Consider the following 72089-nt stretch of genomic DNA (forward strand, 5'->3'; position numbering starts at 1 on the left):
CATATAATCATCCGATGCAAGCTTCATGTTAATTCTATAGTCCTAGTTTACCAATCCAGTCATAGTCAATGTTTATCATGGTCCTAGTGATTCATCATTACATGCCTGAATCGAATTTGCTAATATTCATTCATGATTTCACACAAAACCACAATATTATCCCACTACCACATCCCCTATCATACATACGCATGGCTTCATGCATCAATTTGGTACATCACAGTTTATGCCTTAACCCTCATATGATCACCATCCATTACCATCAGTGATAAACATGATTCTTAAAATAACAATTTGGTAATTCACACGTATTCATATCAGATAGTTATCACATAACTTTATTAATCATCACATATTTCATGCCAAATCATATTATTTATTAATTCAAGTTCTTAGACCATAAACACCTTATCCACTAAGTATACAAAAGATCACATATAATAGGGAACAAAGCAACCAAGGTGGGTAATATACTAACCGAGATAACCGAGATACAAGATGAAATCGAAGGAAAAAGCTTCACGAGAGAGAGAGAGAGAGAGAGAGAGAGAGAGAGAGAGAGAGATGTTGCCGTTGGGTTCCAGGAGAGCTCTAGGGTTATTATGTTTACAAAATAATACCTACATACTCCTAATCATGTGGTATACGTAACCCACAAAAGGGTTTGGGCCGATGATATTAAGTGTGGGACATAAGGGTTTGGGCCGGTGGCATTAAGTGTGGCCCAATTGTATATGTGGCAGCCCCAGGCTCATGTGCTGCGGCCCAAATAATCCAAACACTTAAACTGATCCAACCCTCACACTGAGTTATACTCACGTACGTTTACACTCGACAAGTTTAATGTAGTAAAATGTTTAATAAAATGTTTAATATAGCAAGACGTGAAATGAGCGAATTAGGAAAAGTTAGAATCACGAGACTGAGCGACACTGACCTTGGAAGTTCGGGTTGTCACAATAAATTTTGTTGAAAACAGGGTGTGTTCAAAATACAGTTTTTTTTTTTGGGTATTGCAGGCTAGATTAACTGACGTTGTCGCCCTGTAGCTGTGACAAACGTAACGGATACCGACCAAACAATGTCGTACCGCCATTCGTTTTTATGCTTTTCAATTAATGTAGAACACGACTTTGGTTTTGGTTCCGGTTATGGTTCTAAAACCGGTTTTGGTTTTTTTTTCCGGTTACGGTTCTAAAACCGGTTTTTTTGTACACCTCTAGGTGGAACTGGTAACCATGGTTTTTGGAAACACTAAGCCAAACCAGTCGGGTTGGCAAGGTCGACTAGACTGCCAGTCCAGCCAACCGTTTTAATATTAAAGGGTTTACAAATCAAGTAAAAAAAGAAAAAAAATTAAGAGTACGTATTCGACTAAATTAATAATCTATATGTATTTTAATGTTAGGTTCATATAAGCAGAAAAACATGTTATTTTGTATTAATATTATGGCGTTATGGTCATCGTGCCCTGATACAAACCATAAGCCAAACCATATTACTTCTAACCGAGTTTAGCTGGTCGATTTAACTTGGTTTAGGTGTTGGTTCAGTTCTGTTTATGCATGAAGAAAACAATATAAATCATACCTGTCACAGCAGATAGTGCAGAGGAGAATCCAGTACTGGAGTTCGACATGCCTGTCATCTTGATCTGGTTCCTCCTTAGGGTGCTGACTGATGATGGGGACTTAGAGAACCGAAAAGGGGTATCGGTTATGGAGAGGAGGTTTCGTGATGATGTTATGGCTAATGGGGTGTGTGAATTGTATATCTGAGTAACCCCTAAACCTCCACATAACTCTCCTTATATAAGCACCCAGGAGGAAACCTAATTAGTTACTAAGGGTAATATGGTCCATCAACAATTACCAACTAATTAAATAATAGGTTCTAATATATTTTGATCTCTATAATGTAAATGATTATGATGGCTATAGATTAAATATTAATACGTAATATATTTAATCTTACATTCTCCCACTTAGCCGAGTAATCATTTACTATGAGTATTAGATAAGCCTGATCAGGAGTTAACACTCATTTTAGCCTTAAACAAGTACTATAGCAGAAAAATACAGCCGTTGAATCATTATGCGACTCAGGACCCCCATTAATCATACTATAGCCTTAATTTAAAACCTAATCATCATGATCAAAATACGCGTAAGCCCTTTGTTTGATTCGTAACTTTTATTTGTCTATATGCCATTATACCGGTTGAACATATTCTAACAGACATACAAAATCAAACTTGAGGAAAATTAACTAATACTTAGTCATTCATAGTACGATATGCAATTGCGCATGACTATTAATTAATACCCGTCTATGAGCTCTCTTAATAAGACTTATGGGTAATAGCCCTTCAGTTATAGGATCCTTAAGCATATCATGAATGTATTCGATACAAAACTTAGTTTCCTCAATTCGTTCATAAACGAATAATTAATTGCGTATCGAAACTTAATGCAACACCTCTTGAACTGTTACTGTTCAAGGAGTTATGGTAGCTGACTTTATCACACTAATTCTTCAAAACATTATATGGAGTTAATAAACTTATGAGTCCACTGATTAAATTTCCAACAACATTTAGTGACCATGTTATGTCGTTATAACTCAGGTTGTTTAATATCAGTGCATTATGACTCCTCCATGAAATAGGTTTTGTCTGCTGACATAAAGATATACCCGAAACTGCATTTTATAATCTTCGAATATCTCAAAGTTAGAGTAATAAACCGGTTTTAATTCTCACTTCTTCTTTAAATTGTAGTCTCTCGTTTCTTTTAAAGATATTGTAATACTCCATTAGATGCTACACATTAATCTAGACATATCTAGTGTGTTGCAATATGAGTAATATCTAAACGAGTATAGACTTAAACTTACATAAGGCTTCTAATTAATGAAGCATAAATAAATAATCTCATTTATCCTATTGTCCTCTAAAGGAGAGCAATATTGATTGTTACATATGTAAGGACCCATTTAATGTTAAACTTATGGAACGAAACTAATATCCCATTGGGTCTATCTCAGTATGTTATGATATCAATCACGTAAGAGATATCTCTGAGTTTTCTTATATCAAAGTTTGTGTTAACAATGCTTTGACTTATGTAACATATGCTTGTCAAAGAATGTCATCTATATAGACAAGTTTATTTTGGTTGCTCCCACTCATCTTGAGGTAGGTACATTAATCCACTTGATTCTTGATGAAAATAATTACGTTAGCTTTTCATCACATTATGATGTTTGCATTAACCCATACATGGATATTATTGGCTTACAAATAAAGTGTTCTTTAACCTTCAGTTTGAAACTTTAGGTTGTTATCTAATGAACATGTAAATGTGTCAGCCATTTATTAGGGAAAATCGTTTTAATGTTCATCTAATGTAGCTTAAAACTATTATAAGTTACTAGAACAGTGATGATCCTCAAAGAAATCTTTTGTTAGATATGCAATAAAGATTCTTTAATAATTTATCTCTTCCTGAGAACAACCTTTGACAACCAATCATGCTTTTGAGTGTCTTAACGCTTATATTAGGATTTGGTTTAGTTATGAACACTCTAAGGTAATTCAATCAAATCCCAAATGTTACACAAACACATAAAATCAGTTTTACTAGAAAACTGTTTTATTCCATTCATATGATTGATTTACACTAATGGCTTAATTTGAAGAGATAGGATCAGTAAACATTTCCAAAATCCATTTCAACTTCAATTAGGGAGGTTATGTAATCATCAAAGTTAGTAGGCTTTTAAACCTAGATGACCTCCTGAGTTGATTATTGGGTTCATTAGAAGTTTCAATTTTATGGATTAGCTCTTGGTTAGGTTGCTATCATTTTCATTCTAAGTTTGTAAGAGTTGGTGCAGTATAGTGTTCAAGAGGTGTAATCGGAGTTAAATTCGGAGTGAACTTTAATGACACTCTTCCCCCCGCCTCTTGTATTCCTTGCAAATCATAAGTTTGTAAGAGTTGGTGCAGTATAGTGTTCAAGAGGTGTAATCGGAGTTAAATTCGGAGTGAACTTTAATGACACTCTTCCCCCCGCCTCTTGTATTCCTTGCAAATCATGATAAGGACTTTGACTGCTCCCACCGAACTTAGAAATCTTTAGGAACTCAGCATGCGTAGGGTCAATGTGAAACGACCAACAAATTCTAATAGAGAAACAAGTTAATGACGTTAGTTGTTGTAGTTTCTCTTGTTGAGGATTATGTTAGTTTAGGTAAGAAATCTAAGTGTGCCCACAATTAAGAAACAATGAAACTTTTGTAAGAGTAGCATTAGATTTGAGGAGACAAGTATTGATGATAGAACAGTGTCATGATGGAGCGGTGTCTTGTACAAGAGGTGCAAACTTATAAGGTAATGTAAAATTTTCACTCCCCCACCTCTTGCAACTATTGCAAGTTATTATTAAGACACTTAATGCTCCCACTGATCTTTAATATCTCTAAAATGCTACAAGAAAAGTTTCAATGAGCTACGTGACGCGGGAACCTATCACATATACGTTAGACTTTATTTGATTTCTTTAATGTCCAGATATCATAAGAAACTTTAGGAACATATTTAATAGAAATCTTATAAAGTATATGTATGAATAAATTTCTTCTAAGACCGTGGGCCATATGTGACAAAATTTAGATACAAGTTGATAGTCTGTTAAATGATAAATGAATTATGTCTGAATATTCCATTTGGAATAAGTTCCACAAATGTCAATGAATGACTTATGATGGACCCATGCTTATTCCCTAAGCCAAGTCATATTTTAGGGCTTTAACGTCATGATTTAAAATCACTTAAAATGAGATTAGATGAATAATCATCCTCATTAACCATGTCATGATTTCTCATGAATTTTGGTTCTAATGGATGAAATTTATAAGTCTCATTTTTCTTTTGTCAAATTCTCATTTGCATAATGACAAAAGTTGTGAAAAAAAATAAGGAATCATCTAGTTTCATCTTAGTAATGTTTCTATCCAGATATTTAGAACAAATAAGAGGAGAGTTTAAGATAAGTGTGACTTTATGATGACCATGCAAACCTCATAACCTTCATAACATTGCTTAATCATGATACTATATTCTGATTAATCAGAATATATAAGGTATCGAAAAGCGTTGTTGGAAGACTGTTCATTATGGTTCTTATAGTCTTAACATTTAATTTTGTCACTAACTCTCATGTTAGTTATTTGTCGAGTTCTGGTAAGGAAACGTATGGAACTAGAGTCAACTAATCATGTGTTAATTGGAATATTAAAATTATCAGACTTAAATATCATTAGTAAGTTTCTATCTAATTAATTTATCCAACTGTTCTTTAGAATAATGGATAGTCTCGTTGCTTATGCCTAGTCTAATGACATAATTATGCAGTGAGATTTTCCCTTGAAGAACCTTAACGTTGGGATTAGCACTTGTAATTTGTCTATGGACTTTAGAACAATCCTCTCTTAAGGTTTTAGTGGTTGTAAGGTGAATAACATCTTATTTTCTAGTTTCAAACATTTATTTCTATGTACATATGTTGCTTATCAACACACTCGTTATACTTTGGTACTTTTGAGTGTTATAGCTAATTTATAATGCATCAAATCGTACAAATGAAAACTTAGTATGTAATGTACTGGAAAATGTACTTATTTCCATGCGTAAGCCCTTAACTTTATGGGTCATGGTATTGTACATTATAATATATTCACATATACCACTTAACCTTATAATTTATAATTTTAAATGAAGACATGCGCCTTAGGAGTTCTTGTGATTATTCCACAATTATAGATTAGTCTTAGGAAAAACTGAATCTGGAATAACTTTAGTGATAGCAATTATGTTAGAGAGTTCTTGATTATCATAAGAGACATCATGTTCGATTTACCCTAATCATCATGCTCTACTTTTCTTCTGTAGTGCCTTATCAGAAGAGAGCAATAGGGTTACCGTGTCTTAAGAGATAATCAAGGATTTAATTTAAGAGCTAATTCTTATAGAAACTTTAAATAAAGCAAAACATTTTAGGCTTAGGAATTAGAGTGGATGAGATATAGATTTATAGAAGAAAATTATAGTGAGTAAAAAATATGGGTACTAAGAATAAGGCAGACAAAATGATCACAAAATTAATTGAGGATCATTAATATAAGGATCATTATGTGAAGAGGTTGTGATATGTCTATTACTAACATCAAAATAATAGACTACTTAAAGTTCTACTTAAACGAAGACAAAACAGCTTTGGCCAGAAGTGTAATCATTTAAGCATATGTGCAAAGTGGTTGTAACAAATCAGCTTTGGCCAGAAATTGAGACAAACACTTTAGTTATGCACTTGTTGAGTATGCCATCTATGAATGAATTAAATCAGCTTTGGCCAGAAATTAAGACATTCATGCTTATGATGCACACACAACATAGCTATCGTAATACTTGGATGATAAGTAGATGCATCAAGTCAGCTTTGGCCAGAAATGATGCATCAGAAGCTCATTCAAGTAAAGCCATTTTGGTTTTGTAAAACATTATTTGATCCTCATTAATTAACTAAATAATTACAAAAACCAATCATTCAAGTAAAGCCATTTTGGTTTTGTAAAACATTCTTTAGTTCACATTTAAACAGCTTAAGATAATGAGATTTCGAGTCGCAACTACGGTCTCGACTAATGACGTTATGGTTGCGAGTCGCAACTACGGTCTCGACTAATCACGTTATGGTTGCGAGTCACAACTACGGTCTCGACTAATGACGTTATGGTTGCGAGTCGCAACTACGGTCTCGACTAATCACGTTATGGTTGCGAGTCGCAACCTCATGGTTGCGAGTGATGACGTTATGGTTGCGAGTAGCAACCTCATGGTTGCGAGTAGCAACCTCATGGTCTCGAGTAGCAACCTCGCTAACAGCTGTTAATTGTGATATCATAACCGAAAATTCGAAATCTAAGGGATTAAGAGATATTCTTTCCTGTTTTAAGCTGATCTAATTTTGTCAACAGATTTCGAAATTGCAATCTCTTTATCTTTTTAACAGTTTTTCTAAAAAATTTAGAGGACAAAAATAGATCAAAACCAGGAAAAACACTTAATAATCCAAATCATATTCCAAATCATAACAGAATACTTCGAATTTTTTCAAGAACATGATGAACCCTAAAACATAAAACATAAATTCTGGAACCCGAAACCTGAATTTTAATAGTTTTTTCTAAACAGATTTCGGCTAAACATAAACAAGTTAATTCCGAATGAGCATATCATTAATCTTTTTCCGAAAATCATGATTTCGAGTCGATCTTCATGACTCGAAACCGGCTGTGACGGTTTTGAAATTATAAAAAAAATAATCCGTTTTCCAAGTTTCAATCCCAGAATTATGGATACGAAAACAGAACTGACTAATCAACATATGCTCTGATACCACATGTTGGTTCAGTTCTGTTTATGCATGAAGAAAACAATATAAATCATACCTGTCACAGCAGATAGTGCAGAGGAGAATCCAGTAATGGAGTTCGACATGCCTGTCATCTTGATCTGGTTCCTCCTTAGGGTGCTGACTGATGATGGGGACTTAGAGAACCGAAAAGGGGTATCGGTTATGGAGAGGAGGTTTCGTGATGATGTTATGGCTAATGGGGTGTGTGAATTGTATATCTGAGTAACCCCTAAACCTCCACATAACTCTCCTTATATAAGCACCCAGGAGGAAACCTAATTAGTTACTAAGGGTAATATGGTCCATCAACAATTACCAACTAATTAAATAATAGGTTCTAATATATTTTGATCTCTATAATGTAAATGATTATGATGGCTATAGATTAAATATTAATACGTAATATATTTAATCTTACATTAGGTAGTTATGTTGGTTTGGATGTTTTTTTAACATCCCTAACTCAAACCACCACTACCGTTTTTTTTTTTTATTCTTACTTTTAGGTTTCCAGTTCCATTGTCTCTCAAGATCCACTAAGTTACGTATCGTGTTTTTATGGTATTTTCAAAGTTGTTTCCTTGTCTTTTCTTAGTCGCTCTAATATATGGATACAAATTTCTAGAGGGGACAACTATTGTGATATTGCTAACTGCCATTTGCTTTTCACAGTCTACTTAGTATAATGTTACCGCTCAACCACCGCAACACGCGAGTGCTCCAGCTAGTGGTGATCAAACATGTAAGAATGAGTATGTATGCAATAACAATTCATATAGATGTAACATATATTTTGCTTGAATGAACTCTATATTCCTAATCTTTACATTCAATTTAAAATAAAATGTTTTTGTATATCATATTGTACTTTTTTATCTTAAATTTACACAAGTGCACTTCTCTTAACTATTGGGTGATACATTTTGACTGATTAGTGAGACATTGAGCATTTCATCAACCGATCCATGAAAAGTTAGGGCCTTGCAATTTTTGGCCAACCAAACATAAAATGAAATAAAATAATTGACAAATTAATGGAAAACGAGTATCACACTGTTAATTGTTGACTCCGCAACAACGCGTGAGTTTCCTACTAGTTCAAAGAAAGACTAAAACACACAATACTCTTCTCCATTTTCAAACACAAACAAAGTATTTACATATCTTATTTAATTAGTAGCTACTTAAATATTAGGACATCCGACTCCATAAGAGCAACAAACACAATAACTGCCAACACAAAGTGATTTTATTATTCTTTGATTCAACGGCACAATTCGGATGCAATCTCCGCTGCACCCGTAAGCTTCACAGACACTTGGTGCATGATCAAAAGAATAACCACACAAATCAGCACCTGTTTCTCAACCAAAAATAATTAACAAAAATAATTAGTTAGATAAAGTGATACACATTACAATTGCAGAAAATAGATCGGTTTCAATTAAAAAAGCTTACCATATGCCCGGCATTTTTCTTTAGTTTGGTAAGCAATACAAGTCATAAGACTTGAACCAACGATGCAAAGCAAGAGAACAGACATGATGATGCTTTTCTTTGGGTTGCTGCGCCTTATATGACATGAGGCGAGTGTTTTCCATGAATCGTGCGCTTTAGTGCTTTTCTGGTCAAGCGATGAAGCCATGAAGCGATCGCTTTAAGGACAAAGAGCGAATATTAGGGTTTGCTTAAGAAAAAAATGACGACTTTAAGAAAGTAGAGCTTACATGTTATGAAAGAAGATGAAATGGTGGCTAATCGACACTTACCTGGTGAAGTGTTGGTGGAGATAAGGATTTGATGGCTGAATTTTTAGGTTTGTACCAAGGAGAGAGACGAGAGCTGTTGTTGGTGACGGCTGATTGTTAGAGCATCCACAATAGGAGGATTTGTTGAGGGGCAAGTGAGAGAAAGATGGGGATTGGTTGGGCAAGTGCCACCTTGGCATTAGAAAAAATATGAAAAAACATCCCTTATTGGGGATGCTCTTAGGGTTTAAAAGATATTTACTCTTTCTTTTACCCTTTTAACCTCTCCTTTTTAACTAAATTACAATTTTCATCCTCCGGTTATAGTTTTTATTAAAATTATCTATAGACTTTTACATGTTAGTATATCATGATGTTGTATATTTAATTTTTTAGATTGTACATATAAGTTATTTATATATTAAATCATAAATAATGCTCACTTATAGCTAAATTTTAAGTAACTGATTCTAAAAACTTACGAGAATTAATAAAAAGATATTATATAAATGAAGGGCGCCTCACGTACGAAAAGCGGTGTGCTTTTGCGCTCTGCGCCTCGGTTTTTAACCTTGTCGCTTTAGTGCGCTTCTCGCTTTTTTAAAACCAAGCTTTACAAGGGATTTGTTGCACGTTTTGTCCTTTAGGCTTAACTCAGTTAGATTTTTTTGTTAAATCTTGTCACCCAAGGGTATTTTAGTCTTTTTACCTGTTTATTTCAAGAGTCAACCCAAAAATATTTTGTTTATTCTTTTAAATAATATTAAATAAATGGGTAAAAAACTAAAATACCCTTGGGTGACAATATTTAACAAGAAAATCTAACTGAGTTAAGCCTAAAGGACAAAACGTGCAACCAAATTCCTTGTAAAGGGCAAAACTTGTAAAAATTCGTTAAAAAGGACACCGCCTGATAAGTGGTATTAAGATAAAGGACAAAACTTGTAATTTTTCCATCATTATAACTGCCAAACAACTCTGCTCATCAATTTAATCCTATATGAATTATACTTTACTAGCCGGAACCCGCGCGATGCGGCGACAACAATTTAAAACGCGGTACTCGTTTTGTGTATGGTACTCAAACAGAAATGTAATTAGATGACAAATAAAAATGCAGTTATATCCATAGTTACAACGCGATACTTGTTTTGTGTAAGTTTATCAATCCACTCGAATCTTGAATCTCGGTTGAAAAAAGCGAAATCGGCTCGTTCATTGATGTGTGCTGGTAATATAAGTATTAAGGTTTATAGGGGACTCTAGTTTTGTTTAGATAACTTTGAAGATTATTTCATTGAAATGTTTTAAACAACATAATAGTCGTAGGGATGAGCATTTGGTACTGGCACCATACGGTACCAATCAATTTTGGCACCGATACATGTACCCATTGTTTTTGTTTTGAGACCGATGCTTTTGGTACTTGTATTTTAGTTGATTTGCCTTCAAATACCAGTACCTAGTACCGGTTCAATACCCGTTATAGGAGAAATAATAAGAAAAAGTAGTTAAATGACGTAACTAACTAAACTGAATTGGAAAAGTTTTCAAAATTAAAACGTTAGACCAATGTGACTGTACAAATATAACTTATGATCTACTGCCATTAGCCATACAGACCCAAAGTTAAAGAGAAATCGATTTCTATTCTTTTAACAATCCAATCAGTAGCTACTAATTTTGGCCAATCCGTTAATATCCCAATTCTACTCTCCTCATACATTAACCGCCCAAAACAGAAAACATAGTTAATAACATCTGTCAAATCCGATCCTTTGCTAGTTTTTTCAATATCCTTACCCTTAAAGCCACAAAACCAGACCATTTCGATAACACTATTAGAACAAACACAACCTACTACAAACTAAATACACAAAACAATCAAATTCAACAAAATTCAAACCGATATATAAAATCGCATCTTACAGTCCTATATATAAAATCACAAATGTAAAAAATCGGGTTGCCCAAGCTTTGATAATCTCTTATCTTCATATTTAACTTGTTTCAACAAATTGACCAATGAGGCTTGTTTTCTTGGCTCGATTCTGACTACAGACTTTCGGTATGGGATGTTGCCTACACAGATGTCGAAGTATGAAAATCACATTTGAGCATATCTCTTTCGATAACCTATATATGGTTCCAAATGTAAAAGAACTTAATTTGTTTCATATTATAATGTTCAAAATAAGTAAGTTAAAAGAGTTTTATCAGTACAAAATTCTAATCTATATGGGATTCAAGTCAATCAAACAATCATACAATTGAAGTAAATTACTAAAACAAAAGTAATGCACTGTGTAAAACTGGAAGTTATAGAAAGTGTGTAAGACCATACGGTGTGGGTGTGGAAATCTGGCGTGGAGGCCAGTCCACACCCACAAAACCATCACGTGCTTGGTGTTTTCCACGGCATTGTTGAAGGGGTGGCAAGAATTCCACCGGCGTGGAGGGCATAGTGAGAGACGACGTGGACGCGTGTGATTGGATGCAATTAATATTAACGTTTTTTTATTTAAAGTTAATAGATTTTGTTTGAGTTTTACGTATAAAAGTGTGTGCCACGTGTCGAATAACGCTCCTCTTCCACGCCCCTTCCCACACCCCCTTTTTTCCACCACGCAACTTTTCTAACATGTGCTTACGTGGCGTCCACGTGTCGCATAACGCCCCATCTTCAAGCATCATGTAATTCAATGATACCAGGATTCCAATATAACTCCCACGTAGAAAAATATATATAAAAAAGGTAAACAACTTACAATAGCACGCGATGGAGGATTGGCAAGCTGTGATTGCTGATATTTCAAATAGTCCAATCAAAGATGTAAACGAACTGAAAGCCTGAACCAAACAGATTAATGGCATTAATAATTAACAAAGTAAAACAAGATATTGAAACCCATTCATATGAAACATGATAAAAAAAACAAAGTAAAACAAGATTATCTCCAAGAACTTACCTTCACGAATAAAAAGATCACTGAAGACTCTCTTCAAATAAGCATAATCCGGCTTATCATCGAATCCTAACGAACGATAATAATGGAAGTAAGATGCAAACTCTGTAGGATAAAATTTCAATGACTAAATTCAATAAACATTGTTTGGGTCAAGCATACCAATAATAACCCGACCCGCCTATTTTCATGAATTTCAACCTCCTAAGTGTTTATTTTTAAGAAAGCTCAGTTACTCGAAACACTTTCAAGTCTATTCGCGATAATGATAATTCCAATTGTAGTTTCTAGCCATTTACAAATCATTCATAAGTGACAAACTTTCTAGTCTATTTGCACCCGTAACTATTCACCACTCAATCATCTGTTTAGTTTTAGGGTTAATTACCACAATCTTTTGAGAAACAATTGACATTCAGATAACACCACAAACATTCTAGCATGATAAATAAATAATGTTCACTAAAAAGTTATTTTATTGGAAAAAGAGCTATCAATTTGATTAACCCACCCCTACCTCTCAACCTTCCCAACAACATCAGAACGACAATCCTCGTTGGTATCAGCCGTCATCTATATAATGCAATAATAGGTAGTTAAATACCTTTCTGTTTGGGAATAACTTCTTCAGCTCCACACTTGCCATTCCAGAATAATCTTTGTCCTCCCCCACCTGTACAAACCATAGAACAAACACCCTTTAAGTATCATACAAAATGTCACATGAAAAATTATAAGGTTCTTCAAATAAAACATGTTGAAATTAAAAGAAGACCTCGTAAAGATGAGCCAGACAACAAAGGAGTACAGTTCCACTTTCAAGTTCATGCAATGATCAAATACAATAGAGTTAACTTCGTTTTCGCTCCCTGAGGTTTGACATTTTAACAGTTTTGTACTTCCGTCCTCAACATAAGCTCCAAGGTTTATCTAAGCAACAAGTCAAAACAATAATGAAAAAGTCAAAAAAGTTACTGAATATTATGAATTATTATATGAGCACATACTGGGTAGTAATTTCCAGCAACTGGCTCATTAACTTCCAGATCCCAGTGATTTATATCAGGCTAATAGTTTAGTTGACTCAACTATTAATCAAGAGAGGAATATTAATATACAAATATAGCCATCCTTTTGATGAAGTCTCTCCCGTTAGAATCAGAATCGGTATAGAATGTCTTGTTTGTCTTTAAGCTAGTTGTGATCTGAGTAGTTAATTCTTTCCCAACACCATCATCTATAGGTATAGGTCCAAGCTAGCACCAAATTGTAGAAATATGTAATTAGATGATATGCACTTGTTACTTACATCATAGACTCAAGCTAACACAAAAGTTACCATAAACTCCATTTCAGCATGCTCCTTATCTTTGTATACACGAGTGACGTGTGTGCAAGAGCTTTATATAAAACATGAAATTGGCGATAATATGCTACACCTTCAACAAGTAAATACCTGATGTATCCACGGATTGGTCTCTTGATGCAGTTAATGCAATAGTGGACCCTTTATAACTCTAAAAGCTTTCTGTAACAAAACTTGCAACATGTAATGGAGTTGTTATGTTAATCACCCTAAATAGGACAACAAAAGGAGAATACTTACATGTCCTGCAGGTTTTATTGGAAACTTGCCATTAGGACGGAAGATGTATGCTCCAGAGGCCTTCAAAAAACAAGAACGACTTCAGAAGATGATGAACAAACTTTATTTATAGACAAATTTCAATCTACCTGATTTGTGCTATTGTGTCCGCCATAGTAGCTGTATGATAATACATAGTTAAATACCTTATCAAAAAAGTTATTTTGCCACTACCTACTCTGCCAAAAGAGCTATGAAAGAACCATCAAGTCCATAACAAGTTATACCTTCAAGAAAATGATTTTTAAAAGAGAGTTTACAATCACAAACCTTTGGACTAAACGGGCAAAATGACCCAAACCATCGGTCATTATATATGTAATTCTGTAAACTAGAAGGGAAATTCGGCCATATAAAATGGTCGAATTGTCTTTCTCATTAACAGAAAAAATGGATAAAGTTGTTAGAAGTATTATTATTAAACTTTAGATATGTTATATTATTCGAACATATATGCAATTATGATAAGTAATTAGGATGATAACTTATGTAATTAGGATGATAAGCGAGTTAACATTCAAACTCAACTGCCAATGCAGTTACCCGCAAGGATTAACCGCCAAATCTGTGGTTTATATAGTTGATTACCGGCAAACTTTACCGGTTATCAAGACATTTTCATCATAACCGAAATTGTCCACAAAACTATTCGTTTTCACTGCACATTGTTTCTGTTTATTTTCTGCACATTCACACCATGGAAATCATGCTTGAGAAATCACTAAAAACTTCCGCTGTACATGAACCGGTTTTCCAACATAGTGGTATCAGAGCCACTACAAGAATCAATGCAGAAATTAAACCGACTGCAACCACTATGCCTTGTCAACACTGCGTTGATGAGAAAAACGAAAAAAACCGACGAATCGCTCGTGAAAGATTATCCTATTAGTGCCATTTGTCGGGACACCAAATTTATATGTGTAAGGCCAAGGAGAACGACGAAGCGACGCAACTGATCAGACAAGCAATTAATTCCGGAATCAAAAAGCAAGAAAATGATGTGCACTGCCAGGAGGAAATGATTGTCACCGGCACTGATGGTGGACAATGGGGAGAAATCTGGTATGTTAATCCAACATTTAAACATCATTTTGCTGGTAATCTCGATGTTTTCAAAAGGGTAAAACATATAATGGGTGTTGAAACAAGATCTGGAATGAATAACTTCTTGTTTATTCGAGGGGTGGGAACGGTAGAGATGAAAACTGGGAACGATACACTGCGTATTCATAGTGTATTCTATTCACCGGATATTGACCGGAATGTACTAAGCCTTGAACAATTAACACTTCAAGGTTTCATGGTCAGAAAATCCGGTGATACATGTAAAATCTTTCCCATGTTTTCATCTCCGGTGGTGAATACAATAAACGGAGTGACTGGGTTGACGAAGGAGGAGGAATTGGGTTTAAAGGAGAAAAGAAGGCTGCAAGATATGTGCGGTGTAGATGATGAATTCAAAAATGATTATTTGAATTCTTATTTCGAAACACTGAATGTTTCGAATGAAGATGAAAATGATTGGAATCGAATGATCTTAAAGGCATTAGAATTCCATGAATTTGCTGATTGCAAAGCCTTGATTAACATGCTTGATGACCGAGAGTATGTATTCAAGTACAAGGTTGATCTTCAAAAGAAGTTTGAAGAGATGGTGCGATGGTTTCTGAATGAATATATGGGAATCACTTCAAGGCCAGTCCCTCCCTACTCTCCGAATCAAAGAAAGATTGATCTGTTGAGTTTATTCATAATAGTGGCAAGAGATGGGGGATACCGTGAAGTAACCACTGAGAACACGTGGCCAATCATAGCAAAAGATTTAGGATTCGAATACCAAGATGGAGATTACATGAGGATCATATACGCCATGTACCTTGATGTTTTGGAATATTACTATAAATTCAAATCGGTGCAAGAAAAGGTACAAGTGAAGGAAGTGGTGAATGGTGATGCTGGTTCCTCTCAAGGCTGCCACAGGAGAATAAGAAGTGCAGGCAATGTTCATGATGTTGCTGCAGGTGATGATGATGATGCTGCTGATTCGACACAATATGCATTGTTTGCTGGGAATGGAAGGGAAGATGACTGGAATCTGCACAAGAGAAGGAAGAGATTCAACTTCAACCACATGAAGAAAGCCGTAGAAGACGCAAATCGGAGTGTTATGCAACAAGCTTCCAACATAACTAAAGTTTAAGGGGGTTGTGTTAGAAGTATTATTATTAAACTTTAGATATGTTATATTATTCGAACATATATGTAATTATGATAAGTAATTAGGATGATAACTTATGTAATTAGGATGATAAGCGGGTTAACATTCAAACTCAACTGCCAATGCAGTTACCCGCCAAGATTAACCGCCAACTCTGTGGTTTATATAGTTGATTACCGGCAAACTTTACCGGTTATCAAGACATTTTCATCATAACCGAAATTGTCCACAAAACTATTCGTTTTCACTGCACATTGTTTCTGTTTATTTTCTGCACATTCACACCATGGAAATCATGCCTGAAAAATCACTAAAAACTTCCGCTGTACATGAACCGGTTTTCTAACAAAAGTTAAGCCAGTGGACTAAAATGGCAATGATGAAGACCCACAAGGGAAAAATGAAACCTTTGGACTAAACTGGCAAAATGACCCAAACCACAGGCACTAAAATTGCATTTAACTCAAAATATAAATTATATAAGGTGACTCTTTCAAGTAAACTGGTTTCCAGGTGCCAAGTATGAAAAGGTCAACTCATCATAGTTACTAAACATCAACATTTTCATCAGATTATTGTGTTGGTTACCTTAAATCAAAGGGACTAAACTAAGCTAAGATGTGTGATTTGACTAATGGCCCATTAACATCAGTTCATTTATCAACCATTTGGTTCCAAAATAAAAGCTGCTAGATGCAGTATCAACCTGTTTGAAGCGTTCCCCTTTCTATATAAAAAAAGATCACTTGACCTGTTTGGTTCAAAACACAGCCCCAACTGTCCTATTCATTAGTAAATAAGTCAAAATTTCCACCCCAGATTATATTTATACATAGATATATAGCAGATCTAGATTAGGATCAGTTAGTTCCGTTTAAGTTTCTCAAAGGAATATCATAGCAACTAATCTTCAATAGGCACGGGGAATCTTGAAATTGAAAATGGTTCAAAATTTCTTAACATAAAAGCTAGTAAAAATTAAAACAAATGCTTCTCTTGATAAATATGTTACCAACAAACAAGTGTGCTTGTATTATTGGTCATAGCTTATAAATGATTAAGCAGGTATGGTAGTCACCATATGCTGGGGGATTGACTATCATCACATCGACTTAAACGGGATTCCAATATTGATATCAAGTTTTTTTGCATGCAGCAAATAATGAAAAAATAAAGGCTTTCATCTGAATCCTTTGCATATGCAACAGTTATATTTCATCAGATTAGCACCTATGTATCTTTTATCTTTCCTACAAAATATAATGCCATTGATTTTGATCCAATCGATCACTGGAAAATCAAGCTTGTAGCCGAAGTAGTCGCGTTATGGATGAGACACCAGGTGAAGCTATTTCCCCTTCTTCATGTCTGATACACATGAAAACCTTGTGTTTACTATACCATCAAGAAACTATATGTGTAGCATCAAATGAACATATTAGAATTACCTTCATTGATGTCGGATATTGGTTCACATCTGGCATTTCTAAGGTATCTTTAGTATTATTAACATTAATTTTCATTCCTCCAATAAATACCATGTTCGCTATAACCATACAACTAAAACGCTATAAATATTACCAGATTAATCTAAATATAGAGTATTAATTAGATTAATCTAAATGTATAGTATTAATCTGATTTTTTTAATATCAAAATGATTTAGGAGAGGTTGTAAGCACTTAATACTTTTAAGACATTACATCATAATTGTAATTAGTTTGATACTTGAAAGGTCACCTAAACCTAGGATCTCACTCGAAAACACAATCACAAGGTGTGCGGAATCCACCTAGTGATCACCACTGTAGAAATTTGATCAAGAACAAGAAGAATGAGAATGATCTGAGAATACACAAAGTATTCTCAGATGAATGACATCACACACAGTAGCCACCAACAGAACACACACAAATGATTAGGGTTTTCTTGTCACACAAACTTTCCACAAAATAAATTGTTGTCTTGTCATTATCCATTAGAGTATTTATACAAGACACATCCGGACACACATGTCCAGATACAAAAGGGCCCTGAAGGGGTATGGTCCCAAAAACCTTGCGCAGGCGCATAGGACCATACCACAACCTTATCCCAAGACATCTTGAATAAAGACTCTGCGCGCCTGCCCAGCGGTCCTAAACATGATTTGGGAAGAAACAGTTCAATAACGAAGTGTGGCCCCAAAAACCTTGCGCGGAAGACCATATCACAACCTCATTTCCAGAACATCTTTAATGAGATTATGCGCAGCTATGCAATGGTTCCAAACAAGATATGGAAATAAACAATCTTCGATAAACATGCGCCGGAAGAAGGGAGAAATAAACAGTCAGCTAACACCCTTGCACGGGCTCGCGCAAGGGAACAGTTAGACTTGAAGGTAAAATCCTAAACTTCTCCACGCGTCTGAAATCAAGACTTAAACAAAAGTATCCTTTCTGTTACAACAAGATGAACACGTGGCAAGGGCATAACGGTTTTACAGCTGTAAATCTTCTAGAAGCTTTGAATGCTCATCATGCAAAACCATTCGGTTACAACTGAAAGATGACGTGGCACAATCCTGAGCACTCATCTAAATCACTATGATGGCACTAACTTGGAGAAGGATCTACCCCAAAACCACCTTACACGTGGCAATTCCCTAACCGTTGATCAGGATCCACAATCCGTGTGCAAAGATTAAAGGAAGGAAAGAAACCACCAACAGAAAAGCACTTTCCGTTATCTCTCTGTCGCACCAATTTCTCGCCAAAAACTGGCTAGAAATAAGACGTTGCAGGTATGATCTCACAAGCTACTTTCACTTCACTTTTACTACTTCTTCTTCATCGAGATCACTGTACTTATTCTCACGCCGGAGGGTGGTCATAGAGAGAACCCCCATTCTCCCCGTGGCGAGTCTAACGGCTTTCTGTTTTGCAGTGATCATCGGAGAAGAAGCTCAGTCGAACCCCCGAATCAGCGAGAGGATTAACCTTTTTATGCAGAAACTAGACCCTTGATCTGATTGATTCCGGTCATTCTGATCACTGTTTCTTCATTGGCGCCCACCGATTCTTCAATTTTCACTTTCATCTTCTTGTTTGATTCATTTCTTTTCATTATCCCTATGGCAGAAACTCCGTCAAATCATCCACTCGGCCCTCGACGGAAAAGCAGGGGCAATTTTGCTCGTGATCTCCGCGTCGAGGAGATTGTGGAAGAAGCATCCGATGATAACGATGTTCAGAACAACGTTAATCACGTAAATGATCCTGTCACACCAGGAGTACAACCTGAAATCCCGATCAGTTCAGTTTTACCTCCTGGTGAAACTCCGATTTTATGATACGTGCAATCTCAGGGTGCACTAAACGCAGTCTATACAACTCTGTGCACAAGCTGCTCAGACTGCAACACAATCACCAAGATCTGCACCTCAGGTGCAAGCTCCATCTGCACCTCGAGCATTGCACTACGATGCACCATCACGTATGTCAGTAGATGATACGGAAGTCTATTCCAGATCTACCACTAAGTATGAGTCTACTCACTCTGAATCCAGGCGAAGATATCACCGTGATGAGCAGTACTCCCACAGACGTTAGTCAGTCCATTCATGTTTGGGCCCGCGTTCATACCAGAAGCGGGACACCCAAACTGATGAGTATGACAGGACGAACAATGAAGACGAAAACACGAGTGTTTTAAGCCGATTGCAAAGAGATCATGCAAACTACAAGCCAAAAATCCATGCGGTTTACAACCCAGAAGCGGAGTATGATTACAATCTGATTTACCGCCCAGCAGAAGCGGCGGAAAACTCAAAGTTCGTTAGCGAGTTTGCTCTAGCTTCCCTTGAACGAGCGAAATTACCGTCAAATGTTCGGAAGTTCAACAGACTGTCAGATCCCGATGACCACCTGCGCGTGTTGACCAGCGCAGGATTAGTCGGAGGATGGACACTACCCATGTGGTGCCATTTATTTGTCAAAACTTTAACAGGCGCAACACGTTTGTGGTTTGACAACTTACCAATGGGTAAGATAACGTCCTGGTTAGATTTGAGGGAAAAGTTTCTGGTCCATTTCAGTCAACAACGCAGATCCATTAGAGACTCAACAGATGTCATGAACATCTGGAGGAGGGACGATGAAAGCTTAGAAGATTTCATAACAAGATACAACAAAGAAGTACTGGAAATTAGAGATGTGCACGAGCACTTAATCCGCGCGCAATTCAAATTCGTGGTGAGGTGTGATGATATGATAAAAGTCTTGTCAGGGACTGAAGGTCTGCCAAAAAGTTGGGAAAATTGATGCCAGTTGCCAAAGTCTATGCTCAAACAGAGCGCAATCTAAGTTCCAATAGGCCACCACTACCAGAGAACCGCCCGCAGGACATGAGTGGGAACGGTGGTAGGAAATTTAAGAAAAACTGGAAGGACTCAACCTCAGGCATATACTCCTCAGATGATGCCCATGCGATAATCAACAAGATAACAGCACAAAAAGAAGCTAAACAAGAAAACCGAGAAAGGCAGTGGACACCTCTTACCAAGACACCGACAGAAGTACTTAGTACTGAAGACTACCAATTCAAAACACCGCAACCGATGAAGAACAAAAGAGGACAAGACCCGAACCTCTACTGTGAGTACCATAAAAACAATGGCCACACCACAAAAAGCTGCATCAGTCTCCGCACAGAAATAGAGAAAGCACTGAAGAGTGGGGAACTTACCCATCTGGTTCAAAACGTGCGGAAGGAGATCATGCAGATCACGCGCGGGGACGAAGGGCCGAGTAACAAAAAATCTAAACAAGCTTAAGAAGCCCAAGACAGACCAGCGCGCATGCAATCATAGTTTTCCTTCATATTTGGCAAAGTTCTTCAACTTACCAACTTATGGCACAAGGACTATTTGCATGCGCAGTAAATTAACTCTCATTATTTATCCTAAAACAACTTTGTAACTCATGGCCTCTGCGCCCTATCCAAATCAATACAAAGTTCATTACATTATCTCTATGTTTATTACAAATGCATGCAATTCCTTTTGGTAAGCGCAAAAACACTATGGTAACATAATACAAGTCTCATGAATGGTCCGCGGTCACAGGTACCGCGCAAGGTCTAGCCCTACGTTCACAACATGAGCTTTATACCATCTTTATTCGCCTTACCTAAAACAAAGTAATCTTACTCATGCAAAACATTGTAATTCAAACATACAATATATTCAAAAAGTTACTTGCGCAACAAGCGCATTAACAATTTTTTTTTACATGCACAACAGTGCATCAACAAAGTTACTTGCGCGACAGTGCATTAACATACCGATAACAGGGATCCACATCCCAAGCCTAATTAAACTACAAATGTTCAACAACCACAAAAAGTACAAAGAAAAGCTGCTCTAGGTATTCATCATCATCTCCTTCATCTGGAAACACCTCATTCAATTGCACCACAAAATCATCATCCTGAAGCGCAGCAGCAACCAGGTCCATCACAGGAAGGTGTAAGTTGTTGTATTCAGTCTTCGCAGCTGCATAAGCAGCTTCAGTATCAACTCCATGAGTGGCGGATCTGCTGGTATCCCAATTAACTCTTAATGCATTATTAACATGTTGGGTACATTCTTTATACCCTTGGGCGTATCCATCATTACACGCAGTGACCAACAGATGAGTAACCATTTGATCCAAATCAATGTAGTTGAGAACAGAATTTGCAACCTGCGCAATACAACAAATAAGAAGATATACAAACACATCAAAATACAACAAAGGAAGTGATACACGTACACTTATAATCTCGCGATGCTTCATCCAGAGCATATCATTCTTTAGCGATTCAACCAGACTCTCCGCCGTCACTCGAACAATCTCTGAATTTTCTAACTTCTCCTCAGCTTCGGCCAAACGGTAGGAAGTCTCCGCTTTCTCAACCCTATAAAGCTGCAAATCTTTCTTGGCAGACTCGAGTTCCGCTTTTACTTATTCCTAGTCAGATAACAAAGAAGTAAGTTCTTCTATCTCCTTATCTCTAAGGGCAAGAGTAGCACAGGTTCGTACCTCTCTTTGCTCACTTTTCTCTCTGTGAGAATGGGCCTTGTCACGGGCTGCCTCAGCCTTTGTTTTCTCCTTTTTTAACTTTTCAATCTCCGCCTTGAGATTGTTAATGTTATTGCGGAGACCCATCTTCTCTTTATTATCTTTATCACAAATTTCCTTCCAACGCTTGCGAGCCTCTGCAAGTTGAACAGCCTCAGCCTATGCTTTTCGTTTCCAACCTGCAGCAGACCACTATTCAGTTTTCTGCTCACTCCCAAATTTGGACCGATCATTTTCCAGTTTGGCTCTAAGCAAGGTAATCTTCGCCTTCTCTTCATTAACCTCCTTCTTCGACGCTTCAAAAGTAGCCCACTCCTTGTGCATACTACGCCATTCGTGCACAATGCGGTGGGTAGTGGAGGTGGAACTAGCAGTCTCTTCAAGATAAGCATGATATGTTTGATCATGAGAGCGCTCCTTTTGAAACTTTACCTCAACAGGCGGAAAAACACCTTGTAACCAATCGCGACAAACCTGCCAATCGGAAAAAGTATCACCCTGTTTGAGCTTCCATACAGGCGCATGGATCTCTGAAGCTCTCCTATCAAAATAAGATCTGTAATAATAATCCCCCGGAGTTTCTTCCGGGCGGATGGGAGAATCTTCTTTTTCATGATAAATAAAGCCCTGATCACCAACGGGGCTTTTCTCAGCATCACTTTGAGGAGGAGCAGAAGTAGTGGTGGGGATAGAAATGGTTATCAATGGGTCCTCAATAGACGTCCCTGTCTCAGGCTCGCACACTTCAACTACAGGAGACTTCGGCTTGGTAACACCAACATCCACAGCCTCCGCATCCATAACCTTCTCTGCCTCCAGTTCAACTGCAGTTTTCTCCAATTCAACTTCAGGTTTCTCAGCCTCACCATCAGGTTTTTTCACTTCAACAATCTTCTCTATCTCTGTTTCAACAGTCATCGTACCTTCCAACTGTTCCCTAATAGATGCGCGAGGTGACGAAGGCGGGAGATCATCATTAAAAACAGATGATGACTCCGCGCGGGCAGAGGGAATTGGCTTTTCTGCAAAAGCAAAGGTCATATTAACACAAAGTATGAGGAAACAACACAAAAAAGAGAAGACTTACCTGGAGAAAGTTTTGAAACGAAGGCATCCAGATTTCCCCTTTTGCCAATTTTCCTTCTGGGCACTTTCTTGGCAGGCTACGCCACGGCATCAACTTCAACTTGCTTCCGTTTCACCGCTTTAGTCCTCAACAGCGGCTCCGGACTTGAATCAAGATCTATGGGATCATCCGGGTTGGAAGCAGGGATATACGCAGTATCTTGGGGTTCTGACTTGGGTTTCTTAACAACTACAGGCACAAGACCCTCTAATGTATCAGATACCACTACGTAATCACACCGGGGATTAAGGAAGACACACATACCTTTCTTCTCTTCCCTGACATTCTTTTCCTTCGAAAGATTGTGCTTTCGGCACATTAGTTTTCTTCGGCGCAATAGTAATGGCCGGTACACGTTTCTTCTTCTTCTCAGGGCCTATGCCCAGGTTAGTCAACTCGCCTATTTAAAAAGAAATATTGCAATATTACCCCACGCATAAAGACAGCAAAGCGTAATATTGCAATATCGATCAAAAAGTTTAAAATGAACTTACCAACACCAGTCGAAGGTTGCGCGGCTAGATCTTCATCCCGTGGACGCGCAAAGTTCCGTATTATCTGTTGAAACCAAAGCTCTTCACCAGCACCCTTCGGGATGGTAGTCATCTTCCCTTTCTCCCGCTTGTATGCGACAACATACAAGGAAACAACTACAAAGGCAAAAACAATAACAAGTTCATATTATTTACCAAAAAGGAAAACAAAAGGGTAAGAAAATTCCAAATCTTACTTCTGTCATCCTTGATGTACACCGGCTTGTCTTCATGATCCATCTTCCAGTGAAGACTCATACCAGCGACAACCAGGGCCCTCTCAGGAAGCTCGACAGATGGAATATCTTTCAGGTCCTGATACCAAATCTCTGACTCGAGAGTCTTCATATTCTCTACCACAATGTCCTCTGTACCCCTAAAAGTCATCTTCATTGGGATCACCCCAGATTTAATAAAGAAAAACTTGGGTTTCCACTCATGAAACGATTTGGGAGGGGTCAGCAGGATCTTCTTGGCCGACGAACGTTGGGCAAAAGAGTAGAAACCTTGTGAACAGTGGAGTTGGTAAAACACCCGGAAACGATTGACCGTCGGATCAATATGCATCGATCGGCAAAGGAATTCAAAATGTCGAATCCTAACCATTCCTATGGGATGTAGCTGTGAAATATGAAATTTGTAATGATCAAGTACATCAAGAACGAATCTTGTAGCCGGTAGACGAAAGTTGTCGTCGGAAAAGTAATCCTAGAACAAAGTTATGTAACCGGCCGGAGCATCGGCCGCCGTCTGCCCTTTGTTAGTGCATGAATCTTTCGACTTCGTCTTGTATCGAGTCTTAGACTAGATAGGTTAGATCAGGGCACGTTGTACGAGAAAATAGGAAGGTTTAGTGTGTATATGTTCTGATTCCGCTTGAGAGGGCTATTCCGCTTGAAATGACTTTGGTCATTTTCAAGCGGAATCAAATTGTTTGTTCTTTCGCTTGAACCGGTTTCAAGCGAAATTAGAAGCCCTATACATACATGTTCCAAGCGAAATCAGAAGTTAGTCTGAACAGTTGTTGAAATTCATACCGAGGTGCTGCCGGATTGAATTCTGATTGTACAAGCTGTAATATCAATCAAATCAATGTTTAAAGCGAAGAACAAGCTGTGTCTAAGTCTGTTTCTTGTTTTCCGCACCTGAAACAGATCAAAACTCCTCTGAACGACTCATTCGGGTCAGTTACACGATCCTACAAGTGGTATCAGAGCACAGGAGGAGGAGTTCTGCAGATTACAGCTGATTTTCATTGCATTTTCTTACTTCTACACCTTCTTTCTTGAATTGAACAAAATTTAACGGTTAAAAACAACTAAATTTTTCACAGAATGTGTAAAACTACATATTAACAAACCCTTGAAAGTTTCATGATAAAATTCGGTCTAAAAATGACTAAATGGACCTTCGTTGTTATTTCGCTTGAACGAGCACATAGTTGATTCCGCTCGAAAGTTGATATCCCGCTTGAAATTTCAAACGGAATCTGATATTCCGCTCGAATTTTTGGTGATTCCGCTCCAAGTTACATATTCTGCTTGAAAGGTTTCAAGCGTAATCAGAGATCTCGCTCGAAACATTTGATTCCGCTCCAAAGACCTTATTCCGCTTGACTTTCAAGCGAAATCAGGTTATTTTAATTAAAAGTCTTATTTCGCTTGAACTGCTTATCTCGCTTGAAGTTGTTTTTAAGGTGATTTCGCTTGAACTTGCAAGAATCATGAGTAGTGACGAATTTTACAACGCGTTTGCCACATCTTCGATTAATCCGACAATGGAAACCGGAACTACACAAAAGCCCCCGAAGCTAATGAGCATTGAAGAGTACTACGGATGGAAAGACCGGTTCGAAAACTGGGTTCAAGCTAACCATTTAAGATCGTGGGAGTGTATATTGAAGAGATATGTTCTAACACGTACTGAATTGCAAACTGAAAAACAAATTTCTGAGTTTAATGACAAAGAACGGGAAATGTACAGAGCTGAAAAGATGATGACCAGTTTACTTCAGCAAGCTATCAAAGATGACATCTTTGTGTTGCTACAACACGACAAGACCTCAAAATCTATCTGGGATGCTCTTAAAGTCAAGTTTGAGGGTAGTGAGAATATGATTAAAAGTAAAAAGGCACTGCTTAAGAAAGAATTTGATCTATTCACTAGTTTGCCCGGGGAAGATACAAAGAAGTTGATTGAAAGATATTGCCATCTAGTGCGATCCATGTTGATGCTAAGCATAACCAAAGATCGTGAAGAATGGGTCGACAAGTTAGCTGATGCTTTACCTCAAAAAGAGTGGGGTACTTACTTGATGATCTTGAAGAACACGGGAGTTTATGATGATTTGACAATTTCTCAGTTCATCGAGAAGATTGAGAGTCAAGATCTGGAACAACAAAAGATTGCGAGGATGAACAATCCAAGTGGTCAACAAGACATGAAAATGTATTACAAAGGCAGTGTTCTAGAAGCTGAAAGAAGTCCAAAGATTCAAACTGCTTTTAGTGCTGGAAACTCATCTGAAAAGGTTTATCAAAATTCAAACAAAAGCAGTGGTTTCTCTTCATATCCGAGTGTTAATCCAAAAGAAACAACATCAAGCTTTCAGCATCAAAGTTCTAAAACTGGAAATGGTTGTGTGATACAATGCAACATTGCTTTGAACCTTCTTGATGGCCAAAGTTTTTCTGAAGAGGTTGCGAAAGATCACATGGCATTACTTGGTTCCGTGCTTCTATCTTATGAAGGGTTGGTTGCAGGGAGGATCGAAAATCCTATGCAAACAAAGGAGGATTACGATCAGATAGACGCTGAAGAGATGGAACTAATGGACATCAAATGGTGTCTAGCTAGTGTCCTTAGAAGAGCTGAGAAGTTTAAGATGATTACCGGGAGAAATGACTTTCTTGATGCACATGTTTCTACTTTAGGTTTCGATAAATCTAAAGTTACTTGTTTTAAATGCAGGGAGAAAGGTCATTTTAAGAGGGAATGCAAGAATAGAGATGCGAATGATGCAAAGAATCCGTTCGGAAAAGATGACTACTACCGGAAAGCCATATACCAACAAGTTGGTCAGCAACAACAACAAGTACCACAAGTGGCTCATGGTAGAAAAGTGATTGAGGATTCAAAGAAAGCATGTTTGGGGAATCAAGAAAGTTTTAAGTGGAACAAATAAATTTCATCCGACAGCAAAGCATGCCTAATCAATCAAGATGATGAAAGGCTACCTGAAGGCTTTAGCTGGGATATGTTTGTTGATGAAAAGGGATAGTTTAAAGCTTTCATTGCCAAGATTGTGAAAGAACCAGATATGTTTACCGAATGGATGAAATCTATTGGAAAAGTGTGAAGAATGAAGATGAAAAATCTGTTTCATCAGAAGAATGCTCACAGAGTTTCAGATGAAAGTTTACAAAGTGATGAAAGTTCAGAAAGAGAAGCTGTTTTTGATCAAACACCATCTGATTCTGGTTCTTCAGATGATAGTTCTGACGAACCAGTAGAGTTTGATCAATCGCCAACTGATGACAGTAGTGATGATGAGGAAGAAAAACATATTAATATTGCAAAATCTCATCTCTCTCCTGAAAGTTTTCATTTTTATTTTGCAAATCGCTTGGAGAAGCTGAAGGATAGACGAGCAGCAAAAGAACAAAAGCAGATGAAATCTGAAGGTGTTGCTCAACAAGATGATATTGTTCAAGTTGAAGAAGTTAAAATTGTTGCTGAGGAGGTTGATAAAGCAGAGAAGGTGACTGAAGCTGAAAAAGTTGTTGAATCTGAAAAGATTATTGAAGTAGAAAATATTGTGGAAGTTATCAAACCGTGTTCAAAGTGTCTAGAGTCTTGCAAAGAATGTGCAGCTAAAGACGAAAAGCTGGCTGAACTAGAAAAGATGAAGGAACAATTACTGTTCAATCTCAACTACGTGAAGGAATCTTATGATGTTTTGAATAGAATAGTAACCGGTCTTCAAAAGACAAATTCTGAGAGAGAAGACGCTTTGACCATGATGAACGCAACAATGATGACGAAGAAAAAAGCAATCAATCATTACATTGAAGAAAATGCTAAGCTGAAGCAAGAGTTGGAGTCTGAGAAAATTGAGAATGAGAGGATCAGACGTTTATTACAAAGTTATTCTAGTTCTGATTATCTTATTGATCGAATTTATCCGACTGTTGCAGGTTTCGAAACATTCAAAGACGACAAGCCAAAGAAGAAAGATACTGGTAAGAAACAGACTGTTAGCTATAACAAGTGTCCACCTCCGATCTGGGAAGGGTATTCTCCCAGAAAACCAAATGAGGAGCAAGTCGAAAAAGCAGTCAATATAAAGTTAAAAACCGACACAACTGATGAATTACCAGAAAACATTGACATCACTTTCACATCGTCTGACATTGATCATGAGTCTGAGTTAATCAAAAAGGTGGTCGATCAGGTGTTGGATACTGATGAGGAGTCTGAGTCAAAGTCTGAATCTGGAGGGTCAAGTTCGTCAGTCAATAGTTCAAAACCGATGGTTAAAAGGACTTACAGTAAAGAATTTTTGTTATCAAAATCGATTTTGGATGATGAAACATTCGAAGTAGCATATACTTTGAATGATTCTGACAAATTATATTCTGACAAAGAATTTCCAATAAGAAGTGTTCGTTTTGACATGATCAAAAAGGTTTTCAAAATGACAGAAATCAATATTTCTGAAATAAAAGATTTAAATCTTAATGGAAAACCTAAAAAATACACTTCAAGAGTTCAACAGCGATTAAACAAGAAAAAGGGTTACAATTCTGGTTCTGGTTTTCAAAAGAAACCAAACCATAAGGGTAACTACAAAAAGAAAGGATTGGGTTTTGTTCCACCAGAAAACTATAAAAATGACAAAATTTCTAAAACGAATACAAAATTTTTTTCAGGTGGAAGTGCTGAGGATGAACAGAAGAAACCGTTCTGGAAACAATCAAACCAGGAGTTTCTTGCTGAGAAGAAAAGGAAAGGAACTGGGGTGTTTCATCCGATAGAAACTCGAACATGTTTCAAATGCAATGAAGTTGGTCACATTGCATCAGCTTGTTCTCAAATGACAAAACCAAAACAGGGAGTATCTGAAAAACTTAAAGAAAAAGTTGTCGATGTTGAACCACCAACTGAAAAATTCAAAACTTTTAAAAATTCTACTTATGAAGTTGGTGAGAGTTCAAAGAAAAATTTTTATAAAAAGAAAGCCAAGGACAACCAAGTGTGGGTTGTTAAGAAGTGTGATGTAAAAGTCGGCGATGATTCTGGTTCCACAAAGCCAGAAGAGCCACAGATTGATGTCAAAGAAGAGAATTCAGTGTCTTCAGTGAATGATGATGATTTTCCATCACTGAAGATTGAAAAAGTTAAACAGAACGTTGGTAAGGTTGAAATCTCCGATCAGTTTTACTCCGAGGAGAAAGAGTTTGATGTCGAGAAAACATTCAATGGGAATGTTAAGAAAATTTTTGGGAAAATGGTCGAGGGAAAGGCCAAAGGGGTTAAAGATTTTTACGCTACAAAGAAAGCAACTTATAACCCAACTGAACAAGAGTTGAAAACACCCAAGGTTGGTCAGACTTGGGAGGAAATTCTTTTCCCTTGAAAAATCTGACTTGCCGGAGATCTCAAGTTTGTAATCGTGGATCAGGAATCGGCATCATTCTTGTTTAAAAAAGTTTTTGGTGAAAAATTTAAAATTGTTGAAATTTCTACAGGTGAAGGACTATGCCAGAGCTTCCAGGTTGGTAAGTGCGAAGCATGAATCGGCATTCTAGTTGGTAAAATGTTTGAGTGTGGATGTTTTATTCCTACACTTGAAGACGGTGATTGTGTTCCTACAATTGGTATATAGTTTTGTTCTTACAAGTGGTACAAGTGATTCGTCAAGGTCATTAAGTTGAACTTGATGTAATCCTCATTAATATGGTTGAAAAACAATATGATGAATCACATCCCTACAAGTGGTAAAAACAAACTTATTTTCCGGAAAAATCATTTTGTTTAAAACAAACTTAAGTGTTTTGAAATCTAAATGAGAAAATAGTTTGTTAAAAGGGGAAGTTCTGATTGTTTATGCCTAGTGGATGGCGAATTGAAGCAATTCGATATCGGTTGTCATTTTATTTGTATAGTTTGTTTTTAAAAATTGTTTCTACAAAGTAGGTCAAGAGCTCAGTTTTTTTTTTTCAAACTTTCTTTAAAATGTATTTGCATTTTAGGGGGAGTAAAAATTTCAGAAAATCTAAAAACATTAGAAAATTTGAAAAAGCTAAAAACATGATAAAATGAAAACGTTGGGAAAAAGAGGAAATGATAGTACATCAGTGGACTGTCACAACATGCTAAAGAAATGGAAAGTAAAATGTAATAAACAATCTCACTGCGGATATGTCAGTAGGTTTTTGCATATTTAGTAGATTGTAACGAGATATAAACCTAAATTCAAACTTGCTTATTTCGTGGGTAACAACTTCTTGGATATATGGGTAACCCCCGAAATCTTGTTCGAAAGGTCCCTCTTTCTGAGATACTAGGTCTTTATACTCAGTGATATCTGGGGTATTATTCCGGGACTTCTGCTGAATGGAAGTTCTGACCTAGTCCCCGAATAATACTTTCCGCATTGCTTGAAACATAGCATCGCCCTCAGCAAATTGATGAAACAATAAAATTGATAATCATTGCAGTTGAAGTAAAGATCCTCTAAAGGGGACACACCAAAAGTCGAACCGTCATCTCTCTGCTGAACGGAAATTCTGACCTGAGCTCTCACGGTTTCGCACCTAACCCCTTTACATATATCATCTGTGGTATACTCACCTGTAAGACTGAATATTGGGATCTGGATACTGGAGTATATTCAAGTAGTGGGACACGCGAATAAGTTTAAGTGCTTAAGACATTAATCCTGTATCTCGAAACAGTTAAACTTTGTGTGAAAATTTAAATGGATCTATATACTGACAATCTAGGTGAATTGTTTAGAACTTAAAATGAAATAAAGTTTAACGGTGTTGGTAATATGTCTCAAAAACTGATATGATCCTCTTACACAAACTCTCAAAAATATTGTCTGTAAATATTTCTTTACTGCATTTCATTATATTAAAAAATCCAAAAGAATTTTTAGTGTGTTTTAGCATAGATATTTTCAAAAATCCAAAAAGATTTTTGACAACTGGTGTTGAAAAGCTGATTTTCAAAGTTCCAAGTGCTAAACATGATGACATCTTTGTGAGAGGGAGTTTGTGTTTGAAAAACAAATGTGTTTTTAATCATTTTTACAAGTGGTTCATCATGAATATAGTTAAATTTGAGGGAGAGTCTGAATACCTAAAGTTGAAATGTCTAAATGTGTGAAATTTACTTTGAGGTAGAGATTGTGCAGGTGTAAGTCTGAGCCAGGTGACGATCCTGAGCTGGATGAGTGCCATGTTACGATCTTGGAACAACATCAAAGAGTGTTTGAATATAGAAAAGCCAGGTTGATCGATCCTGAGAAGCTTGTGTTTAAAGAGCCAGGTTTCGATACCTGAAGACTCGGTGGACAAAGGTTGAGCCAGGAAACGATTTTGAACCTGTAAAAGCCAGATTACGATCCTGAAGCTGATGATGCTGATGAACTTAAGGAATGCCAGCACATCGTTAGGGGGAGTCTGTTGATGCTGATTGAAAGAGTGAAGCCCAGAGACTGTTCAAGACTGAAGTTGTAAAGACTCGACACGTAAGACTCATCAACATCTGAGGGGGAGTCTGTTAGTGCATGCATCTGTCGACTTCGTCTTGTATCGAGTCTTAGACTAGATAGGTTAGATCAGGGGACGTTGTACGAGAAAATAGGAAGGTTTAGTGTGTATATGTTCTGATTCCGCTTGAGAGGGCTATTCCGCTTGAAATGACTTTGGTCATTTTCAAGCGGAATCACATTGTTTGTTATTTCGCTTGAACCAGATTCAAGCGAAATCAGAAGCCCTATATATACATGTTCCAAGCGAAATCAGAAGTTATTCTGAACAGTTGTTGAAATTCATACCGAGGTGCTGCCGGATTGAATTCTGATTGTACAAGCTGTAATATCAATCAAATCAGTGTTTAAAGTGAAGAACAAGCTGTGTCTAAGTCTGTTTCTTGTTTTCCGCACCTGAAACAGATCAAAACTCCTCTGAACGACTCATTCGGGTCAGTTACACGATCCTACACCCTTCTTCTGGGTATCTGACACCCCAGCCATCAGGGAACTTGAAATTCTTCACGAGACTGTCAAAAATCTCTTTTGACCACTTCAACGGTGGTAGGGAGGTAGACATTTCAGAGGAGTCTTCGAGATATTCTTTAGTAGAGATAAAGAGAAAAACTTACAGGTTTCCCTAAAGAAAAAATTAGAGAAGACGAAAGGATTCAGGAACAACTAATGAAAAAAGGAAGGCACTCAAGAGTTTATATAGGGATCGCCATTAATGCCCTCGAGAACCGCAACCCCCTTTTTTCAGGAAAACGCAGTTATCAAGGCATGAAGGGCGAATGGGGAACAAACATAAACCTCAAGCGCGCGTGCAGACCACGTTTGATGACGCACATTTAATTAATAATTGACAAGTGACAGCATGTCACCAAAACCGTCACACGTCAACAATCAGCACAGTACCTTTTACCTGCCATGAGTCAAATTTTTCAAAATTTGAAATCATGAAAACCTCAACTTGAAGAAACAGAAATATCTTCTACAAGAAGATTCTTGTTACTTCACGCCAAAGGAGCTTGCTACTTCTCAAAGCAAAACGAGCACACTTCATTTTATATAGTCTAGTGCTCCACCTACTTGCGTAGAAGCAACACTGGACTGGGGGGGACTTGAAGGGGTATGGTCCCAAAAACCTTGCGCAGGCACATAGGACCAAACCACAACCTTATCCCAAGACATCTTGAATAAAGACCTTGCGCGGCTGCGCAGCGGTCCTAAACAGGATTTGGGAAGAAACAGTTCAATAACGAAGTGTGGCCCCCAAAACCTTGCACAGAAACCATATCTCAACCTCATTTCCATAACATCTTTAATGAGATTATGCGCGGCTGCGCAATGGTTCCAAACAAGATATGGAAATAAACAGTCTTCAATAAACATGCGCCGGAAGAAGGGAGAAATAAACAGTCAGCTAGCACCCTTGCATGGGCTCGTGCAAGGGAACAGTTAGACTTGAAGGTAAAATCCTAAACTTCTCCGCGCGTCTGAAATCAAGACTTAAACAAAAGTATCCTTTCTGTTACAACAAGATGAACACGTGGCAAGTGCATAACGGTTTTACAGCTGTAAATCTTCTAGAAGCTTTGAATGCTCATCGTGCACAACCATTTGGTTACAACTGAAAGATGACATGGCACAATCCTGAGCACTCATCTTAATCACGATGATGGCACTAACTTAGAGAAGGATCTACCCCAAAACCACCTTACACGTGGCAATTCCCCAACCGTTGATGAGGATCCACGATCCGTGTGCAAAGATTAACGGAAGGAAAAATAACCACCAACGGAAAAGCACTTCCTGTTATCTCTCCGTCGCACCAATTTCCCGCCAAAAACCGGCTATAAATAAGACGTTGCAGGTATGATCTCACAAGCTACTTTCATTTCACTTTTACTACTTCTTCTTCATCGAGATCACTGTACTTATTCTCATGCCGGAGGGTGGTCACGGAGAGAACCCCCATTCTCCCGTGGCGAGTCTAACGGCTTTCTGTTTTGCAGTGATCACCGGAGAAGGAGCTCAGTCGAACCCCCGAATCAGCGAGAGAATTAACCTTTTTATGCAGAAACTAGACCCTTGATCTGATTGATTCAGGTCATTCTGATCACTATTTCTTCAGGCTCAAAGCCCAATACAAAACAACATCGGACTCAGACATAAGAGTCTCAAGTCCGGAATACAAATCATCTAATCATAAACTGGAACTTGTCCGAACCACATACACATCACATAAACCTAATAAACTCGGACTCATACATAACCCTAACAACACATAAGTTCAGACCATATAAGAGTAAACTCGGACATATATGAGTAAATTCGGACATACTTCAAGTTACATACAAAATACATAAAAGACCCTAAACTTCTGAAGAGCCTGCACTTATCACACAAATGCATTTACAATACTTTAGATGCTTCAGTGTACTATTATAATAAGAAAAAAATATACAATTCAATATATTGGTTAATATAAACTAAAAAATAAAAATTAGTATCATGACAGTCTAACCAAAGCCAGAACTGTTTTGACTCTACCCATTATCCAAAACTTTACCTTAGGGTGTACGGGGTGCCTTCGGCAAAGAGTTCGACAAACTCTTTTACCGGCCGTCTCATTGTTGTCACGCAGGGAGGAGATTTTCGGGGAAGACATAACGCATGCAGCAAAGAAGAGGATAGGGGTAAGGGGTGGGGCCCAATTTGTCACACCCCCAAAATACCATATGCGGATGTCACCGCGAGGCGTGTGACGTACTAGGATCTAGCCATTAATCAAGTCAAACTAATAGTAAATAATAGTAAATATAAACATCATGTTCAACATGATTAGTGCATTTCAAAAGCTGGCGATTCACAAAACAATGTATTCAGCGGAAGCAATATAATCGTTTAAACATGACCAAAAATCAAATTGTTTTAAAATAAGAAGTCTTTAATGTTCCCTCAAATAATACACCCCGATGTATCTAACAACCTGCAAGCATGCAGAAAAAGTGTGTCAACATAAAGTTGGCGAGTTCACATTTTTGTTTAACGAAAATCATGTAAGTGTTTAGTTTAAAGACAAGTTATAAATAATAGACTCTGTACCGATTGACTATTCGTTTTTGGTGCCCTCATCAATGTCTATCATCATTGATCAAAGTGTTTAAGGTCATTAGTTTATGCCCATCCTGCCAGGTACGGTGTGAGGTTTGTCAGACCTAATAGCGCTATCAACTAATACCCCGTTGCCTTCCAGAACCAGGAGAACTAAGTTCATTATCCAAGATGATGATGAAAAAACTCCTAATGCATCTCCTATCCATACAACCACTACCACCACTACATCCCACATTTCCATCACCGCTAGTACTGCACTTATCACTCATTCACCTGCCAAATTTTCACTCAACATACTTGACCCATTGGAGCTAAGACATGTCTCTAAAGCGATAGAGTCCTTCTACTCAACAATTGACATAAGCAAAGTGAGTTTTCCTTCCCTCAAACGATAAAAAAATCCTAATAATGTACAAGAGTACCTGGATCTAAAGCTCAATCAGGCTGAAAATATTGTCGTTATCAAAAGCAAGGGAAAGAGTGACAAGGAGGCACAACAAATCTTATCTACAGAATTCCCCAAAGTGAACAAGCTAGAAGATTTTGCCAAAAATGTCAATCAGAAGGCTTCTTATGGACCAGTTAGAAACCTGACCTGAAAAAGGAATTAAGGGAAGATTATTTGGACTTCATCATGAAGAATAAGCCCTACAGAGCTTCAAGAGCTCAATTCACTGGATGGTCTGTTGAGGCCCTTCTTAAAGAAATAGCCAGAATTCTGTTGATGAATATCAATCCAGATATCAAGCCCACTCTTTCCAACTGGGCTGCAGGTAGAAAACCTGTTGGCTTAGAAGCAGTTGAGCTCTGAAGAATGAAGGAAGAGATGGTGGCTGCCAAATATGACGCTATGCAATCAATGGCTAAGTGGGATGAGCCAACAATCAGGGCAACTTACAATAAGCTTAAAGCTTTAAGAGCCAAAGATCCCTTTGTCCCAAGAAAGCCAAATTATGAAGACTTGCCTATCAGTTCAAATGCCATCATATCTGAACCTCCATCTGCAAGCCAAGCCTCTTCATTGGTGAGATTCCATCTTAAAAGACAGAAGGATATGTCTGTAGAGGGTGTAAAACGATTTGAAGAAGACATCATGAAGGAAGGAATCAAAAACATGATTTTGTATGAACTTCCTGATACTAATCAAGCTGATCCGATAGGTCAAGTCATGGGAATGCAAATCCCTTCACCTCTTCCAATAACATCACTCCTAGTAAACCCCATTGCCTCGAAAATTCAAAAGTGGTCCTCAGAAAAAGCCAAGCACGAGTTGACTCTAGTCAGGGAAACGGGGAAGTGTAAAAGACTTCAATGAATAGTATTATGAGCTTAAAAATTGAAGATCTGCAAGATTTACTAAATGTTCCACTCGAAAGGGATGCTAATGACTCATTATATGAAACATTTGAACAGAATTTCAAGGCTCAAATCAAGATAATGTTAAAGAAGAGGAATAAACGTTGATCCAATAAACATCTGTTTTGGCATCATCTGTTCTAGGGGGAGATTGTTGGACCTACAAAAGAACATATGATATCCAAAAGCCAAAGCATGATCCACTGATCAAGAAATAAACAAAAGAATGACTAACATCTGACAAAAGAACATATGATTGAACCAGTCTCTCCCCAATGATAGTGAATCTTGAACATCTATTCAGAACATATGTTCAAGAGAATGACTAACATCTGATAAAGACTTGGAACCGCGGTTCAAGAGTACCAGCATCCATTGAAGGCCAAAGCCCTAATCAACCCAAAGGTTTGATGAAGAAGACCAAATATCTGTTAGGCTAAATAGATGTTTGGATAACTACAACAGAGGATAGCTTGATAGTGTTTTCTCAATGTAACAGTACTTATCTCATCAGTGTTTAGTATAGCCTAGATTAGATGATAAGATTTGCTCAGATGTTTGCAAACATCTGAGAATATTTTCTATTAGAATGTTAGATGTCACCATCAGGGTGACGTCAGCCAATCACTAAACAGATCTTTCGTACTTGTATAAATATATCACACTTGTTAGTGATCTATTTATCACACCATCACATTTTCTCTTGTACGAACTAGTTTGTTTGTGTGATCAGCTGAGGGAGAGTCTGTAGAGTCAATCGAGTTGTAAAACATTTGAATCTTTAATGATTAATGAAAAACAGTCGTTGATGATGACTTCCAGTTTGTGAATATTATTGTGATAATCAATACTTGTTTGCAAACAAAGAAACTCAGTTTTTAACAAGGCATCGATAGCCTTTATATTTAGAACAATAACCAATGAATATGCATGGTATGCTTCGAGGAAACAACTTATGTGAGGCATAATCACGAAGAAACGGGAGCACACGACAACCGAAAGACCGAAAGGATGTGTAATTTGGTGATTGATGATATAAAACTTCAAATGGTGATTTACCTTGTAATATTGTGGATGGCAACCCGTTGATGATAAAAACTGCCAATTAGAAGGCGTCCACCCAAAATTTAGTAGAAAACTTGGCATGAAATAACATCGCCAAACCAGTTTCGACAACATGTCAATGCTTACATTCAACTCGGCCATTTTGTTGTGGAGTGTACGGGCAAGACATACGATGCAAAGTGCCATTTTTTCAAACAAGTGTCGTACTTGATTATTTGTGAATTCGGTGCCGCCATCACTTTGGAATATCTTAACCTTGGTAGAAAATTGTGTTTGAACAAATGGTATAAAAATAGATAAAACATTAATCAGATTTAGCTCGCAATGGATATAACCAAATGAAACGCGAGAAGTCATCAACAAAGGCAACATAGTATAGAAAATTATCAACTGATTTTATCGGGGAAGCCCCCCCGTAGATCACAATGTATTATTTCAAGAGGCATAGATGCACGTTTATTATTAGGGATAAAAGGTTGTCGTTTAGTTTTGGCAATTTCACACGGGGAACAATGACCTGGTTTAGGTAAAACTGAAGTAAATGATAAGGAACCATTATTTTTTAACAAGGAAATAACATCAAAATTAACATGACCAAGCCTAGAATGCCATAACTCAAACGAAGGGGTGCATGCACTAATCGACATTTGTCTAAATCACTAAGTGTTATGTGTCTTATGTCTAAGGCTTGATGCAAAACTACTATCAAGTCAGGGGTCTCACTGGAAGCATCCTCTCTATTCCTATGGGGTAGAGGTAAGGCTATCTACATCTTACCCTCCTCAGACCGAAGCTTAGCTTTGCTATTGGTGTGATTTACTGAGTATGAGTATGATGAAGCCTAGAATGCCATAACTCAAACGAAACCTTGGGACACAATGCAGAGGTGACTAAAGCTTCATGAGTATTGCGAAGAACATAAAGGCCGTCTTCACAGCACCCACGAGCTAGAGTTTGCTTGGTTCGATGGTCTTGAATATAAAAGTAAAGGTGAGAAAAAATAACATCAACAAGGTTATCTTCGGTTAATTTACCAATAGATAAAATTTTTTTGGTGAGATGTAGGACCACCAAAGCATTGTTAAGGGCAAGATTACCAAGGATTTTTGTGTGGAAATATGGGAAATAGGAAGCGACTGGCCATTACCGAAAAAAACTTTTTGATTACCTTGAGCTGGAGTCGAGTTCTTAAGATTATTATTGTTGGGAAGCATCTGGGAAGAGGCTTTCGTGTCAGATGTCCAATCTGGAACACTAGAATTTAAATGACACTAAGAATGAAAGGCATGTGCCAACTGATCCGAAGATGGGGAGGCAGAGGCAGCAAATGAGGTGACTTGATCTCATTGTGAAACGTAATGGCCAGATTTTCAGCATAGTTGACAAGTGGGTGCTCGGCTGTTGCGACCAAACCCATGATTGGATCCTCTATAATTTTGATAGCGAGGCCGATATTAGGCCTAAGAAGCCCGGTTCGGTCGATATGAGAAACTTTATCATTGGGCCTTGGAGCTTGTCCTTGGGTCGTGAATGTAATAGTAGGGTTGTCATTATAACCATGCAATTTTTTTAAGAATAATTCATAACTCTTAGTACTTGCTAATAGGTCAACAAAATTAGCAATGGAATATACCGAGCGTGTAGATGTAGAGAAGCTTTCAAAAGCAGTTCCTAACCCACAAAGGAACCAATGGAGTTTATCCATAACATCAACAGGATGACCAACTGCACTGAGTTGATCGCAAATTGCCTTGAAAGCATGACCATATTTGATAACCGGTTTATCTCCTTTTTTAGAGCACGAAGATTGTCACGTAGGTTTTGAACGCGCACAACCGACGTGTTACAGAACGCTGCTTCAAGGGCAGTCCAAATTTCTCGAGCATAAGTAAAACCAACAATGACAGAGAGGGCTTCTTCAGTCAAGGAAGCATTGAGAAGTATGGTAGCTTGTTGGTCATGTTTTGCCCAAGTCGCGTATTCAGGATTGAGAATCTCTTTATCAGAAGCTTTGATCAAGGGTGGAGGAGGGTTTAGGGTGCCATCGACATGTGGGAGTAATTCATGATATGTGATAATAGGTATCATTTGAGTCCTCCAGTAAATGTAATTCGAGGAGTTAAACTTAAGAGCTATCATAGGCGCAAGGCCAGGCATAAAAGGGTTCATAGCAGATGATGATGAGGAAGCCATGGATACAGAAGAGAACAAAGAGAACAAAAAGAATGAAAAACATGAAGAAGGAAAAAGATGGCAGAGAACAGACGTAGGGTTTATGAGATATATATGATCGGTTGGGAGCGAAGCCGAGAGACATTAGGAAACTCAACCAATTTGGAGATACGCTGAAACCATGAATGGATTTTGAAAAGTTAATTTCATTGCATAATCTCCTAAAACACTTTACAATATATAGACATGTCATTTACAAAAAAAGTACCTAAAGAATGTAATAATTATACACATGAACTATATAATTTAACTATATAACAGAAGGTAAGTGGAAGCTTATACCAACCAATTTACCAACATGACTATCCAACTAGCCAATATATAATTTGAACAACCACTAATGGGGTGGTGGTTTATTGGTAAAGGTAAAGTCTTTAAACATCTAGGTTTAGGAGAGGGAGGTCTTGGATTCAAGTCTCACAGATAACAGAGATTAAAAGAAATTTGTCATTAAAAAAAATAATTTGAACAACCATCAACTTTTGTTGAAAGTTAACTGTTTTTTTTTTTTTTTTGCAGAATTAAGAAAGACATTAAGTTTATTTATAGTATTACTAACACAATATTACTATGACAACTCGATCAATATAATCTATCACAAACATAAAGTAATGTTTACTAAAAAATTTACAAATCCTCACCATTTTTCATTTTTTTATATTTTTTGTATGTTCTAAACTTTTAATCATTTGCAACGCGGTGTAACCTTCCCTCTTGTCGTTAACCTGACATTCGAACATGATGCTTTCATGTCTCCTTCATTCCCTTGACGATTTAGATCGATATTCTCCAACAAAATCGCTTGACATGGGAAAGTCTTACTACAATCAAAGTTTATGGCTACTTCGGAATTACTTGTTCCTTTTATGTTCCTGTAGACCACATTTTGCATTTGTACCGCAGATTTCTGGTAAACAAGAGGATAAAACATCAAAAACAAATGAATTTGAGAATCATGTGCATAAATGAATTAATGAATGAGTAGTAACCTGTTCTGGGCATTCTTCTTTGCGATCACAATAGTTCTGATCCACTATAATTGGATTAGTCACATTATGCATTACGATGTTTTGGAATTTGATGTTTCTGGCATATCCAGACCCTCCCTGCATCAATCATAATAATTATTATTTTATTACGTTAATTATTGACTCTTGATTGAACTTTACTGCAATTACCAAAAAGCTTAATGAATTTCAAATAAGATGTGTTAAACAGTTCGTGTTTATAGACACATGAACACATTCTGACATAAACATGTCATTTTTTAAGCTGAACAAAAAATCGAAAATTATAACTGACACACTAAACTGAATATGACTAACATATCTACAAGTTAATACGAAGATGAGTGTTTATCAAGAATACTATTAGAAAAGTTGTTACTGAAAAGTTATACTTTACGCTAAAACTTTAATATCCATAAAACATTTGTGTTTAAACTCTAGACCTTGATACATATTTCACTTTTAACTTTTAAAATTTTATAATTTTCCCAATAGTTACGACATTGAACACCTTTTAAAAAATATCAAAATAAACGTGCAAATCCATGAACCTGCTTTTTGACCTGAACATGAATTATTTAACTAAACATGAACCTGCTTTTTGACCTGAACATGAATTATTTAACTAAAAATATTTGCAACTTTGACCTTATATTGACCCAAACCCGTCTGTGTTATAATTTAAACGGTTATTGGATTTTATCATCCTCAACTATTAGCTATTGGCCGCTACCACCTCCAACTATCACTTTGACGTCCGTCACCCCAACTTAACACTTAGTATGTTCTATTATCACGTCGTTAACTGATCATTAACTTTTGATCTTGTTACTGTACTTTTGGGGGTGTCATAGGGATCTTAGAGCATTCACATCCAACCCTCTAAAATTATACATACATTCCACTAAAAAACAACTCCTATATCAATATATTTCCACTAAAAACAAATACTTTTTCTCTCTCCTTTTCAATTAAATAATATTTTTATACCTTTATCATTACATTTTTCTCTCTCCTTCACTCACAACCACTTTCAATATATATTAAAAAATTATAGTGGGTGAACAGTGTCCCCTCAAATATACAGATGAACAGTAACATTTTCTCTCTCCTCCACTCACAACCACTTTTTATACTTTTTATATTTTAAAAACACCACACCGAGAATATGATGCCTTGGATGTGAATGCTCTTAGGAAGGTTTTAGGGATGTTAGGACACCCCCAAAAGTATAGTAACATGATCAAAAGTTAGTGATCAGTTAATGACATGGTGACAGAACACACTAGGTGGTAAGTTGGAGGTGGCAGACGTCAAAGTGATAATTAGAGGTGATAGTGGCCAATAGCCAATAGTTTAGGGTGATAAAATCCAATTACCCTAATTTAAATCCATAAACCCCTATTAGATTTATGTTGTGTTTAATTGTTTGTGTCCTTTTGGAAATTCACCACCCGCGTAAGAATTAAAAAATTATTTTTTAAACAAGTTAGAATAAAAATTAGTATTATAGAATATTATAGAATTATTTTTAAACAAATTAGAATAAAAATTTATGAATTTAATGTAAAATATAAAAGGATTAGGATTAAAGGTGGATTACCTGCCAACTTTTAATTCTGACTCCATTTGTGGTATTTGAAATTATTGCTTTATCCACTAATATATTTGACACTTTGTCCTCTGAATTGTTCTTTCCCAAACTTCCAATACTGAAAATACTTTCCAGATATAATTGTTTGATCTTGAAATAAATATATTCCAAACACAAAAAAAAATTATGACATGAAATTCGTTGAAGAAAATATTGGACCTGATTCCGTGACCTGGACCACATGTAAGTTTCCTAACTACAATGTTTCGTGATCCGTCTACGATTGAAACACAATCATCACCTGCAAATGATGTATTCCACAAAATCATTTATTTTTACAATATATATATATATATACACACACAAACATATAAAGAGGCTGGACTCGTACAAAGTCGTATTTCCATGGAAAGTGTACGAAGTCATCAAGGATGCAACGGGCGTATTTAAAATGAGGGTACATGAATCCGTTAAATTACGTACAATAATTATACAACGTTATAACTAAACAATATACAACATTATAATTAACATATGAACAATTATGCCATGTTATAATTAACATATGAATACTTACGCAACACGTATTGCTAGTTATCAACGTTTTTGTAAATCATTTTTTCCGATAAAAGTTATAGCAATTGTATACGTGCATTAAAAATAATAAAATTTTCTATTTTAAAGTATAATTTTTTCATATAATAGTTTTTAATATATTTCATCAAAAAAAAAACTTCAAAAGTTACATCAAAACAGAAGGTATAAATATAATGTAAAAAATAACTTACCTGTTTTTACCAAAGAATTGAAGACCTGAACATTTTGAGAAGCAGTTATGTGTATCCCATCAGTGTTGGGGCTATTAGCAGGTGCAATGATCCTCAGATTTGAAGCTCTCACATTTATTGAATTTTGGAAAGTTAAATGCATTTGCTGTGGATTTTTAATCCTTATATTATTTACTCTCAATCTTGTGCAGTTCCTAAAACTTACTGCCTGCAAATAAATTAATCTTTCAAATCCGAAATATTTCTTCCTCGAAATTCTATATTTTTTTTAAGATCACGGGATCGTTGTCGTTTTTTTTACTATGATATTTAAAAGAGTAAACTGCTAAAATGGTCTCCGGGGTTTGCTCACTTTTGTTACTTTAATCCAAAACTCAAACCTTTTGAATCTGTGTCCCTATGGTTTCAATTTTGTTGCCATTTTGAATCAAAATCTAGTTAAATTTTTTCAGTTAACATCTAGTTTTTTCAGTTAAAATCTGGTCAGATTTTTTTAAAATGTTATAATAAAACGTTAAAAAATCATTTTGCCCTTCATTAAAAGGGAGGAAAAGACAAAAAGTTGGATGTGAATTGAAAAAATCTGACCAGATCTTGATTTTGGATGAAAATGTCAACAAAATTGAAACCACAGGGACCCGATTTCAAAATGTTTGAGTTTTGAACTAAAGTGACAAAAGTGACCAAACCTTAAGGAACCATTCTAGCAGTTTACTCTATTTAAAATTAAAAGCTAATTGATATAGTGATATTAAAAACAACAGAAAATAGTTAAAAGGGTTATGAGCATACCGTTGGTGCACCGATGCAGGGCTGCAAATAAAGGTATTAATAAGTAATTAGAATATTTAGTCAAGAAATATTAAAAAAAAAAATCGTAATTGCAAACGTTAAAATATTTTTAAATCTTTGTGTGTTGATTGTTTATTTTTATTATTATTATTTTTTGTGTCATGTACGTTGTTACATATATAGTTTTATCCACAATCAGTGGCGGATCTTGCCCGTTGAACCTGCCAGGGCCGAAAGACACGGACACTAAAATTAGCACTACGGCCGAAAAACTTGCCAGGGCCGAACATAGTATATATACAAAATTTCGATCGAAATGCGGAAAATTAACACTACGGCCGAAAAACTTGCCAGGGCCGTGGCCCTGCCACGGCTCCACTAAGATCCGCCCCTGTCCACAATTGTATCTTTATATTTTGTTTTAATTTAAAAGTTATTTCAGATAATTTATACACATCGAAGATGTCTAATATCACTATTAAATAAGTTATTTACATCCAGAAAAGTATCAAGACAGACGGATTTGAATTGATGAATCTCTACCGATAATACTCTTAAAAATTTTTAGTGTTGTTGATAATCCCTCATTAAATTTTCTAATAGCTCTTCAAATCACTATGAGAGTGGATAGATAAAAGTTTTATTTTTAGTGTTGCTAATAGTGGTGCACAAATCGGGTTTTTTTAAAAACCGGGTTTCGGGTAGGATCGGGTTCGGGTAAGATCGGGTTTTAAAAAATCGGGTTTTTTTAAAAACCGGGTCGGGTCCGGGTCCGGGTTTTCTACCAAAAATGTATACCCTATATACCCGGGTTCGGGTAGGGTTCGGGTCGGGTTTTATAAAACCCGGGTATTATAATACCCTATTTCCGGGTTCGGGTCCGGTTCGGGTATTCATCGGGTAGGGTTCGGGTATGCATCGGGTTGGGAAAAAACCCGCATCGGGTTGGGAAAAAACCGCATCGGGTAGTGCGGTTGTGGCTGGAGAAGGCTAGACGAGTGATGCAGGTGGCTGGAGAAGGCTAGACGAGTGATGCAGGTGGCTTAAGCAATTGCATGTTGAGCCGAAAAAAATCAAATGAGAACAACCAGGACCAGCCATGCATTGTCACAAGATTTAGTGGGGTTTTGGTTTAGTTCTTTTGGGCTTTGAAAAGAAATATGTGGATTACATAATTTTGTTTATCATAAGAACTAGAAACCTAATACTTAAACAAGATTCATTACATCAAAATGCATACATAATTTTGTAAAATCATAAGAACTAGAAGTCTTAATGCATACATAATTAAACAAGATTACATCAAAATCGGGTTTTTTTAAACCGGGTTTCGGGTATAAACCGGGTTTCGGGTATAAACCGGTTCCGGGTTCGGGTTCGGGTATTTATAAAACCGGGTTTCGGGTATAAACCGGGTATAAAAAAAACCGGTTCCGGGTTCGGGTTTTAGATCAAATATGCATACCCGGTCTCTACCCTACGGGTAGGGTCGGGTTCGGGTATAAAAACCCCGGGTTTTATAATACCCGGTTCCGGGTTTTTTTTTCGGGTCCGGGTCCGGGTTCGGGTTTTTTGTGCACCACTAGTTGCTAATCCATCCGGTAAATTTTCTTTTTAGAGTTTGCTTTATTATATAAAATATATATTCTGAAATCAAATAAGGTCATTAGTTGTCAATCTGATAAATATATATATATATATATATATATATATAGGGTAATGCTAGACAAAAAACCCTAAAATTCTTAGAAAACTCTGGAAACCCAAATCTCCCCCCATTTTTACCCAACCTCCCGACATTTTTTTTTTTTTTTTGAAAAAAATTACACATGTAATATACATGTTTTAGAGTGTTTTGGGCCAAAAAAAAACAAAAAAGCGCCGAAGGGATTTTTTTAAAAAAAATAAACAAAATTCAGTGCCTAACATGTGTTAGACAAAAACGCTGAAAGTTGCTGAAATTTTTTTTTTTTTAAATTATCCCTTCGGCGCTTTTTTGATTTTTTTTTTGGCCCAAAACTCTTAAAAACATGTATATTACATGTGTTATTTTTTTCGAAAAAAAAAATGTCGGGAGGTTGGGTTTTCTAGGGTTTTTTATATAGATAGGGTTTTCTATCTAGCCCTACCCTATATATATATATATAATGTAAGTATCTATAGAAAACCCACTTTAGTTTAGAAAACCCGGGAAACTCAAAGCTCCCGATGTTTTTTTCTTTTGAAAAAATTTAAACATGTTATATACATGTTTTTAAGGGTTTTGGGCAAAAAAAAATCAAAAAAGCGCCGAGTAGATATTTTTTTAAAAAAATAAACAAGTTTTGGTGTAACACATGTTACAAATATGTCAGATGAATGTAACATGTGTTACACCAAAACTTGTTTATTTTTTTAAAAAATATCTACTCGGCGCTTTTTTGATTTTTTTTTTTTTTTTTTTTTGCCCAAAACCCTTAAAAACATGCATATAACATGTGTAAATTTTTTCAAAACAAAAAAACATCAAAAGCTTTGAGTTTCCCGGGTTTCTAAATTAAAGTGGGTTTTCTATACATCCTTCCCTTATATATATATATATTCTGAAATTAAATAAGGTCATTAATTGTCAATCTGATACTAGTAATTCAACCTTTGTAACACAAATATATATTATGTAATACCGCTACTTTATTTAATGTCAAAAAGCAATAAAGTTTACTAATAATATCGAAAAGAAAGTTTACTAATTTTTCTTGCCATATAAAAAATAATAAGTAATAGAACCAATAAGTTTATTTAGCAAAAATTATATAAGAGAATTGTTAGACCATAAAACATTAAAATGTATCTAGTTAACTATTATTAAAAAGAAAGTTTTTTTTTTTTTTGTTTAAAAAAAAAAACTATTATTTAACAATTTAAGAAAATCTTGGGTGCCACAAATAAAGAAAGTGATCATCGTATTTTTAAGAGTTTTTTTTTTATTATTTCGTTTTCCAATAAAATATTTAATCACTCAACTTTTAAGTCAACCATTTTGTTTGAAATAAATTGTTTGATAAAAATATTTAATCACTTAACTTTTAACTCAACCATTTTGTTTGAAATAAATTAACAAATAATATTAAATGAAGATATATGCGAAATAATAAATAAGTAGTGACAAAGTTACTCATAAATTAAATTATTACTATTGGTGATTTATTGGTGATTTAATTATAAATAATGAAAAGTGGAAAGTTAACCATTACATACTTGAGTTTCGTCAACTTTGCAAGATTTAATCCACCAAATTCTTCCATTTCCATTGATGGTTCCTCCACCTTCAACAGTTAAATCTTCAAGATCTTCAAACACGATCCAATGTCTTCGGTCTTTTTCGTAGTCTGATCGATGTGAAGAAGCTTTGATTGTCCCATAAATCTTGTTTAATTTAACAAAAAACCATAATTAAAAAACAAACAAAAAATATAAAAAAAAAATAACAACATTTAGTATCATCAAAATGGCATGAATTTGAAGTTACAAAACTTAGGTCACCAACTGATTTTGTTTAGCTCCGAGGTAAAATCTGACAAGGATTTGTTAGTTCTGGTCAGTTGTATGATTCATATTTATATTCGTTGATGACAATCGTGTGTTCGTTTATTTAATCAGTTTTCATAAACCTCAAGTTCAAATGCATATAGGATGTAGATGCATGCTAATTAGATACACATGCATACACACATATATACATACATGCATTTAATGTGTATATATTTATGTAATTACGAGGCGAACCTTGTAGCAACGTACAGGTTAATAGATAAGGATGTCTACATCAAGCCCAAGTTGGCCCGACATCCCTGACAAGTGCATGAAGAAGCCTCGTACACAAGATTTGCACTTTTTATATTTATGTAATTGCTGATAATTGTGATTTAGATAATTATGAAAGAATCGTTTGTAATTACCTTGACTTTCAAATTTGGATTACAAGGACCAGAAAATTTGATGGGCTTGAGATGATACACTTTGTTCTTTGGAACCACAAACTCAGTTCCCTTAGAAGAACTACAAGCACTCCTCCATGCTTCCCTAAATGCCTATAGATCAAAATTTAAAACCATTAAAATGTGACCATGAGAACATAGAGACAACATATATTTCATCATGTGTTTTGTTGCTATGGATTTGTATATCAAACATACATCAGAATCATCGGTGCCGTTAGCCATGGCTCCATAGTGATCTACATTGACCGGCCACGGCTTGAGGCTGGCTCGTGCTAATAGGTTTCTTGTTGGTTTGATAGGTTGATGGTGAGTTCCATAAGAAGAGCAAGAGAGGGTTGAACCCAAGATTGTTAGCAGTATAACCAAGTGCTTATGTAGATGCATTTTTTGGCTCAAAGGACCCACTTAGAGGATGGATATATAGAGAGAGAGAAGACAAGATGGAAAGCTATGGATTGGAGATTTTATGTTGTCATGGATATATGTGTATATATATACAGAGAGAGAGAGAGAGAGAGAGAGAGAGAGAGATAAAGAGAGAGATAAAGAGAGAGTAAAACAAGAAAAAATGATGGCTTTATTAGTTAAGAAAATGTGAATCATGATGGGGGTATGGAGTTAGAATGTAAAGTGGTTAAAGGCTAGCAATTACTTGAGGGACAACGTTATGTTATGCAATTGTGTGTTTACTTTTATGTTTCTAACTCTTTTGGTATTTTCAAAATAATAATTAATTTGTATATACCAATTAAAGTGATCTTCTAATCAGCAATAATATAGTGTTTTTTTTTTCCTTTTATCCATAAAAGAGGTGAAAACGTTAAAGTTGAAATGAGTATGTAATTGTTCAAAGGAAAACATATTTATGTATCATTTTTCACTCTCTCATTTTAAAGTTTAAAGGTTATTTACAAAAGTTTAATAAAAAAACATATATAACAATTAGTCTACTTAGTACTAACTGCCAAGAGGCTTCGGTCCAATGGTTCCAATGGTATTGATGAATTCTCTCAACTAAATGTTGAGAGAGTCAAATCATATTACAAGTATTTGAGTAGATTTTAGGTTTTTTGAAAGGCAAACAAGCAAACCATATTAAAGAAAAAATGCCATAGTCTAGCAAGACACTAGGAACGGCCAAATACAAAAAAGAACAAAAACAACACGAAACTACAAACATAACAAAGGAGACTTGACCCACACATTCTAACTAATCTCTTTGTGCTTAGACCTATTGGTGAAGAATTAGAGACTATGTTATTTATTATTTAAAAAATAAAAGAAACTATGCTATTAATTCTGTATAGATGATCAATATTTTAATCATCATATCAGTAATAAATTCGCTCGCTTTAAATGTTCCAATTAGTTCATTTCAAATGATTTGTAAATAAAAGTTTAAGTTTTACTTTAAAAATATAAAAGATGCGCTAAATTAATGTCAAAGTTAGAGAGACAATAATAGTTATATATTTTAACTAACAAATCACATATACGACTTAATGTCAAAACTAGAGAGACAATAATAATTATATATTTTAACTAACAAATCACATATACGACACTTGTGGTCAACTCTATGTGGGTGGACTTGCTAGTTGATCTTGTATGGAAACTATTTAATTGTAAAGTACCTAATTTTTTAATGAACTTTGGCTAGTTGATTTTGTATGAAAGTATGAAACTATTTTAATTGTAATTTACCTAATCTTTTAATGAACTTTGAATATAAAAGTCTAATATAAACTAAACTAACATTTTTTATTTTTATTTTAACTAAACTTTATTATATATCACAAAGGATGATTTATTCCTGTATATTTTATCCTACAAACATTTATATAATATTAGTTAGTTTCGGCGTTGTCGCTATTATAAGCAATTAGCTATTAGGCCATGGAGTGTACCTTAACATCTAGGGTGTTAACAATGACATGGCATGTTAAACGGCATTGTAAACCACTCCCTTCTTGTGTTAAGAGGTGTTAAAGGATTATATGTTAACATGTTAACATCACGTTAAGAGATTGTCTTAATTTGTTTTCCTTTTTTACACCCAAACCATTAAAAGTTTTTACACTCAAATCATTAAAAGAATAAAGTTAAGGGGATTAAACTATTTCCTTGATGTGAGGTAAAGTGAAATGGAGAAAAGTAAGTGATGTGCCACCTAGGTGGTGTTAGAAAGAGTTAAAGTATACCCAAAGACATTATATATAATTATTTTACTTAATGTGTTGTTTTTATTACTTTGAATGCAAATCAAAGCACTTTTAGTTTCTAAAATTAGTATTAATTACTAAGGTTGTTAATGAAGTTCAAATACTAGATTAAAAGTTTGTTAGTTAAGTTCAACTAGTATTAAGCCTCTCGCATTGCAGTAGGAGCATAATACCGTGCTAAGTAGCACCAATGTTACATCACGGCCAGTGAATACCACCATCGGAAAAGCTCGTATAAATAAATAAAATAAATGAAAAAATAAAGTGAATGAAAAGAAAACAGTCGTAAAAACGTCCAATCACACACATGAAACGTAAAATAAAGAAAACAAAAACTAAGTTGATAAAGACCCGGGCGTTGCAGCGGGACCATTATATAAAAAATAGGCGTAAAACTATTGAATCACACGCGCATGTTGCGGCGTGTTACCTCGCAAAATTTAGAATAAAACATAAAAAGAAAAATTTATAATAAAATGAAAAGTATAGGGTTCAAAATTGAGAGTGAAAAAGTGTTGAGTTTAAATTATAAAAAATGTAAAAGTATTGGGTTAGAGTAAAAGTAACAAAAAAACGAGTAAGATACAACCAAGTATTTCAAAGTTACAATTAACAATGCAACATAAAGTTGCAAATTAATATATACTTAATTAATTAATTAATTAATTCCTAAATTAAAAGGTGTAATAAAATCTTCAATGAGACATCCAAATCAATAGATCTGGAGTTCAAATCATTAAGTATTGATATATTAATGAGGAACAGGATTAGGAGAGAACGCTTCAAAGTGTGAGAACATTGAGAATGATTCTCAGCCACAAGATCTTAGTGGTTTGTGGCTGAGATTGATGCGGTGACATTTTAGTAAATAATAGGGGCCTTGGAACTACCAGAAGGGGTAAAATAGGAAGATCCAAACAAAGGTGCACATGCTAATTACATGCCATTTTTCCCTTCATATTTAAACGATAATAACTTTTTTATACATGATTATTTGTCTAGCTAATTAGACAAATTCGAACAATATTTGATTTGTTATGTTATTTTGATCCATTCTGTTGGTTGTGAAACGTGGTTGATGTTTTTAGACAATTTTATGAAACTTGATTAAATTTTTATCGAAACAATTAATATATATTAATATATACTTAATATAGACTTAATTAATTAATTAATTAATTCCTAAATTAAAAGGTGTAATAAAATCTTCAATGAGACATCCAAATCAATAGATCTGGAGTTCAAATCATTAAGTATTGATATATTAATGAGGAACAGGATTAGGAGAGAACGCCTCAAAGTGTGAGAACATTGAGAATGATTCTCAGCCACAAGATCTTAGGTGGTTTGTGGCTGAGATTGATGCGGTGACATTTTAGTAAATAATAGGGGCCTTGGAACTACCAGAAGGGGTAAAATAGGAAGATCCAAACAAAGGTGCACATGCTAATTACATGCCATTTTCCCCCCATCATATTTAAACGATAATAACTTTTTTATACATGATTATTTGTCTAGCTAATTAGACAAATTCGAACAATATTTGATTTGTTATGTTATTTTGATCCATTCTGTTGGTTGTGAAACGTGGTTGATGTTTTTAGACAATTTTATGAAACTTGATTAAATTTTTATCGAAACAATTACTGTTGTGGATTCTCTTGAGCAATCTGATTCGCTTAGTGCTGCGCCCCGATGTTTCCGCCATTGATTGGGGTGTGACAGATTGGTATTAGAGCCATAACTATAAGGAATTAGGAAAAAATAGGAATGCTTTGCCCTAGTCTATAGTTCTAGGAACTTTGACTCTTATTTGTTGTTTAAAACTTATGCATTCTACCGTACATGCTTCCTAGCAACACTTCCCTGATAAACTTACAAGCCTTTCCTAAGGCTAACACAATACACACTTGGATGCTTTGAAAACACTCTTGAAACAAAATCGAAACGACTCATCAAAACAGGGGTGATTCCCGCCTTTGATGTCGACTTTCGCTCAGCAGTGTTTATATTTTTGCACGAAATTTGCCCTCAAGTCAGGAGTGACATCCAAACCTTGAAGGGAAATCTCCATTTCATATTCTAATAGGTCTTATCTTTTGATAAGTACCAAAAATATTAGGGTACGATGTTACCAAGTTAGATGTGAAACTCACATCTTGATAACTAGTCCCACTCTTTGATTTTTAGCCTCGCCAAAGTCTCGAAATTTCCCAATCGATTAAGGACGTGCAGTGACCAAAAGGACAAATATCGTAGGCCTAACATCGATGAACGTATTTGTCTAAGTAAGCCAAAGCATGTTGCCTTAATTCGATAAAAAAGGGGTTCGATTTACTTTGGTTCGTCAATGTTTCTCTACCCGAAACAATCCTATGTTTTATGAGCCTATCTTTTATGTTGCCTCGATTTACCTACGGTTTTATACTTGATACTTTGTTCGTTTCGAAACTTTTACACAAATCGCACTATCTCCGCAATCTAAAACAATAATAATAATCTCCTAGGAACGAACTAAATTTATGATGTTTTATTCATTCGTGTTATACCACATGGGAATCTTGATTAAAATATATGAAACATGTTGAAACGTTTTGTGATGTGTGAAACAACTTGAGTCTTTATGCAATCATGTGAAATTTTATGCTCGTATTCGTGAAACTATATCTAGGCATTTTGATCAAGTCTCACCCGATCCTTATTCTGACTCTTTAGATGTCATCAAGTCGTCTCTCCAACCCACACAAGAGGTCAAAGGCCAACACTTAGAAAAAGATGTTGTCTTTTATGGCCGACCAGATTGCACGCATTGTTCCCAAGATTGTCACTGAAATCCAAGGATCAAACACTCCTCCCTCCTCTGTTGACTCTAAAGCAGTCCAGCCTAAGCCTGTGAGCTTCAACTACAAACACTTTGTCTCTTGCAACCCTAAGATTTTCACGGGCAGTGATGGGGTGACTGCAATGCTGGAGTGGTTCGATAGCATAGAGGTTACCTTCATCAACAGTGAATGCCCTGAGCATTTAAAGACTAGGAGTGCAACTGGCGTGTTTCAAGGCAGAGCTCTGGAATGGTGGACAAATAAGAGAAACATCCGCTCAAATGATGAAGCTTATACTTTACCTTGGGCAGAGGTTAGGGAGATGATGATGATGGTGCTCGAATTTTGCCCTCCGCATGAGCAACAAAAACTTGAGGATGAGTTCTAGCATCTGAAACAAGTGGGAGATGACAATTTGGCTTACACTACCTGTATTAAGCAACTCAGCATCATCGTGCCACACTTGGTATCTACTCCCAAGCGCATGATCACCAAGTACATCCATGGGTTACCTCATGTTATGCGTGATACCATTGAAGCAGCTCAGCTTGAATCCATCGAATAAGTTTACCGTCTTGCAGCAAGTTTGAATAACAACTTGGTTCGTGATAAACAGTTTGGAAACTCTACTCCCTCAAAACCAGCTAACTAAATCACTCAGGAACCAAGTGGCAGCAAGAATAAGAAACGAAAGTCTCAAAATTCTGGTTGCAACGCAATTGTCCCTGCTACAAATTCAAACCCTGCTAGCAATACTATTGTGCATACTGCTACTCCAAACCCTCCTGCTCCTGAAAACATCAAGAAGTCATACACTGGGGTTCATCCCAAGTATGCCACTTGCAACTATCATCATCCTGCCAACTCAGCTTGCCGTCTGTGTACCAACTCCAATCGCTATGGTCACACAACTCCTTACTACCATCAAGCCAATCGGGTTCAGCAAGCCCCACTAGCTTAGCCAGCTCAACCAGCTCAGCAGAACCCCAAACCAGCAAACAATGTGAGAGCATGCTACAAGTGTGGAGACACTACTCACCTCCGTCCCCAATGCCCCCTGCTGAATCAGGAGCAACAGCAAGCCGCTCGAGTACGAGCATTCAACATCAATGCCAATCAGGCACGTAACGACAATGACGTCGTTAATGGTACATTTCTCGTTAATAATCTTTACGCTTCGATACTATTTGATACTAGTGCCAACAGAAGCTTCGTGTCCTTAGAATTTTAATCTTTGTTAAATTGTGCATGCTCTAAACTACCTAAGGAGTTCTCTGTTAAGATTGCCGATGGTAAGTCGATCCTAGTTGATTCTATTCTCCGTGGTTGTTCCCTGACTCTTAACGATCACGTTTTCACTATCGACCTCATACCCATGCAATTGGGTAGTTTTGATATCATAATAGGCATGGATTGGTTGCGTAAGAATCATGCTGAAATCGCTTGTCACGAGAAGTACGTTCGTTTACCTCTCCCGTCTAGTGATACCTTGCACATCTATGGAGACGACCTTCTAGAGGACTGAAGTTGATGTCATGCACTCAAGCGAATAAATGCTTACATAAACAGTACTTTGCCTTCTTAGCCCACATAGTGGAACAAAAGGGCAAGGGAAAGAGCGTAAGTGATGTTCCGGTAGTGTGCGATTTCCCTGATGTCTTTCCTGAAGATCTTCCTAGTCTTCCTCCTCCTCGATCTATTGATTTTCGTATTGATCTCATACCTGGTTCAACTCTTGTTGCCAAAGCTCCTTACCGACTTGTACCCTCTGAGATGCAAGAATTATCTAGTCAACTGCAAGAACTACTCGATAAAGGCTTTATACGTCCAAGTACCTCACCTTGGGGTGCTCCAGTGCTATTCGTCAAGAAGAAGGATGGTTCTTTTCACATGTGCATCGACTACCGTGAACTTAATAAACTCACCATTAAGAATCGTTATCCTCTCCCTCGTATCGATGATCTATTTGACCAACTATAAGGCGCAAGATGTTTCTCTAAAATCGACCTTCGATCTGGTTACCATCAGCTCCGTGTTCTCGAAGAAGATATCCCCAAAACAGCATTTCGCACCCGTTATGGGCACTATGAGTTCGTGGTTATGCCTTTCGGGTTGACTAATGCACCCGCTGTGTTCATGGACCTTATGAATCGTGTTTGTAAACCTTATTTGGATCGTTTTGTGATAGTCTTTATTGATGATATTCATATTTATTCGAAAACCCGAGCTGATCATGAACGTCATCTACGCCTTATGTTAGAACTTTTACGTGGTGAACGCTTATACGCGAAGTTTTCTAAGTGTGAATTTTGGATTAATGAAGTACAATTTCTCGGGCACGTCGTTAGTAAACAAGGAATCCACGTTGACCCTTCCAAAATCGAAACAGTGAAGAATTGGAGTACGCCTAAATCTGCCTCTGAGATTCGTTCCTTCTTAGGATTGGCGGGTTATCACCGTTGATTCATCTCAGACTTCTCGAAGATCGCCGTTCCTCTAACTTCGTTGACTCGGAAAGAGAAACCTTTTGCTTGGGGTCCTGAGCAAGAGAAATCCTTTCAAACTCTTAAGAATCTACTCTGTAACGCTCCTGTACTTGCTCTCCCTGATGGGAATGATGATTTTGTGGTATATTGCGATGCCTCAAACCGTGGTCTTGGCTGTGTGCTCATGCAACGGGACAAGGTCATCGCTTATGCTTCCCAACAGCTCAAAATACATGAGAAAAACTATACTACCCACGATTTAAAGCTTGGCGCAGTTGTTTTTGCGTTAAAGATTTGGCGACACTACCTATATGGTACTAAGTGTGTGGTTTTCACTGACCATAAGAGCCTGCAGCACATCTTTAACCAGAAGGAACTGAATTTGCATCAACGACGGTGGGTGGAGTTGCTTAACGACTACGACTGCGAGATTCGCTACCACCCTGGCAAGGCGAATGTTGTGGCCGATGCTCTTAGTCGTAAGACTCATGTTAGTAGCATTTGTTGTTCTCAGATCACTAGTGATCTTCATGCTTGTATTCGTGAAGCACAATACTCATCAGCCAACGAAGGTAGTCTAAGCGTTGAAATACGAGGTGCTTCTACTGAGCAACTTGAAATGAGGTCTGTTGGACTTCAATACTACCTCAATTGCATCTGGGTGCCAGATCGCGATAATCTTCATGAACTCATCATGAATGAGGCTCACAAATCTCGATACTCAATTCATCCTGGTGCTGATAAGATGTACCATGATTTGCGTATGATTTATTGGTGGCCTGGTATGAAAAAGGATATCGCTGCATACGTCTCGAAGTACCTTACTTGTTCAAAAGTCAAAGCCGAACATCAACGTCCTTCAGGTCTTCTTGAACAACCCGAAGTCCCTGTTTGGAAACAGGATAGTATCGCTATGGACTTTATAACTAAACTTCCTCATACACCTGTCGGTCATGATAATATATGGGTAATCATGGACCGTTTAACCAAATCAGCTCACTTTCTTCCTATTCGTGAAGATTTCAAAGTGGAGAAACTTGCTCGAATCTACACTGGTAAAATCATATGTCGACAAGGTATACCCATTGACATTATCGCTGACCGTGATGGTCGTTTTACTTCGCGTCTTTGGCAAACTTTTCAGTCTGCTATGGGTTCTCACTTGAATCTTAGTACAGCTTTTCATCCTCAAACGGATGGACAGACTGAACGCACTATTCAAACCCTAGAGGATATGCTCCATTCTTGTGTCATCTACATTGGTGGTAATTGGGATGTACATTTACCATTGATCGAGTTCTCGTACAACAACAGCTATCATTCCAGTATTCAGATGGCTCCTTTCGAAGCTTTATACGGTCGCAAGTGCCGATCTCCTCTCAGTTGGCATGAGACTGGTGACAAGCAACTTACTGGCCCTGAGATCATTCAAGAAACGACGGATAAGATTCTTCAAATCCGCGATAACTTGATCAAGGCTAGGAGCAAACAAAAAAGCTATGCTGACAAAAGGCGTAAGCCTCTAGAATTCAATGTTGGAGATCACGTTCTACTCAAAGTATCTCCCTGGAAAGGAGTGATACGTTTTGGTAAAAAGGGAAAGCTTGCCCCTCGCTAGGTGGGTCCTTTCAAGATTCTCGAAAGGATTGGCAAGGTGGCTTACCGACTCGATTTGCCTCAAGAGCTTAGCAATGTACATCCGAAGTTCCACATATCTAATTTTAGGAAGTGCTTAGCCGACGAGGAACTTCAGGTTCCCATTGAAGACTTGTAAATAAACGAGTCTCTTCATTTTGTGGAGAAACTGGTCGAAATCATGGACCGAGGCACCAAGCGGCTGAGGCGCAACAAAATTTCCTTAGTTAAGGTGCGATGGGAAGGAAAGCGTGGCACCGAATTCACTTGGAAACTCGAGAGTGAAATGAAAACCAAGTATCCACAGCTCTTCGAGCAGTCTTCCTCTTAGATTTCGAGGACGAAATCTCCTAAAGGAGGGGAGACTGTAACGCCCTACGTTTTGAAACTTTTATCTTTTTGGCAAGTCTCGTCGTGCTCCCTACTTTGTGATGCTTAATGAAACTATTTGAATCTTAATCACGTTAAACTATGTGAAACTTTACACTATGTGATGCTTTTGTGATGCTTTTGTGATGCTCTTGTGATGTTTTATACATGAACGATATGAATCTTGACTCCTGTGAATCTAGACTCTTGTGATACTTTAAAACTTGACACTTGATACTTATTGAACGAGGAACTTGATACTTATGGAATGAGAAACTTGATGCTTATTGAACGGGAAACTAGCTTAAACGCAGATTTGAAACACGGAAACTTTTGTGTTAATTATATAATAATACCAAGTAATGGCTACTCACAATGATACGCAATGCAACACTTGACCTAGCTTGCAAAACGAACCAAAGTCGGAAAACTAGCAAACGGGTCTCGGCTTTCTGAATGGACATCCGATCGGATGGCCATTCGACCAGAAATCCATCCGATCCCTTGCACACTTACACCGACTTAGCTGTCACTATCACCTATAAATAGAACCCTTGAGCTCTCATTCTCACCTTTGACACTGCTCTCCAACCACACGCACTCTCAGGCACTTTAATCGAGATTCAAGGCAAACTCGTAAGTATTCCTCCCCGATTCTTGTACAACTTTCATCATTTATCACTTCTACACAATACTCTTCATCAAAATCACACGAACACTTCAACAATTTCTCGAAAATCAACTGTTTTGGGGCCTCTTGAAGGTGGTTTCCACTCAGTTGCTTATGCAAGCTGTTGTGGAGCACCATTTACCTAGGATCTTCACAACTTTTAAGAAAATTCTAAAGAAATCTCACACTTTTACACCAGATCTGACGGAATTTCACATGTTTTCGGCTCAGATCTAAAGAACATCATGTTTTACAACTGATTTTCAGACTTTTCTTCAACTTTTATGCAAAACATTGGTGGAATCAGACTCGAACACACTTTCGACTCTTTCCTTAGTCGAAAGTCGGCTTGAAAACTGAATTTCACCAGGAAACGGGTCCAAACATGAAACTTCATCAGAAACAGCTCGTCGGTACGAAAAGGGGTGATACCCATCCGATCGAACGAGCTGGGTTTAGTATGTTTCCGTTGTTTGACACGTCGTCGCATCGTCTCCGTTAACTCAAAACTTAGAAAAATTTCACAAAACTTCACTCACTGACTGTTTTGGTCAAAAATTACCTAAGCAATTTAGTGATCAAATTAGTTAAGTGAGGTAGTGTGCTAAGAGAATGTATTCGAAAATATGTTGATTAAGTTGTTTGCAAACACAGTTTCAGGATACGGCTCAGGATACAGAGCCGTATTGATGATCAAACAATGAGTAGAAAAGTAAAGGGTGACATAGGATATACGAGGAAAGCCCTTGATCAATCTAGATCGCCGGCATAAAACCTCGGGAGCTGACAATCGTCGGCTGCCTTGTTCTTCAATTACTTCAAATATCAGGACACAGTGCAGGATCTGATACGGATCAACTAAGTGTTACAATGAGATTTTGTTAGTACAATAACGTCTGTAGCTTCCGTCAGCATGTAGTCATGTTTTGTATATTTGTAGTTTATGTTTGTATGTTTGTTTGTAAAGCAAGTCAGGATATGGTGCGTCTTTTTGTTAAGTGCTGACTTTCGTTGACTATGCCAGCCGATCGGCTTGCCCAGCCGATCAGACAGCCCAACCGATCGAAGAGGCTGTTCGATCGGTCAGCAATGTCAGCCGATCGGCTAGCCCAGCCGATCGGCCAGCACTCACTCTATCCTGACTGTGCCTATAAATAGCTGTTCGATCAGCTCATTTGTAACTTTTGATACTTTCACTCTCTGGCAAACTCATGTCCGTCTGAACTCTCTAAGGAGCTTGTACACTTTCATACTCAATCAATAGAAGATCAGACAGTAATTCTGAGTTGAATTTGTTCTCGTATATCTATTGTGTGATTCAATGAATTCCGCGCATTAATCATATCCGATTCAACTAAGTTTCCGAAGTAGAGATCCTATCCGAGGGACCAACAAGTGGTATCAGAGCCTTCAGGGAGCTGATTCGAGATCTACGAAGACGAATTCATCGGAATTCGAGCTGTGTTTGCTGATTCAGAGACAAATTTCGCCGGAAATTTATTAATTCTGCCGATTCGACTCAAATTTCACCGGAAGTTTGACAGATTCTTCTACTTTCTACTCAGATCTAGTCTTACTTTTCATTTTGTCACCATAAAATCGAAAAAACTTAAAATTGAGAGTGATTTTACGGTTAAAATTTGATAAATCTGCTATAGATCGATTCGCAATCATCAGAAGTATAATCCTACAAATTTTCATAACAAAATTCGTCCAAAAACTTGTTCAAATTCATCAAAAACTATGAAAAACTGTTCTTGTTTGCTGATGTCAGCCGTTCGAACGACCTAGCTGTTCTTAGACTGTCTGACATCATCAACTTGTTAGTATAACCGTTTCGGACAATTTCAGTTAGATTGCATTCAGATAGCGTTGCTGACATCATCAGTGTTAGCCGATCGAACAAGCTAATCGATCGGACAGCATTGTTGATATTTGATATGTTTTGCTAACGTCATATTGCTAGCCGATCGGACAAGCCGACCGATCGGACAGTAGTTGATTGCTGTTACATTCATTTGACATCCAATCGAACAGGTCGTTCGATCGAACAAGGTAACCGATTGAGTGTATACCGTTCGATCGAACAAGTCATTCGATCCAAGTGCATTTGTGTTAGATTTTTGAAAATCACAGAAATTTTTCTAAGTGTTTGATAAATTGTTTCAGGTACTTAAAAATGGAAGAATTCATGAATCCTTTTAGTGACATGTATGCATTCGCTGGAAATTTTAGAGATGATACGTCAAACCGAACGAATGAAAATTCTCCAAGTACAAAGAAGACTTTGTCCGATGCCTTAAGCGTAGAAAGTGCGTATGGAACATATAACAAACCACCAAAGTTGATGGCGATCGAAGAATATAACAGATGGGCCAAAAGATTTGATGAATGGTTAAAGGCTTTCGCATACCCGAGCTGGAAAAGTTTGAAGAACGGTTTCAACAATGGAAGAGTAGACTTTGAAAATTTGACAGAAAGTGAAGACATAGAAAATTTTGTGGCTGAGCAGAAGTGCATAGCATTGATCCATCAATCAGTGAGAGAAGACATAATCTCATTGATTGAATACTCAAACGCAAAAGATCTTTGGAAAAAATTAAAAACTAAATGTGTTGGTACTGCTGAAATAATCAAAAACAAAAAGAAATTACTGAGAAAAGAATTTGATTTGTTCGGATGTCTAAAAAATGAGTCTGTCTCTAAAATGATTGAGCGATTTGGGCATCTAAAGCTAGAGTTGGCAAGACATGGAATCACATATTCTCAAGAAGAGCTAGTCGACAAGTTGTTTGACTCTTTGCCAGATGATATGGACTGGCAATACTTTGCATTGATGATCAAGAATACAATCAAGTCAGAAGAGCTAACGGTTGATTTGCTGATTGAAAGATTAGAAAGCCATGAGCTGGAGATCAAGAAAACAAATAAAGTCAATCACTCTTTATATCAGCAAAATGTGGAACTGTATTATCCAAAGAGCATGATTCCAAAAACCATGTCTCCCAAAACAGCCTTCAAAGCAGAAAGCTCACAACCAACGAATCAAGAAAGCTTAAACAGTGGTTTTCATGGAGGAATGTCATCAAATGCTTCAAGTCAAGGATCATCTTCTAGTACTTCAAGTCAACAGCAATCAGCACCAAAGAATGTATTTCAATGCAATATCGCTGTGGATTTGAAAAATGGTCAAAATTTCAGTGAGGAGTCAGCTAAGCAACAAATGGTCTTCTTAGCCTCAGTGCTTGAATCTTATGAGAGTCTTGTGGCTGGGAAGATAGGCAACACCAACCTTACGAAAGAAGACTATGACCAAATCGATCCGGAGGAGATGGAACTGATCGATATAAGGTGGTGTATGGCCAGTGCTGTTAGAAGAGCTCAACGCTTCATGGAAATAACTGGAAGGAAGTCTATTGGTGGACCTTCTACCAAGTTGGGTTTTGATAAATCCAAGGTGACTTGCTTCAAATGTAAGCAAAAAGGTCACTTTAAACGGGAGTGCAGAAACGATTATGCTGATGACTCTGCTAATCCGTCCTGAGAAGATTACTATAAGAAAGCAATCTATCATCAGAATAAGTCGGAACTTCCCAGGTTGAAGCAGATTGAAGACAAAGAGAAGTCTAGAGCTCTTGCAGTCATTCATGATGATGAAGGATATGACTGGAGTGAGCTATTGCCTGGGGAAGACGCAGTTGGTTATGCGTTTGCAGCAACAAAGATTGTTCCGTTTACAGACAACAGAACGGAAGAAGAAAAGTTTGTGAACAGAAGAATGAAAGCCCAAACAAGAATGAGCAGAATCTCCAACACTTACAAAGAAGCCAAAAGGGCAAAGAGATGGGATGCCGACAGAGAATGCTACCTTGATCCACAAGGAAATATCGCGGTTAATCCTGATTTCATTAGTGTTGATGCACTTATTCAGCAATTTGCTGAAGAAGAAGAAGAAGAAGACAGACAGAAAGAATGGTGGGGAGGCGGTGAAGAGAAAGTGGAAAAGAAAGAAGAAAAAGTGAAGATGGCAGAAAAGAAGCAGCAGACAAAGAAGATCGATGATGGGTTGATAGATACATCACAGGAGCTCACATCTGAAAATCTGATGAAGATGGCTGACAAAGTTCTTGCTGCAAAGGAACTGGAGGTAGATTCTAGTACTGGAACTGAGTCAAAAAGCCAGGTCAGTCAGATTGATACAAACCATGTGTCAGGTAAAAAAGTTAAAATTGAAAGTGACTGCAAGAATTGCATGAAAAACTACAAAGATTGTAGTACTATTGCTTACCTTAACAACAAAAGTGTTGAAGATCTGACAAAAAGGGTCAGAGAGGTTGAAAACCAGATCTTAAACCGGGATAAAATGTTGAAAGCTTCAAACGATCGAGTGAAAGAGTTAACTGAAAAAATTGAAAGTGATAAAAGTGACATAGAAAGAACTAGGAAAGAAAATGAAAAACTAATTCATGAAAATCGTCACATCACTGAAAATTTTGAAAAGCTTAAACGAACGGTTAAAGATTCTGCTGAACGAAATGGTAAAACAACAAAAGAAAATCTTCAACTGTCGGGAGTGCTTAGGGTGAAAGAAGAGTTAATTAATCAACAATTGGATGAAATTGCTAAATTGAAGCTTTAGTTCCAAGAAGCAAAAATTGAAAATGAACGCATCCAATTGAAGTTAACCAGCTACAACTCCGCATGCTTTGTTTTGTAGCACATTGTTCCCAAACCCATCAGGAAAAACAAAGCAGGCGAAGATGTATTTTCGGATGGAACATGGGTGGGATATCATTAAGTTCCACTACCAGTTTTAAACAATTATTCAAAGAAAAAGTCCGGGTTGGTTAATGGTGAAGAAGATTTAAATGAAATAAAACTTCCAGAGTCAATTGATATCACATTTTCGTCAACATCATCTGATGATACTGTTCAGACTGATATTGTTAAAAGCATGGTTGAAAGTGTTTTGGAGTCTGATTCAAATGAAGATGATGAGTGTTTCTTGAATAATTACATTCCGAAACTCAAAACCAAAAACAACTTAAATGACGAACCTAATCTTGTCATGTACAAGATGTTGGGATCGGATAAGTTGTATTCGGATTCCGAGTTTCCACTAGAGAATGTAAATGTTGATAAATTGACAAATGTGTTCAAATTGACAGAAATTAATCTGTCTGAGGTGAAAAGCTTGAACCAGACAAAGAGGAAAATGAACTTTGAAAAAGATAAATCTTACTACACAAAACCTGTTGTACCTTCACATTTTCATAACAAAAATCAAAACAGATGGTCGAATGGTTATCAGGGGGTAAGAATTATCCAAGAAAGAATGTTCAAAACAAACAATTTGTAGAGAAGAAAGTATTTGTGAAAAGTTCGAATTTGAGTTCACTTTCTGATGAAGAACCTAAAATCTTTTCAAAATCAAACAAAGAGTTCTTTGAGGAGAAGGTCTCACAATCTCAGTCTGAAGGAACAAGTAGGGTAGTTGACACCTGAACATGGTTCAAATGCAACCAAGTTGGACACATTGCACGAAAGTGTACCAATTTGAAGCCTAAGACTGAAGTTGTTGAGATTCAGAAAAAGAAAAATGATGTGAAAGGGAAAGCACCAATGCTTGTTGAGAAAAATGTTTTGAAAAATGAAATCACTAAAGCCAAAACTGAACCTGCTAAAAATGTGGTAACTAAAAATGACAGATTTTACAAAAGAGTTGCCTCATCTCAACAAACTTGGAAGCCAAAAGGTGTTGAGCAGAAAGCAAGTTCTCCAAAACCAAAGGTTTCTGAGATTGAAAAATCATCATCTTCAACCAAGAAGATGTATGTACCTTTGGATTTGTTTGAGAAACTTCAGAAACAAAAATATACTTCTGTAAAGAAGTATGTGGTGAAGAAAGACCAATCATCTGGTCAACCTCCGAAAAAGGATGCTCCTTTATACAAAGAGGTTGAGATTGGGTCTGAGGAGAGTTTGAAGATAAATGACAAAAATTTTCCACCACTCTACACAAAAACAACTCGCATCAATGTCAAATTACCCGAGTCAAAGGAGGCTTGGGTAGCATCAAAATCTAACTAAATATTTTTGAAATGTGCAGGGGCTTCCGAGATCCGTTTCACGTTGGATTATGGATAGTGGAGCTTCTCGACACATGACAGGAAAGACAGCGTTGCTGTATGACGTGAAGAATATAAATGGAGGTTATGTTGGATTCGCGGGTAATCAAGGTGGTAGGATTATTGGTGAAGGAACGTTATCCAATGGGATTGTGACGTTTGAAAGAGTTAACTACATTGCTGAGCTAGAGAATAATCTACTGAGTATCTCGCAGATTTGTGACAGAATGTATACCACTCACTTCACTGACAAAGAATGCTTGATCTTGAAACCGGGATTTGTTGTCCCTGAGGAATGGATCATCATGAGGGCACCAAGAGTCAATGATCTGTACGTGTTGGATATGAGTATAGCTACGACAACCACGGGTCAGGCTCATTGTTTTGTGTCAAGAGCAACTGAGAAAGAATCGAGATTGTGGCACCGCAAGATGGGGCATATTCATCTAAGAAAAATGAATCACTTGGTGCACAATGATTTGGTTACAGGAGTTCACATCAAAGGTTTTCATCTAGAAGGGGAGTGCATTAGCTGTGTTAAAGGGAAGCAGAAGAAAAAGTCACACCCCAAAAAGCAAGTCAATTCAGTTTCAAGACCTTTGGAGAGACTTCACATGGATTTGTTCGGTCCCGTGAATGTCAAAAGTATTACAGGAGATTACTACTGTTTGGTCGTTACTGATGATTATTCCAGATTTTCGTGGGTATCTTTCCTGAAATCGAAGGATGAAACGTTTGATAGTTTGATGGCGTTGTTAAAAAAGATTGAGAATCTGTACCAGAGGCGTATCAGAAGAATTCGAAGTGATAATGGTACTGAATTCAAGAACAACAAGATGGAAGAATTTTGTGAAGAACGAGGTATATTGCATGAGTTTAGTGCTCCGTACACTCCGCAGCAGAATGGAGTCGCAGAACGCAAAAACCGGACACTAATCGAGACGGCTAGAACAATGCTCACAGATTCTAAACTTCCGATAAATTTTTGGGCAGAAGCTGTTTCCGCCGCATGCTATACGCTCAACAGAGTTCTCTCTTTCAAGAAATTCAACAAAACGTGCTTTGAGTTGATCAATAACCGCAAGCCTAATTTGAAGTATCTTGAACCGTTCAGGTCACCCTGTACGGTAACAGAACCTTTTGGAAAGTTTGGTCCGAAGTGCATAGAGGGTGTATTTGTTGGATATGCAAGTCCTATGCGACGTGTCTTCGTTCCAAGTGAGAAGCGGATTATTGAAGCTGTAAATGTTGAATGTCAAGGACATACGATGCCGCCACAGAACCCTGGAGATTCATGGCGTTAACATTACGATACTCTGTGGGATTCGTTTGATGTGATGGAAGAACCTGAAGAGGAAGAAGATTTCTTTGACGAATTGGATATTCTTAGAGATTATGATTCATCAGAAGAAAGATTTCCAGGTAGGTATTCTAGGCGATCACAGCAAACTTCAAATGACGATGAAGCAGGTCCTAGTAATGCTGGAGAAAATGATGATATTCCTCAAACCTCTTCAGAACAAACTCCTGATAATCAGACAACAACGAATGAAGATTTAACACCTGATATCGGTCCAACATTTGATCATAGTGATTCAGAGTCCGAGGGGGAGCAGATCCAGATTTTAGATCAAGCAAATCCTATCAGTGAACAAGGTGCAAACCAAAATGTTACTAATCTGGAAGGTGATGTAGATGTTCCGAGAGAAGTAATGCCAAGAACTCTTTCTTATCATCCAGAGGAGCTGATCATTGGAGAGCTGCAATCAGGCGTTCGCACCAGACGTCAAATTGACCAAGGGCTTACAAGTTTTTATTCTACAGTAGCACCTTTACAAACTGAATTTTCATTGATTTGTTATATTTCGCAGATCGAACCTCGAACTTACAAAGAGGCGCTTACTGAAGATTCCTGGTTCAACGCGATGCAAGAAGAGTTGAACCAGTTTGAAAAATTGGGTGTCTGGAAACTAGTGGATCTGCCTGATGGTCACAGGAAAATCAACACGAAATGGGTATTCAAGTGTAAGAGAGACGACAGAGGAGTTGTGGTGCGAAACAAAGCTCGACTCGTTGTTCAGGGCTTTAGTCAACAGGAGGGAATCGATTTTACTGAAGTGTACGCTCCTGTGGCACGACTAGAAGCAATCAGAATTTTCCTAGCATTTGCATCTTGGAAGAACTTCAAAGTATATCAATCAAATGTGAAATCGGCGTTTCTTTATGGGAAGGTCAAAGAGGAGGTATATGTCGGACAGCCACCCGGCTTTACCGACCCATTCCACAAGAACAAGGTTTATTTGCTGGATAAAGCACTGTATGGCTTACACCAGGCCCCGAGAGCTTGGTACGAGACTTTGTCTCAACACCTTCTAGCCAACAAGTTCACTCGTGGAACAGTGGATGCCACTCTTTTCACTAAAGAGGTCGACGTACATCTTTTGATAGTTCAAATTTATGTGGATGACATAATCTTTGGGTCAACAAATGAGAACTTGTGCAAAGATTTTGAACAAGTTATGAAGCAAAAATTCGAAATGTCATCGATGGGGGAAATGAAGTTTTTCTTGGGATTACAAGTTGAACAACTACCTGAGGGAATTTTCATTCACTAGACGAAGTACGTTCATGATATTCTAGAAAAATTCGGGATGTCAAGTTCTACTCCGGCTGCAACCCCTCTAGCAACAAATCATGGGATTCACCCAGATCTCACCGGAGATAGGGCAGATGAAACACTCCATCGTTCCATCATCGGTTCATTGATGTACTTAACTGCTTCAAGACCTGACATTATGTATCCAATGTGCCTCGCAGCAAGATTTCAATCTAACCCTAGAGCCTCGCACATGATCATTGTGAAAAGGATATTACGCTACCTGAAGGGAACTCCATCGTTGGGATTGTGGTATCCTAGAAAATGCGACTTTACGCTCGAAGGGTATTCCGACTCGGATTTCGGATGCTGCAAAGTCAATGCAAAATCAACAACTGCAGGATGCCAGTTCTTTGGACCTCGCCTGGTTACCTGGCAGTGTAAGAAACAAACGTCTGTGGCGCTATCCACATGTGAAGCAGAGTACGTGTCTGTCAGCAGTTGCTGCTCTCAACTCCTGTGGATACCGCAACAGATGCTCAACTACGGTTTGCAGTTTCTTATCACACCTCTTTTTGTTGATAATGAGGCCGCTATTAATATAACAAAAAATCCAGTCCATCACGCTAAAACTAAACATATAGAAATTCGTCATCACTTTATTCGCGATTGTTTCGAGAAAAAGTTGATACGAATTGAGAAAATCCACACTGACGAGCAAAAGGCTGATTTACATACTAAAGCATTTGATAAAACAGGTTTTAAATATCTTTTAAAACTGAATGGTATGATGCTTTTATCGGTGTCGGATGGAATCATTGGCGTTGATGAGGATACCACTGTAGATGATGTTGGAAAACAATCTGCAATGATTTGTCAATTTTTTACCTGTTTTGGTCTTTAGGGGGAGATAGCTATATTTGTATATACTTTTAGAAAATCCAAAAACAATAAAAAATTGAAAAACCCAAAAACATGAGAAAATTTCAAAATCCAAAAACATTAGAAAAATGAAAAAGAGTTTGTGTAAAAAGGGAAAATGATAGTACATCAGCTAGACAGTTACGGTATGCTAAAGATTTGTAAAGATTTAAAAAAGATTAAACAGTCTCACTGATGATGTGTCGATAGGTTTTTACACATTTAGTAAATTTGTTCGGGATATAAACCTAAAATTTCAAAACAAAACTTATTTCGTGGGGAACACTACTTGGATATATAGGTAACCCCAGAAATCTCGTTTGAAAGGTCCATTATTCTGAGATACTAGGTCTTTATACTCAGTGATATCTCGGGTATTATTCTGGGACTTCTGCTGAATGGAAGTTCTGACCTACTCCCCGAATAATACTTTCTGCAAAATGCTTGAGACATAGCATCGCCCTCAGCAAATTGATGAAACAATAAAATTGATAGTCATTGCTGTTGTAACAAAAGATCCTCTAAAGGGGACACACCGAAAGGTCGAAGCCGTCATCTCTTTGCGTATACGGAAGTATCGACCTGAGCTCTCACGGCCCTCGCATTTAACCCCTTACAGATATCATCTGTGGTATACTCACCTGTAAGACTGAATAGTGGGATCTGGATACGGGAGTATATTCAAGAGGTGGGACACATGAATGAGGTAAGTTCCTAAGACATCTAAATTGTATCTTGAATAAATTGAAATTTGTATGAAAATTTAAAGTGGACCAGTATATCGACAATCTATGTGAATTGTTTAATTCTGAGTATGAATTAAGCTTAACGGTACCTGTAACGTGTCGGCAGCTGATATGATTCCCTAACACGCTCACCAAAAATATGTTTGTAAATAAGTTTACTTTCATTACATTCTGTACTTTAGTTTCTGATCATTCATTTCTAGCTTAGTGTGCGCATTTGAAAATTAAAAAAGATTTTTCTTTTTCTGCTTTATTTTTTCGACAAACCAAAGCAGAAAGTTAATCTTCAGATTCACAGTCTGATGCAGATGCAGGAAGTTGTTCTGAACTGAAAATGAGTTGGGAGCTAATCTTGATAAAAACAGAGAAAATGAAAAGTTCATGCAAGTTCATTAATTTGAAACTTGTAAATTTTCAGAAAAATTTGATCAAAATATCAGTATGTTTTGTCTCGGATCAACCAAGGTCATTAAGTTGAACTTGGTAGGAAAATTAAGTACCTAGGGTCATTCATTTGAACCTAGATACTTAAGTGGATTTCTTAAACACTGATAAAGTCAAAACGTCAAAAAGTCAAACTGATTGAAAGTCAAAGGATCACTTGGATCGGACAAGCTGTCCGATCGGCCAGCATTACTAGCTGATCGGCTGGCCTAGCCGAGTCAAGGGAGCCTATAAATAGCCGGTCAAGAGTTCAGTCAAACGGTTCACTTGTTCGATTGGCTAACTTTCTCTCTCAAAACTTTTCACTGATTTTCACTGATTCTTGATTCTCTTTGCATTATTACATTGGATTGTTGGTTTGCTCATCATTCTCAATGGCAAAGGTACGTTTTCACATCCAAATCTATTCAAATTTCATCGTGTTCTTCATGTCCGTCTCTGTCGGTACAATAATCTTAGATTTAGGAAGATTGAACAAGTTCTGATGAGTTTTAATCATAGGGTTTTGTTCGGAATCATTAGATCTACAAGTTTACCGGTTCAATTTGTGTAAAATCATGCTTAATCTTGTTAGATCTAGGAATTTAAGTGTTCGGCAGTCGGCATGTTCATAGTGAAATTAGACCGTGGATAAAACGAGTTAGACAAAGATGAATATAGGGTTTTGATCGCGACAACATTAGGAATCTAGATCTGTGCTTAATTTGTAATATTTTGCATAAAATTTTTGAATCATATCTGTATTCATAATCTGTTCCTGTGCAAGATGCTAGCCGATCGGCTAGACCAGCCGATCAAACAGCAATCATAAAGTGTTGTGCTTGTGTTGACTGAATAGGGTAGTTCATGCCTTGAAAGATGTGCCAACAAATGCTATGAAATCTTTGTGTTAGAATGTTCTGATATATGCTAGTCGATTGAACAGCGCCTGCTAGCCGATCGAATAGCATTGCTAGCCGATCGAACAACATATTATCATACCTATTCTTATGAACAAAGTGCTAGCCGATCAAACAGCATTGCTAGTCGATCGGACAGCATCCTCTTCATTACATTGATTTCGGTGCAAATTGTTAACTGATTGAAAAGCATTTGCTAGTCGATCGAACAGCATCTGCTAGTCGATCGAACAGCATCTGCTAGCCGATCGAACAGCATCTGCTAGTCGATCGAACAACATCTGCTAGCCGATCGAACAGCACCTGCTAGCCGATCGAACAACATCTGCTACTCGATCGAAGAGCATCTCTCATTTGATTCAAGAAGACATGCTAACCGTTCGAATAGTCACTGTCTCACTGCACATACTAACCGATCGAACAGCAATGCTCTTCGATCGAACAGGCAAGTCGATTCTCTAGTACTATCACATAGAAAATTTCAGTGTTAGAAAAATTTTCAAAAATTTCATCCTTATGCCTCTATGTCTGTACCAATGATTGATAATGTATATACTTGCAGGGAAGAGGAAAGGATACAGACAAAGGCCATAATGTTCATTGCGTAATTGATGTTGACACAACGAATGGTACGGTAGTAGAAAAGATGGCAAAATTCTTGAGAGAAAGCAGAGTTGCAAAAGCTATATCAAATAGAACTGCGGTTTATGAATCCCATGTTAGAACTTTCTGGGATACAGCAAGATTTGATGAAGCAGACAAAATGATACACGCAGTGTTGAGAAAGAAGGACCAAGCTGGAAAGGATATAGATGTGGCATTTGAGTTTGGTGTTGGAGATATTAGGAGAGTTCTTGATTTGCAGGATTCTGATGATGATCCAACAATCATGTCAGAACGTCTTGTCAAAGGGTTGTGGTGTAGAATGGGATTCACTGGACATATAAATGGAAAAATGCCCAAAAGGAATTTTTCAAAGGCTTACCGGTACTTGATGCATTGCATGGTGCATTCGATGTCTCACAGAAAAGGAGCATATGATGAAGTACCAGATTACATCATGAACTTCATAGCCAGCCTAGTATTGAACAGAAAGTACAACATTTCTCAAGTAATATTTGAGTATATGAAGGAGAACAGCCAGGCTAAAGGAGACAGATACATCATGTACCCTAGATTCATAATGATGTTAATCAATGATAAGATCAAGGATCTTCCAAAGGACAATGATGATGAGCAGTGTAAACTATATTACAATTGGAAGAATCTCCAAGGAAAAGGATGCAAAGACAAAGCAAATGATATGCAGAATCAAAGATAAAGATTACGTTGCTCCTGAGAATGAAAAGTGGAGGCATGATAACATTGATTCAGATAATGAAAATGAAAAGATGAGCGAGTTCGCTTAGAAGAAGACTAGATGGTGGTGTGTGAGAGATGGAAAAAGGAAGAGAACACCTAAGTCATCCCCTGCAGTTACCATTTCTAAGGATGGAGATCAGGGTATAGTGAAAGTGGGAGCCTTAAGACAGTTAGATGTTATGTTTATTAAATGTTTCTAACGTCTCTGTTTATGTTTGTTTGTGTAGGGTCTTCTGGGGAGCCGCAGCAGAGACTGATTGATGAAACTGTCTTAGAGCCATCGGTGGTGATTGAACAAGGAGCTGATCTTCTAAACCAATCTTTTGAAAGTTATATGAAAAAGAATGAGGAAGCAGCAGCACAACAAGCTCAAGGATCGAGTGCTTATGTTGAGAAGATCACAAGGGTTGAACCAGAGATTGAAGATCAGGGGAGTTCAAGTGAAGAGGATTCTGAAGCAACTCAATCTGAATCTAAATTAGATCCAGCAACTCTTGGAAGAGGGAAAGCTCAATTGAAGAAAAGGGCTACAAAGAAGCAAAAAGCATCAGATGAAGAAGATTCACCTTATGATCCTGAAAAGCCAAAGAAACAAAGAAAGAAGCGTAAAGCAGTTCAGGCTTGAATTATTCCAAGAAATGTTAGAGCAAAGAAAGCTGGTGCTGAACCTTCAAAAGAAAAGGGGGGAAAGACAGAAAAGCACATTCAGTCAGAAAAGACACAAGGTGTTGAGTTACCAAAAGAACCAGTAGCTGAAAAAGAAACAGGTGGTGATGATTATGTAGAAGTCACGGGGTTCAAAGCTGCTAGTCCACGTCTGATGTTGGGTCATGCAAAAACCTAATTAAACTAAGTAGATAGCGTAAGTAGGGTATCGTATCCACGGGGAATATGTGGTTAGTGTTTAGCTAAATTATTTAATTAACTACAACTAATCTAGAATTGGGGGTTTTGATTAATTTGAAAGAGACTAAAAAAACTAATTACGAGAAAAGATATCAGATTTGTAAAACGTAACTTCCTCCAAACTTCAGGTTCTAGGTTTCACAAAACTCAGTTTACTCAGTTAATTGGCCATCACATAGACATGATGCTGGAAAGTTGGTTAATTTAATATAATAATAAAAAATAGGTCCTTGTCATCAGATCTTTTATAATTTGATTAACCCTGTTTACTAGCGTGAGTCAACCTACTCTATGTCACCCAACACGTTACTAGGTTTTGTCATCAACCGAACAAGTTGTAAAGCAAGAACTCAAAACACATGT

At 37.0% G+C, this 72089-nt stretch overlaps 1 protein-coding gene and 2 long non-coding RNA genes across 3 annotated transcripts; all 3 read right to left on the reverse strand.

Moving 5' to 3' along the window:
- Positions 1-8705: 8705 nt before the first annotated feature.
- On the reverse strand, positions 8706-9347 carry LOC110938037. Its single transcript, XR_002591167.2, has 3 exons — positions 9248-9347; positions 8937-9133; positions 8706-8835 (listed from the first exon to the last, which is right to left on the reverse strand). It is a non-coding gene; the product is annotated as an uncharacterized LOC110938037 (long non-coding RNA).
- A 4340-nt stretch (positions 9348-13687) lies between these two features.
- Positions 13688-13944, reverse strand: LOC110938030. Its single transcript, XR_002591162.1, has 3 exons — positions 13927-13944; positions 13799-13858; positions 13688-13720 (listed from the first exon to the last, which is right to left on the reverse strand). It is a non-coding gene; the product is annotated as an uncharacterized LOC110938030 (long non-coding RNA).
- A 25936-nt stretch (positions 13945-39880) lies between these two features.
- LOC110872273 (polygalacturonase QRT2) lies at positions 39881-47995 on the reverse strand. Its single transcript, XM_022121049.2, has 9 exons — positions 47716-47995; positions 47479-47610; positions 46778-46945; positions 43541-43561; positions 42749-42956; positions 42180-42261; positions 41970-42078; positions 40349-40465; positions 39881-40266 (listed from the first exon to the last, which is right to left on the reverse strand). The coding sequence occupies exons 1-9, from the start codon at positions 47902-47904 to the stop codon at positions 40045-40047; spliced, it is 1248 nt and encodes a 415-aa protein (XP_021976741.1). The 5' UTR covers positions 47905-47995; the 3' UTR covers positions 39881-40044.
- Between the last annotated feature and the right edge of the window lie 24094 nt (positions 47996-72089).

The sequence above is a fragment of the Helianthus annuus genome, chromosome 1 (genome assembly GCF_002127325.2).
Source record: "Helianthus annuus cultivar XRQ/B chromosome 1, HanXRQr2.0-SUNRISE, whole genome shotgun sequence".
NCBI classification, from domain to species: Eukaryota; Viridiplantae; Streptophyta; class Magnoliopsida; order Asterales; family Asteraceae; genus Helianthus; species Helianthus annuus.

What these genes read in the sequence shown, in the direction of transcription:
- LOC110872273 (XM_022121049.2), bottom strand. Translation starts at nt 47,904, where the DNA reads ATGCATCTACATAAGCACTTGGTTATACTGCTAACAATCTTGGGTTCA. An exon ending in ATCCAAATTTGAAAGTCAAG is followed by an intron (nt 46,946 to 47,478) that starts GTAATTACAAAC and finishes AAATTAAACAAG; the next exon opens with ATTTATGGGACAATCAAAGC. An exon ending in CCTGCATCGGTGCACCAACG is followed by an intron (nt 42,957 to 43,540) that starts GTATGCTCATAA and finishes ATTTATTTGCAG; the next exon opens with GCAGTAAGTTTTAGGAACTG.